Genomic DNA, 72089 nt, shown 5'->3' with positions numbered 1-72089 from the left:
ATGATTGGCCAGTCTCGCTGCCACTCACATCCTGATAGCCAGTGATTGGCTGTCAGGATGTGTGTAGGCGGGGCAGCGTGACGAACGCGAGAGGAGCTAGGCTCCTCTCACAGTCCGCCCTGAAGACTGGAACGGCGCGGGAACACGGCGAGAGGAACATGCGGAGCAAAGGTAAGCGAATTGACACAGGGGGGACTTGGCTTACTACTTGCTACTTACTTACTACTACTATATGAGGGATGAATTAATATGGGGGATGAATTACTATGGGGGATGAATTACTATGGGGGATGAATTACTATAGGGGGGATGAATTACTATGGGGGATGAATTACTATATGGAGGATGAATTACTATATGGGGGATGAATTACTATGGGGGATGAATTACTATATGGGGGATGAATTACTATGGGGGATGAATTACTATAGGGGGGATGAATTACTATGGGGGATGAATTACTATATGGGGGATGAATTACTATGGGGGATGAATTACTATATGGGGGATTAATTACTATGGGGGATGAATTACTATATGGGGGATGAATTACTATATGGGGGATGAATTACTATGGGGGATGAATTACTATATGGGGGATGAATTACTATATGGGGGATGAATTACTATATGGGGGATGAATTACTATGGGGGATGAATTACTATAAAAACTTATTGAAACTAAAAACAGTGTACCATCCTATGTATTTTCAGTTTTAAAAATGTGGCTCTCAAAATAAATTTCAATCGTGGTTTTGGCGAGATTTGGCTCAGTTGAAAAAAAAGGTTGCCCACCACTGTTCTAGGTGATCGCAGCAGGAGTGAGAACGGGTAACTGTCAAATTCAGGCACCCCCCCCCCCTCACTCCCCGAAGCTGTCAATCCGTAACGGGGAGCGGAGAATGAACTTTTTGGGTGGAGCACCACTTTAACTATACTTACCTTTTATCTAGCAATGCAACGTCCTGGAGCTCCCTGCCAGCTGCTGACATCTTTGGGTGGCTGCTTCTGAGTCTTGATTGCTGGCCACTTTCATTGGGTAGGTGGGGATGATGTCACTCTCACACATACGTGGGAGTGCAGTCAGATTTGGCATGTGCAGCTCACTGTACAGGGGCAATTAGGCAGGTAAGGAACTTTAATGCAGAAGAGACAAAGCATGTCTCTTAAATATTAAAAACCCCACTTGTTTGTCCATTTTTCTAAAGTTCCACTTTAAAATACAAATATCAGTTAAATAATGTATGAAATCAAATTAGAAATGAAATCAAAACTATTGTAGTTTTTCTCTTATAACAGAAGTATACTCAATGACAATTCAGTGATGCGCCATCGCTGGAGCTCATCGTTGGCCGCTGACATCTTCAGTTGGGGTCGGGTCTCAATCATTGGCTGTTGTCATTGGCCGGGCAGAGGTGACGCCACTCCCACACATGCGGGGAGTTCCGTCAGTTTAGGCATTGTCAAATTTGTGCAGTGAGCTGAGTATGGAGATTTTCTAAACCCACTGTTTTGGAAATAAGCCCAAGAAAGTCATGTGCATGTCAGATAAAGTGCCCTTCAGCTATGTCATAGCTTCCCTTCCGCACCTTCACCTTTCCTGCCCGATCTCAGGTGCATGGTGCATGGCCAAGGGAGATACACATCTATAGGCAAAAATAGCCAGCACACCAAAATGAGAATTTCAAGTATTCACTGAGATCTCAATAACAAAGCATGTAATGGTTTTTACTGCAATTTAGGGCAACTAAAAATGATCCCTTGCAGTGCAGGCATAAGTTTAAACTGCTTGTTTAGGTAGGGGAACTTACCCAATCCTCTGCTCCTCCCCACAGCCAGACCAGTCCCCTCACCCTTTTCTCCCCCATGTTCTATCTGTCTAAGATCCTGATGTGATCAAGACCAAAGCAGGATCTATAACCCTGCATTGGAGGTTACAGTCCTACACTGGAGTGTGGGGAACGCCATCTGCCAGGAGAGAGGAGGATCAGTTAAGTAAAGGTTTTCTCCTCTTCATTACACAAAATAAGCTACTAAGCCTTGCAGTGCCAGCACAGCCCAACTGCAAGCAATAATGCTAAATTTTCCCAGAGCTTTAAAGCAGTATTAAACCCGAAAGCAAACATTTATTATATTGCAGCTTACTAATTCTTATATGTGGCAACTGCATTTGTTTTCTTTTTTAGTCTTTTTTTCTTCTGTTTTCATCTGGTGATCCTGCCAGTAAGTCTTTTTTAAAAGACTCCAGCAGATTGTGTTAGTTACAGGGATGGGACAGACCACTTAAAACTGACAGGGTGCTTAATATGATCAGCTTTTATATATTTATGTAAAAACAACCTGCTGTAACTGCTTAAAAAATGTGAGCTGGAGTTTAGCTTCATTTTGTTAGTGTATCTAAATATGTAAATACATCTAACATTACCTCCCCCCCCCCCCCGGGCTGACAACGCTGGTGTCCAAAGGTGCCCCTGTGCTCATTCATCCAAAGTGGGGGCCTTCTAATACAGGAGATGTGTTACTGGCCAGATATAATGATTGATAAGTTGCAATATATTATATTTTTGGTTTTGGGTTTAATTTTGCTTTAAAATTCTCTTTTTGGTGTGCTGACCATTTTTGCCTAAGATTGCATGCCCTAACCTCAGCTGAAGTAATATATATCAGACAATCAGCTTTTTGCAATGTATTTTTTTCAACTATAGTGCACAATTATCCATTTCTCTATATACCTCCAATTATCTATTTCTATATACAGGCGTACCTCGGTTTACGAACGCCTCGGTTAACGTAATTTTCTGTTTACGAGTGAAAATCCATTGAAAATAATGCCTCGGTTTACACATTTTTTTCGCAATACGAATGGATTAATTGGTTTTCACTGCATTTATGATTTTTTTTAATCATGTCCCTGTACAGTACTATGCCTTTAAAGTGCACTTTATAAGAGTTTTGAACAGATAAGACTTTTTTTTACTTTTTTCTGACCACCGGAACAGATTAATTGGTTTTCAATGCATTTACAAATTAATTTTTAATCATGTCCCTGTACAGTATTTATGTCTTGAAAGTGCACTTTATAAAGAGTTTTGAACAGATAAAATACTTTTTTTTTTACTTTTTTCTGAGCTCCTGAACGGATTAATTGGTTTTCAATGCATTCCTATGGGAAACTGCGTTTCAGTTTATGAATTTTTTGCAATACGAAAAGTCCCGCAGAACGCATTAAATTCATAAACCGAGGTACACCTGTATAGAACTCTTTTTCCTGCCACTGAATTGTTACCATGACATGGTTACGCAAAATCACTGTTACAAAAAGATTTTTGCTTTCCCAGAATTTACAAGCATCAATACAAAATAACAGAAGTGCACATTAGATGCTGCCTTGCACATAGGATCAGCTATGCATGCCCTTGACACATTTTCGTATTAGGGCTCATTCACTCCAGATGTGATAACAACAATGCAGTATTGTGTGCAATTTAACCAATGACATGCTTGCAATGGCCACTGATATGCTTTGTACATGTCTTCATACAATTAACTTCAATGGGAAACTACAGCTGAAGGCAGCTGAAGCTACCTTGTGCAGGATATTTTTTATTTTCAAAGAGCATTGCAATGCACCTTTTTAATAGGAATGGGCTGCAATTCCATAAATGGATTTATAGGATACCGTGCAGTTTATAGTTTGTTATAAAAATGCATGAAACTCATCTGTTTTATCTAATCCATGAAGCAATTTGGATCCATGAATTAGTGGCAACTGAACACTATACAGTATATCACTGGATTGCATAAAGGAGACCAATTAGGACTTCTGTTTATCACATCACTAGTAAATCTTCAAGAACATAGATCTTTTACTTTCTCACTAATCACCAGTGTATATGAAATTAATGTAAAATTGTTATAGGTAAAAGCAGAAGATTCCAGTGAAAAAAAAGAAAAATTAGATATGATGAAAAATTAAAATATCAGTTCTTGGAAAGTATCCTCTACACTACAATGGGACTGTGTCTACATATTTTGCATATATAAGAGATGAGGTTACCTACCTGCTGAGATGCTGAGAATAAAACAAGCCACAAGAAAGAAAATGAGCAAACCCATTGCAGCAAATAGACAAGACAATGCACACAGGTCTCTACTGTATTTATATATACTACATATGGAAGGGGTGACAGTCTGAATGTGAACATTTCCAAGAAGCGTGTGGTGTGGGCAGGCCTGTGGCTTATTAATAAGCAGAAAGCATATTGTGGCCAGAGCAAAATTAGTAAATTCTGAACTAGTGCTATTGTACCTCCAAAGTTCTCATTGACTTGAGGCAGATTAGATCAGTTTCTATATTTTAAAATGTCACAGGTACATTCAATATTTATTTTTCATGATTTATCTGATTGAACTTAATTTATAACCTATACAGTGGGGCAAAAAAGTATTTAATCAGCCACCAATTGTGCAAGTTCTCCCACTTAAAAAGATGAGAGAGGCCTGTAATTGGCATCATAGGTAGACATCAACTATGAGAGACAAAATGAGAAAAAAAATCCAGACAATCACATTGGCTGATTTGGAAATAATTTATTTGCAAATTATGGTGGAAAATAAGTATTTGGTCAATATCAAAAGTTCATCTCAATACTTTGTTATATATCCTTTGTTGGCAATGACAGAGGTCAAACGTTTCCTGTAAGTCTTCACAAGGTTGGCACACACTGTTGCTGGTATGTTGGCCCATTCCTCCATGCAGATCTCCTCTAGAGCAGTGATGTTCTGGGGCTGTCACTGGGCAACACGGACTTTCAACTCCATCCAAAGGTTTTCTATGGGGTTGAGATCTGGAGACTGGCTAGGCCACTCCAGGACCTTGAAATGCTTCTTACGAAGCCACTCCTTCATTGCCCGGGCGGTATGTTTGGGATCATTGTCATGTTGGAAGACCCAGCCACGTTTCATCTTCAATGCCCTTGTTGATGGAAGGAGGTTTGCACTCAAAATCTCACAATACATGGCCCCATTCATTCTGTCCTGTACATGGATCAGTAGTCCTGGTCCCTTTGCGGAGAAACAGCCCCAAAGCATGATGTTGCCACCCCCATGCTTCACAGTAGGTATGGTGTTCTTTGGATGCAACTCAGCATTCTCTCTCCTCCAAACACGACGAGTTGTGTTTCTACCAAACAGTTCTATTTTGGTTTCATCTGACCATATGACATTCTCCCAATCCTTTTCTGGATCATCCAAATGCTCTCTAGCAAACTTCAGACGGGCCCGGAAATGTACTGGCTTAAGCAGGGGGACACGTCTGGCACTGCAGGATCTGAGTCCCTGGTGGCATAGTGTGTTACTGATGGTAGCCTTTGTTACGTTGGTCCCAGCTCTCTGCAGGTCTTTCACTAGGTCCCCCGTGTGGTCCTGGGATTTTTGCTCACCGTTCTTGTGATCACGGGGTGAGATCTTGTGTGGAGCCCCAGATCGAGGGAGATTATCAGTGGTCTTTTATGTCTTCCATTTTCTAATTATTGCTCCCACAGTTGATTTGTTCACACCAAGCTGCTTGCCAATTGCAGATTCAGTCTTCCCAGCCTGGTGCAGGTCTACAATTTTGTTTCTGGTGTCCTTCGACAGCTCTTTGGTCTTCACCATAGTGGAGTTTGGAGTGTGACTGTTTGAGGTTGTGGACAGGTGTCTTTTATACTGATAACAAGTTCAAACAGGTTCCATTGATACAGGTAATGAGTGCAGGACAGAGGAGCCTCTTAAAGAAGAAGGTACAGGTCTGTGAGAGCCAGAAATCTTGCTTGTTTGTAGGTGACCAAATACTTATTTTCCACCATAATTTGCAAATAAATTTTTTCCAAAGCCAATGTGATTGTCTGGATTTGTTTTCTCATTTTGTCTCTCATAGTTGAGGTCTACCTATGATGCCAATTACAGGCCTCTCTCATCTTTTTAAGTGGGAGAACTTGCACAATTGGTGGCTGACTAAATACTTTTTTGCCCCACTGTACCTAAATTCACACTCCCCATCTCCAAGACATGCTTGGGACAAACATAGATCCATACTCAGACAAAATTAAAATAAATAAATAATATATATATATATATATATATATATATATATATATATATATACAGTATCTCACAGAAATGAGTACACCCCTCACATTTTTGTAAATATTTTATTCTATCTTTTCATGTGACAACACTGAATAAATGACACTTTGCTACAATGTAAAGTAGTGAGTGTACAGCTTGTATAACAGTGTAAATTTGCTGTCCCTTCAAAATAACTTAACACACAGCCATTAATGTCTAAACCACTGGCAACAAAAGTGAATACACCCTTTATGCAGGCCATAGATGGGGAGAAAAACGGCAGATTTTCGGCCGATTAACGAACTATCGGTCGGTCTAAAAAACTTACCTGACCACCAATTATTACGAAAATCGGCCGATTAATGAGTAACCTATAACGGGAAATGATGTCATTTTGTGGCCTTTGTGATCCTTTTTCGGAAAACGATCGTTCGTTTTTGACCATCAATGAGGATAAAGTCGGGCGTTTTTCGAAAATTTTCCAACATCACCGATAATCTGAAAGTCCAAAATACACGAAAAACGGCCGACAAAATCGTCCACTAACGATAAGCGAATCGGCCGGTTTTATTTTCGGATGAAAAATCGGCCGTTTTTCTCCCCATCTATGGCCTGCATTAGTGAAAATGTCCAAATTGGGCCCAATTAGCCATTTTCCCTCTCTGGTGTCATGTGACTCGTTAGTGTTACAAGGTCTCAGGTGTGAATGGGGAGCAGGTGTGCTACGTTTGGTGTTATCACTCTCACTCTCTCATACTGGTCACTGGAAATTAAACATGGCACCTCATGGCAAAGAACTCTCTGAGGATCTGAAAAAAAGAATTGTTGCTCTACATAAAGATGGCCTAGGCCAGGGCTTGAAATTTCCACTCGCCTGCTCGCCAATGGCGAGTGGAAATTATGGTGGGGGCGAGTGTGTGTCCCAGGGCCGTCTTGCTGAGCAGGCTCGGAGCTCAGGCCGGATCTGTCATTGGCACTGGGAGCTGTCAGATTGCTCAATAGCTGAGCGCAGTGAAAGCAAAGCAAGGCGTGTGTGCTGTGCTCTCTGCCTCCCCCTAGAGTGCAGTACCCGGATCTGTGAGTGAACAACGAAGTACTGCAACTTTTAATGGGGGGGTGTTGCGTGTGTGTGTGTACGTGTGTATGTGTACATGTGTGTGTGTTTGTGTGTGTCTGTGTATGCATGTACAATTGTACATGTGTCTGTGTGTATCTGTACATGTGTCTGTGTGTGTATACATGTGTCTGTATGTGTGTGTGTGTGTACATGTGTCTCTATGCGTGTGTGTACATGTTTCTGTGTATGTATGTGTGTGTATGTACATGTCTGTGTGTGTGTACAGGTGTCTCTGTTTGTGTGTGTTTGTTGGTAGCGAGTAACTCTAAGGCCGGGCTAGTAGCTCAGGACTTGAAATTTTAAGCCCTGGCCTAGGCTATAAGAAGATTGCCAAGACCCTGAAACTGAGCTGCAACACGGTGCCCAAGGCCATACAGCGGTTTAACAGGACAGGTTGCACTCAGAACAGGCCTCGCCATGGTCGATCAAAGAAGTTGAGTGCACGTGCTCAGCATCATATTCAGAGGTTGTCTTTGGGAAATAGACGTATGAGTACTGCCAGAATTTCTGCAGAGGTTAAAGGGGTGGGGGGTCAGCCTGTCAGTGCTCAAGACCATACTCTGCACACTGCATCAAATTGATCTGCATGGCTGTCGTCCAAGAAGGAAGCCTCTTCTAAAGGTGATGCACAAGAAAGCCCACAAAGGAGTTTGCTGAAGACAAGCAGACTAAGGACATGGATTACTAGAACCATGTCCTGTGGTCTGATGAGACCAAGATAATTATTTATTTATCTTATTTTGGTTCAGATGGTGTCAAGCGTGTGTGGCGGCAACCAGGTGAGGAGTACAAAGACAAGTGTGTCTTGCCTACAGTCAAGCATGGTGGTGGGAGTGTCATGGTCTGGGGCTGCATGAGTGCTGCCAGCACTGGAGAGCTACAGTTCATTGAGGGAACCGTGAATGCCAACAATTACTGTGACATACTGAAGCAGAGCATGATACCCTCCCTTTGGAGACTGAACCGCAGTCACACCTCCTTAAACACACCTCCAAGATGACCACTGCCTTGCTAAAGAAACTGAGGGTAAATGTGATGGACTGGCCAAGCATGGTTCCAGACCTAAACCCTATTGAGCATCTGTGGGGCATCCTCAAATAGAAGGTGGAGGAGTACAAGGTCTCTAACATCCACCAGCTACGTGATGTCGTCATGGAGGAGTGGAAGAGGACTCCAGTGGCAACCTGTGAAGCTCTGGTGAACTCCATGCCTAAGATAACCCACCTGGAAAATAATGGTGGCCACACAAAATATTGACACTTTGGGCCCAGTTTGGACATTTTCACTTAAAGGTGTACTCACTTTTGTTGCCAGCGGTTTAGATATTAATGGCTGTGTGTTGAGTTATTTTAAGGGGGCAGCAAATTTACACTGTTATACAAGCTGTACACTCACTACTTTACATTGTAGCAAAGTATCATTTCTTCAGTGTTGTCACATGAAAAGATAGAATAAAATATTTAAAAAAATGTGAGAGGTGTACTCACTTCTGTGAGATATTGTATATATACAGTATATATATATATATATATATATACAGTGCTCAGCATAAATGAGTACACCCCTATTGAAAAGTAAGATTTTAATCAATATCTCAATGAACACAAGAACAATTTCAAACATTTTGACATTTGTTTAGCTCATTACATGAAAGGTTAAAAATATAACTTAGAATACAAAATCTTCAGTTTTACTCAAATTAGTTGATGCAAAAAGGAATACACCCCACAACAAAAACTACTACATCTAGTATTTTGTATGACCTCCATGATTTGTAAGGATAGCACCAAGTCTTTTAGGCATGGAATGAACAAGTTGGCGACATATTGCAACATCTATCTTTTTCCATTCTTCAAGAACGACCTCCTTTAGAGCCTGGATGCTGGATGGAGAGTGATCAGTTTGTCTCTTCAGAATTCCCCATAGGTGTTCAATTGGGTTCAGATCAGGAGACATACTTGGCCACTGACTCACTTTCACCCTGTTCTTCAGAAATGCACCAGTGGCCTTAGATGTGTGTTTAGGATCATTGTCATGTTGGAAAAGTGCAGAACAACCAAGGGCACGAAGTGATGGTAGCATCTTCTCTTTCAATACAGAGCAGTACATCTGTGAATTCATGATACCATCAATGAAATGCAGCTCCCTGACACCAGCAGCACTCATGCAGCCCCACAGAAGGACACTGCCACCACCATGTTTCACTGTAGGCACCATGTACTTTTCTTTGTACTCCTCACCTTTGCGATGCCATACAGTTTTGAAGCCATCAGCACATCCTCCATCTTCCAGCAGACTCCCCTTGCTGGCCAGGCTCTGTCATATTTATGGGCCGGTCTGCCACACTGTCAGGTCTCCTGCCTGGGATTGGTCAGACTCTCATAAATATGCAGGTCAGTTCCTCCTCACCTCCTTCTACTGACAGCTAGATGCTTCTCCAAGCTTCTAGAGCAGGGAGAAATACCAGGGGACTGCCCTGTAGACTCCTCCAGCCATCTAGAGCAGGGAGAAGAACCAGGGAACTGGCCTGTAGACCCCTCCAGGCTTCTAGAGCAGGGAGACTTACCAGGCGACTACCCTGTAGACCCCTCCAGCCTTCTAGAGCAGTGAGAACTACTAGGGGACTGCCCTGCACAAGTGACATCTTGCTTACTACTTTGCATGTGATCACTGATTGGCCAATCAGTGATCACATGATTGGGACCTCGTACAGAGGTCCCGTCCGACGATCGGTGGTTCACTGTGTCCGGAGGACACAGCGGGCACCGGACCGCGGTGCTGCACGCTCCCAGGGAGCGCGCACAAGCAGGGTGCGGGGAGGCCGTTTATAAACGGCCACCCGACCCTGCACTGCCACCGTCCAGCCATTTATATGCAACGGCAGGTCGGGAAGTGGTTAATTTTAAGCCTGGGTTCACATATATGAGGTGCGGTATATCGCCAGTGAATCACACCACATTCCTGTGCAAGCCACATGCGATTTGTGTGCGGTGCGATTTGAGCCATACATTTTGTATGGCTCTAATCGCACCACACCCGCACCAAAAACGTGCAGGACCCTTTTTTTGGTCCCCACTAGAATTGGATCGCATAGGTATTCACACCTATGTGAACCGATTCTGCACATCGCACCGCATTTTGCAGACTGCTTTCTGGGTGTTGTTAACATACACACCCGCAGTGGTTCGCAGGAACGAGGTGCGATTCTGATGTGGTGCAGAATTCACACAGAAACCGATGCGAATTCCACACTGCATCAGTGTGAACCAGGGCTAAATGGGCAGGATGCTTACAATGGTCAGGATAGGGATATTATGTTGACATATATTCAGGATATATGCTTTCTCTTACCAGAAACATGAAACTAGAAAGGAAATTAAAACAGATGTCTAAATAAGACGTTTCACGTATGCTGTGTGATTATTGTGCAGCTGCCATATGGTAACAATGCAACCTAAAGACAGTTTCAGATGGACACTGGTATACAGCATTTTTTGCAAGAAGATCCTTTTGTGCATTTGATTACAAGCAAAACTCCAATGTTACCACTGTGGAGGCTGGATATATCTCTTGACAGAAATAGAGCCTCCCTCCTTAGTCATATACATTATAGATGGCCACATAAGTAGTTCCAAGTCACTTAGTTCTAACATCCCACAAATTACTCAGAATATGCTCTCTGACTTGGCTTTTTACGTTGCCAATTTCAACAAAAATCAGTCATCATTCTCTGTAAGTGGTGCATCAGTATTTGGCTGCTTGGCAAATAGTTATTGCATAGCGCTTCCAGTGCTGAGAAAGTGAAAATCCTAAAACTCAGTAGGGAGAAGGCAGAGGCACCAACCTCAGGGCTGTACTGGGGTACCAGCTGGGGCTATCTTTTGCACTGTGCTGTCAAATTGACAGCCCGGTCATCCAGAGTATACAGGGCAATGCTGTGCTGTCAGTGTGACAGCTGCCTGTTCTGTATCACAGGCTCTATATTCCTGATAAACTGAACACGGAGATGAGTTGATTTGCTGAAACTGGAGAGTGTAAAATCTGGTACAGCTGTGCATGATAGCCAATCAACTTCTAACTTTAGCTTACTAAACCCGTGACCCTGTATCTACTATGGTGTCCTTTTATGAAACAGAGATCAGCGGCGATCCTGAGGATCGTTGCTCATCTCCGATCATTAGTGGTTTAGGAAACAGAAGATCAGTGGAGAACATGTTCTCTGCTGATGTCCTTTTATGACACAGAGAATAGCTGTGATTCAGAGGATCGCAGCTATTCTCTGGTCATTCACAGTTTATAACACTCAGAACATATTCAGCCCTTCACTGGAGATCTGTGTTCTCCCTCCAGATTCTCCAGCCCAGAGCTGGAGAATCGGAGGGACCGCAAACTAAGCAGAGATAATTTACCTCTGTTTAGTAAACTGATCTCTTACTGTAATCTCACGAGATTATAGTAAAATCAGCCGTTTTCCAGCGTTTGTAGACCGTTCTCCCTTCGTTTGGAGAACTGATCTACATATGCTTCATAAACGACATTCACAGGAGAACTGTGTTCTCCGAGAAGTCCAGAGAACTGAGCAGCGATCTATTAATGCTGGTTCATAAACGGACACCCATGTCAGCACATAGATGGCCAGTATATGAAGGAGCGATCTCAGCCCTTCACTGGCGATCTGTGTTCTCCCTCCAGATTCTCCAGCTCAGAGCTGAAGAATTGGGGGATCTCTTACTGTAATCTCACGAGATTATAGTAAAAGCAGCCATTTTCCAGTGTTGAAAGCATTTGTAGATCGCTTCTCCCTTCATTCGGAGAACTGATCTACACCGCTTCATAAAAAGACATGCAGAAGAGAACTGTCTTCTCCGAGAATGCTGGAGAACTGAGCAGCAGTCATTTACCACTGCATGATAAAAGGACACCTAAATCTGGTCTCCCACAGTAAACAGAAAATGGAAATGCAATTATTTTAGTAACTATAAACTGCTAAATACCTTTTCTCATCAGCAGTTAGAGCAGCCTTGTGACTTCTATCAGTGTCCAGCCCAGCACTAGCAAAAGCTTGTAGGAGGAGTTTTCTTTCTGCTCTAGGAGGATGGAAATCCACTGACCTCTGTCTGGACAGTGCTGATTGGCCCTGTGCTGTTCACATGCACTCTCCCAAGAGAAAAAACACCTCTCTAGCAATACACACCAAACTGAGCATGCGCATACCTACAATTCAGTCTGGGGATAAGTGGTGGTCACTTTAAAAAGGGAGAGGATCGGGGGCGCTCGTGAGCAGCAACCAGGATGGCTGCTTTTTAAAATCCCACCTCGGCCGCCGGACACATCGGCCGATCTTCGCCCTCCAGGGGGGGTCCCCCTGTCTCCTCTCTGGCCCCCTGTCTCCCTGGTGCCCTGATGGGCAAAAAAACGCCGGCCGCCCATGCCTCCAGCTCCCGGCGGGCCGCTCCGGAGTTTGCGGCCTACCCGCCGGAGATCGCGGCTGAAGCCGCGGCCTCGATTTTTGGCCGGCCGCCAGACACTTCCAAGACCCCGGCCGCGGATTCGCGGCTCCCGCCGGGGACCTCAGGTAGAGCCCCAGACGCAATTTTGGGTCCCTCGCTGTCACCATCCCTGGGTGGGTCGGACCCTGGCAGTGGGGAGGACCTGGCACCAGAGCCATCCCTGCAGTCTCCGATCCCATCCCTGCGGGATGCTGAGCTCCTACGCCGCTTTAAGTGCATGTTGCAGTCCGAGTTGTCCTCCGCTACCTCCAAGCTGGCCGATCGTCTTTCACGGGAAATTCGGGAGTTGGGCAATCGGACGAACGACCTTGAAGATAAGATGGACGCGGCAGTCACGGTCATGGAAAATCACGAACAGGATCTGTGCGACCTCAAGAAAGAATTGGCGGACACGCTACTACGGCTTGAGGATTTCGAAAACCGTTCCCGCCGTGGCAATCTGCGGTTAAGGGGTATCCCGGAAACGGTCGCAGATCTTACTTCTACTGCTACTGCTCTGTTCCAGGAGCTGACACCCGCTATTCCCATAGACCGGCTTGAATTTGACCGCATACATCGTGCATTGGGCCCCAGACGACCGGAGGGGCCCCCCAGGGACATTATCATCAAGTTTACGTATTACCGCACTAAGGAAACTATCCTCTTGGCGGCTAGGAACAACCCTGACCTCAGCTTCCAGGGGCATCGCTACCAGCTCTTTGCGGACCTCTCCCAGACCACTCTTCAGAAGCGTCGCCAGTTGAAGCCCTTCACTTCGGTCCTGGTGAAACACCGTATTAAATACGCCTGGGGCTTCCCGTTTCGCCTCACCTTCACCTACCAGGGCCGCAGTCACTCTGTGGCTACGCCGGAGGAGGCCCATTCTCTGCTGGAGTCCTTGCGCCTTCTTTCGCCTGATTCTGCAAATCGGAGCCCGGCTCATTCATCAGGATCTCCGGCACGGCCGCTTCCTCCGGGCCGCACCTGGGAGCGGTCGTCCGATAGGAAGAGGGCTCTCCCCCAGACCCCTTCGCGATCAAGTCCTTCTTGTTCTTCTCCGGGCTGAGGATGTGTCTTGGACTTCCCGTGTGTCATCTCAGCGATGGACTTCTCTGGCGGGACCGTGAGTTTGGCCCTTGGGGCTCCCCCGGTTTGTCAGCATTCCGGGTTGGGACTGATCTGGTTTACCCCCTTGGGTTCCTTCCCTGGTTGGGTGGGAGGGGGTCCCCTCGCGGACTCAAGACTTATGACTTTCCGCTGCCGCAACCTATCTTGGGCCTGGGTGAGGGTATTTTGGTTTCCGTTGGTAGCATGGGGTGAGGGTTCACTCGGGCTTCGGGGTGGGAGGTTGATCTGGCGGGCCCGGCTGGGTGGGAGGGGGTTGGCCCCAAGGTTCTTTGGGTTTTTATGGGAGGTCATCATGGAGGCCTCGCTCCTGGGACCCTTAGTTTTATAGCTTCGGACCCCGTTCGATTATGTTTGTTGCCTTATTGCCCTTTTGCCCCCTGGGGGCTTTAGTTTCTGATGTTTTCATTTGCAGCCATGTGTCCGGTGGTAGAGCCACCCCTAACTGGTATCCTTCCTTTTGTAGGATGCGCGTCACCATTGGCGTGACACAATTGCACTATTGTATATACTTTTTGTGTCTTTTTCCTTTTTTCTTTCTTTGTCTTTTTTCTCCTTTGGTTTTTTTTTTGTTCTTGTTTTCTGCAGGGTTCCAGGACGCCACGGTCCGCTCGCCATTGGAAGCGGAACTTGCTAGCTGCTTTATGGGTTTTTCTGCCGAGCGTGTTGCGTTGATATCGCCATGGCCTCGCCCCTTTTGAAAATACACTCGCAGAATGTTCAAGGCTTCAATTCGCCTCAGAAGCGGGCTAAAGTCTTTCATCACCTTAAATCGCAACAAATTGACGTGGTATGTTTACAAGAGACCAGGTTTTCGCAGTCCTCTGCTCCGCGTTATCTTTCACCTCACTATCCCACCTTTTACACGGCCTCGGCTCCTGAGAAGCGTCGGGGTGTACTGATAGCTTTTAAACGCAATCTTCCCTTTGTCTGTGCTCGGAATATAGCGGACCCCACGGGCAGGTATTTGCTTTTGCAGGGCACTCTCTGGGACCAGGAGGTTACTTTTGTCTCTTACTACGCACCCAATCGTTTTCAGGATAAATTCTTTTCGCATCTTTGCACCATTGTTTCCCGACACTCCAAGGGTCTCATTCTTGTTTTGGGGGATTCAAATGTTACTTTGGATTCCACGTTGGATAGGCGCTGTGCACGGGGGGCGGCCCCTTCCCATGACTTGGTGCTGGAGGAACGTATGCGCTCTCTTTTGCGGACAGCGGGGCTAGCGGACGTCTGGAGGGAGCTTCACCCGACTGAACGCGACTTTACATTTTATTCCAGTTCTCATGATAGTTTTTGTAGAATTGATCATATATTTATGCCGGTTCAGCAGCTTCCCTTGGTCAGGCGGATAACTATTCCCTCCTCACCTTGGTCGGATCACGATCCCTTGGTACTTCTCCTTGCCCTCTCTGGGTCAGAACGGCGCCCTTTTCATTGGCGCATCAACGATTCTTTATTGACCACTCAGGCTACCTGCCAACAAATAGAATTTTTCTTACGTACATACTTCACGGAAAACTCGGGATCGGTCTCCTCGGCAGTGCCCCTATGGGAGGCGCATAAGGCCACGGTGCGGGGTCATGTTATACAGCTGGCGGCGGTCCGGAAGCGGGAGCGGGAGCGCCGACTTTTGGAGCTTCATTCTCTCCTGGCTTCTGCGGATGCGCGCTGGAAGTCGTCTCCATCCGCAGCCCATAAACGCGCTCGGGACGCTCTGGCGACCGAATTAGACTTACTTGCCTCTTCGGAGGCGGAACGGGCTCTGCGTTGGACCAAACACAAATTTTATTCCTGTGCTAATAAACCGGGCCCGATGCTGGCTAGGAAGCTCAATTCCGTGGGGAAACCCCATAAACCAATCCGACTGCGACTTCCCACAGGTGGATGTACTTCTAATCCTCGGCAGATTGTTTCCCGATTTTCGGACTTCCTTTCGCGCCTTTACACTACGCCTGATCCCTTCCCTGTGGCTCAGGCAGAGGCATTTTTTCAAGATATTCGTCTTCCGGGATTATCCGAGGCAGCACAGGTGGCCCTCAATGCCTGTGTTACCGTACCGGAAGTGCTCCAAGCCATCAAATCTTTGAGGTCCACCGCGGCCCCAGGTCCTGATGGCTACTCCGGTCTCTATTATAAGAAATTCTCGGTCCTGTTGGCGCCCTTCTTGGCTGACTATTTCACTGAGTTACGACAGGGCTCCTTGCCCTCCCCGGACGCGCTTAGAGCACATATAGCCATGATTCCTAAGACGAACGAGGATGTACAGGAACCGCAAGCCTTTCGGCCCATTTCTCTTCTTAATGAAGACCTGAAGATATTGGGCAAGATTCTTAGCTCTCGCATCAATAACTATTTGCGTAGCCTGGTCCACAGGGACCAAGTGGGGTTTATCCCTGGGAGGCAGGCGGGTGATAACGTTCGTAAGGTGGTCCATCTTATATATCTTCTGCAACAGCGGAAAATCCCGGGATTCTTACTGTCCTTAGACATATATAAAGCTTTTGACTCTCTATCCTGGGAATATCTGCGGTTTGTGCTGTCTCGTTGGGGTTTCGGGGATTCTATCCTTTCTTGGATTCAAGCCTTGTATTCGTCTCCTTCGGCCTCCGTTAAATATGCTGGGTATTTCTCGAACCCCTTTCCTATTGGGCGAGGGACGAGACAGGGCTGCCCTTTGTCCCCGGCGCTTTTTATACTGGCGCTTGAGCCGCTGGCTTTAGCGCTCCGGACCGATTGCAATATATCGGGGGTTTCATACGCGGGACAGGAGTTTAAGCTGAATCTTTTTGCGGACGATGCCCTCTTGACTCTTACTAAGCCTCTGACGACGCTTCCTAATCTGCAACAGGTTCTTGAGCGCTTCTCTTTGATTTCGGGTCTCCGTATTAACTTGGATAAGACTGTCGCTCTTAATATTACTTTGGATTCCGATTTGGTTTCACGCCTTCAATCCTACTTCCCTTATAAATGGGCTTCCTGCTCTCTTGAATATTTGGGCATCCGCTTGACCCCCACCTATGACTCCCTCTTTGCTGCGAATTATTACCCATTGCTTAGTTCTTTATCTTCTCTTCTGCATTCCTGGCAATTTCCGCACCTGTCTTGGATAGGGCGGGTTCATTCGGTGAAAATGACCGTCCTGCCGAAATTGTTATATTATTTTCGTACTCTCCCGGTGCGGGTTCCCCCTCATTTCCTTCGGTTGCTTCAGGCGAAGCTTATGCGTTTCATCTGGGCCAATAAGCACCCCAGAGTATCTAGAAATACGCTCTTTGCTCATAGACTTCAGGGTGGCCTTGGGGTGCCCAATGTAACTAAGTATTACCAGGCGAGCCAGATTGCCCCGCTGTCTATGTTGCACGCTTCCTCTGACGTCCCTTTCTGGGTCTTGCTGGAGCTACCTAACTGTGCCCCTATCCAACCGTCGGCGCTTCTATGGCTTCCCCCTGCCCTGCGCCCTATATCGTTGAGCCCGATGTTGCTCCATGGCTTACGAGTCTGGGACTCGGTACGTTATTCCAGTGGCCTGATGTCACCCTTTCTGCCTTTGCTTCCAATTGTTAACAACCCTCTTTTCCCACCGGGTTTAGATCACCCAAGGGCGTTCTCTTGGTGGGTGGCTCATGGGTTTTCGCAGGTACGACACTTTTTGGTTTCTCGGTCCTTCCCTACCTGGGATCTTCTTCGGGAGAATTTTTTCGATACCTTCAATTGCGGCACTGGCTACTCTCGCTGCGGGGCACTTCTTCTTTTCCATACCAGAAATCGGCCTTTGAACAGCTTTGTCAGCAGCGCCCGGGCGCCCCGGGCCTTATCTCCCTTCTTTATGCAGCCTTGAACAGACGCCCGTCGCATACTTCTCTTTCATATGTTGTTCAGTGGGAGCGTGACCTGGGGGTGGATGTGGATCCGGAGGACTGGAATAGGGCCTGGTCACTCATAGCTAAATGCTCATTCAATACCACCACGCTGGAGGCAGCCTATAAGGTATTGTTTCGTTGGTATTGGGTTCCGGCTCGTTTGGCCCAGGCTAATCCCGCTTGTAGTGATCGATGTTTCCGGGGTTGTGGCCATCGTGGCGATGTCTTGCATATCTGGTGGTCATGCCCGAGACTGGTCCGTTTTTGGTCTCGTGTATTTGGCCTCCTTTTCACGTTGTTTCATCTATCCATACGCCGGGATGCTCGGTATGCCTTGCTTCATTGCCCCATACCGGGTCTCTTTGCTCATCAGCAGAAGCTGGCGTCCTATTTGTTTCTGTCGGCCACCAGAACAATTGCTCAGGCCTGGAAGAGTCCGTTTGTCCCTTTTCAGGGGGTGCGGGATCGTATGACCAATATGATGCTTAATGAGCAGATGTCGAGCATATGCAACGACTCCCAATGTAAATTCTCGAAAATATGGGAACCATGGTTGCAATATGCCTTTCCCACGCTTCCTTTGGCTAGTATGGGGATGTACTGGCGTTAGGCACTGGCGTTTGATGGTGGCGCTCCTGGATCTCTGCCCCCTCTTCTCCTTTTTTTCTTTTTCTCTCCTCTTATTTCTCTTCTCTTTCTTTCTTTCCATTTCTGTTAGTTTTTTTGGGTGATAGTTGACAGTTGCCTTTAATTGCAGTTAGAATTTCATTACCGTCATTGTAACCTATGTGCCATTGATAGCCCCTGCGTGGGCGTACCTTCTGCCTTGTTGAAGTTAGAGCACTGTTTTTCTTTTATTATTATGTTTTTTATCTTATCGGTGCAATTGATAGCCCCTGTGGGGGCATGTTTTGTCGCCTCTGTTTTATACTGCTTAAAACTAATAAACACTATTGAAATACAAAAAAAAAAAGGGAGAGGATCAGAGAAATCAGGATCAAACAACGTTTTTACACAATGCAAAGGATTAACCCCTTAGGTTCCACAGTGAGTATAACAAGCATGCTTTACTGCATATATAGGCTGATTTTACTGCTGTGGGTTTAGTAACACTTTAAACTTTGGCAATAAAACCTGGAAGCTGATTGGTTTCTATGCAGTGTTGCACCAGATTTTGCACTATCCAGTTTTAGTAAATAGTCCCCCCATATGTCTGTTAAAAGGAGCTTAGCTAAAAACACAGAGGAACTGTTCTCTGTGTGTAATCTTCAATCCTCAACACTTCCCGTGATTATTACAGTGAAGGTGACTTACATATAGCATGCATGTGACACCCTGTCTGAATACAACCAGAGTGTCACATACACACTATGGGGTTAATTTACTAAGGCTCTGTTCACACCTATGCAGTTTGCTTTTTGTCTGCTTTGCAGTGTTTTTCGCAGTTTTGTGTTTTTCTACATGCGTTTTTGCCGTGAGTTGCATTTTTTTCAGCTCTTTTTTTTTCTTTTAAAGTGGAATTGTTTTTGCTGAGCAGAAGAAAAACGCAAAACGCAAAATAAGCCAAAACTGCGGCAAAAACACACTACCATGCATTTCAGCAGATTCTCCATTGAACCCTATTGTAGCCAAAACGCTGTTTTTTGCTTTTTAAAAAAGTCCCTGACCCTTTCCAAAAATGCAGCAGCTGAAAAAAGCATAGATGTGAACATGTTCCATAGGAAACCAAGTTAAATGGACAATAGTGGGTTTCTGCAAAAAGCACTAAAAAACTCATTGGTGTGAACAGAGTCTAATGCAGGCCATAGACGGGTCGAAAACCAGCCGTTTAAAAAAAACAAAACAAAAAATGAAAAATCGGTCGTTCAATAGGACGACGTTACCACCAACAGTAAAAAAAATCGGCCGATTTTGTCCTGTCTATGGCCGGCATTTAATTACTTCTGTCCCTTGCAGAGAGCTCTGCTATTATATTTGACATGAAAAAGTATTGCAGTTGCAACAATGTATCTATTTGTATCCATTTCGGATACATCTGTTTTTATTCGGATACAAATAGATATATTGTTGTAACCGCAATACTTTTTCATGTCAAATATAATAGCGGACTGGAATTCTTTCTTCTTCTTCTTCTTTTTCTTCTTCTTCTTCTTGCAGGTCACAGCTCATGTGCAGATTTTTTATTGGTTAAAAGATCGGCCGATTTGTCCATCATTGCCGGGAACATCGGACGATCGGCAAAATCGGCCGATTTTTTTCCAACTTTACCAATAAAAAAAATGTGCCAAAACCACAAAAAACTGCTGACCAATTAACCCACTAATGGTGTGAAAATCGGCCGATTTTTTTTTTCGGACGAAAAATCGGCTGATTTTCGACCCGTCCATGGCCTGCATTAATCTGGAGAGTGCAAAATCTGGTGCAGCTCTGCATAGAAACCACTCAACTTCAAGATTTTATTGTCAGAGCTTAATTGAACAAGTTGATGTTAGAAACTGATTGGCTACCATGCACAGCTGCACCAGATTTTGCACTTTCCAGCTTTAGTAAATCAACCCTTAAGCCTGGGTTCACACTGATGCAGTGCGGAATTCGCTCTGGTTTCTATGTGAATTCTGTACCGCATCACAATCGCAACCCATTCATGCGAACTGTTGTGGGTGTGTATGTTAAATTAACAAACCGAAATAGGTTTGCAAAACGTGGTGTGATGTGCAGAATCGGATTGCATGGGTGTAAATACCCATGCAATCAGATTCTAGTGCGGACCAAAAAAGGGATGTGGATGCAGTGTGATTTGAGCCATACAAAATGTATGATTCAAATTGCACCACACAGAATTTGCATGTGATTTGCATAGGAATGCGGTGCGATTCCTGTGTGAATCAAATGTGATCAGTGTGAACCCAGGCTTAATAGTATGAACAAAGTATGTAACATACATTTATTCTAATAATTCTGTTTTAGCATAAGCTTATATAATTGTAGTTAATGAGTTCCATTTGCATGTGAACGGGAAAGTGCTCTGAAAATGCAGAAACCAATTGAACATCTTTTATGTGATTTTTTTTTTTATATTATGAATAAAAATATATATTTATTCATTTATAATAAATATAAATTTATAAATATATTATATTTAGACAAACTTTCCATTGTATCCATAACAAGGCTTGTCATTCACGCACTGCTCTGGCAGGTTTAGGCTGATCATACTTTACATTATCAGGAGCGGACTGAACACTCATGGGGCCCCTGGGCAATAGGGGATCATGGGGCCCCTGTGTCCTTGCCCAAACTCAAAAAAGCCTATGAAAAAGGTACCAGGGGCATCTCATGGGGCCCCCTACTGACCTCGGGCCCTCGGGTAGTGCCCGAGTTTCCAAATGGTCAGTCTGCCCCTGTACATTATACAATATTCTTATAAAATTTTCATTTAGATTCACCAAAACCATATAATATGAGGTCAAACCTAAACACTTTCCATTTGTATGCAATCAGACAGGCCCTTGCACCTCATAGTTGTACGTAAATCTACAAGAAAATTGTATAATGTATGGCCAGCGTAAGTCTCTTCATAAATCAAGCAAGGGGACCTATTTTTATTTGTTGACCCAGTGTCTTACTTAGCATGTCTGGCACCCAGAGCAATAATTATTTACCCCCCCCCATTACAAAGGAAATCATGTTCAGTAATGAAGTGGTGCGCATATAAGCAGGTGGATGTTACATATTACATTTTATTAAAAGATTCTATTGTTTTCACTTGATGTTTATGGTTAGATTTCTGTGTTAGAATATTGCACCGTTTAGTTTTGTTTGCCCTGCTTAAGTGGTGCTCCCTGGGAGGTAAGGGTTAACAGTGCTGCTCAGGTTTTCCTGGGCTTTTTGGGGGAAGTACCGCCCTCTGCTGGGGCTAACACCTAAAAAGGGCCCTCCCAGGTGTTCTGGGAGGAAGCACATACTCTCTTCAGGACACCGCCAGCACTGTGGATGTAAGTTGCATTGATTGATGTTGTCAGGGCAATGGGGCGGGAACTTCCAGCGGCACTGCCATTGCCATGGCAACCATCAATACAGGGAAAGCGCCACGCCTTCTTCACACTGCGCAGGCACAAGATTGGGAAATAAACCAAAAGTACAAACAAAACCAGCGCTCAAATCTTCATGCAGACTAGGAGTAATATTGTCAGGGAACAAGAAGATCGCCACAGCGCATGAATCTGCGCATGCGCAGGATCCCGACAAGGCATACAGGCAGGCAGGCACTAGGACCCAGGCGCGCCTGTTATCAATGACGGAACGGGCTGGCACTAGGACCCAGGCAAGCCTGTCGGCGCTGGGCGGGCTATTTAAAGAGCATCTCGGTGCTCATTCAGTGCTGACTGGTCTTCAGCTTCCCCCAGTGTCCTGCTTGTTTCCTGTGCGATTCCTTTGGTGCTGACCCAGCTTGTTCCTGACCCGACACTAATTACTCTCCTGCTCCTGGTTCCTGACTTCGGCTCTGCTCCTGACCTTGGCTTCTCCTACTGATTCTGTACCTCGCTGCCCGACTGTTGATGACCTTGGCTTCCTTTGACCCTGCTCCTGTTCTGTGTCCTGGCTACCTACTTGCTCTGCTGCACATCAGGCATTACCCAGAACCTGCTCTGTCTGCTACTACAGTATTCTAATCAGAGAATACACTGCCTATCCAGGCCATCATCTGCAAGAGCCGCAAGCAACAACACTGGTGCTCTTGTCCCCCTGGTCCCTAGACTCCGTCTGTTCCAACCTCAGCGGGGTCAGGGCTAGTGACACAAGTGAGGCCGACCTCGTCAATTCAGTCTCCTATCAGGTACGTGACAAATATTGAATGTCAAACGTTGAGGTGCAGCCCTTCAAAGATTGGGAAATCTTGATACTGGTGAACAAAAACAAATAAGGGCACACTCTCATCATGCATTACCGTGGTGCACCACGAATTTAATTAGAAAACATATACTGTAGATGAGCTCTGAAGAAGGGAGTCTGTCTCCCAAAACGCGTTAGCCTATCCCTATAAGGGTCTAATATTCCATTGGACTGACATTACGGATTTATCTGCTCTGTTTTTATTCTCTTTGGTTTGTGAGTATACATCTATATGTTTTCTAATTAAATTCGGGGTGCACCACGGTAATGCACGATGAGAGTTCGCCCTTGTTTGCTTTTGTTCGCAAGATTGGGAAGTGCATGCTGGGCAGCCAGCTGCAGAATTTCCTGGAAGAATGTCTGAGCGGGCCTCAGGTGCCCACACTCAAGATGAAAGCTTTCAGAATATGAGGGTGCAGTAAGAAATGTTTTTATAAAAGGAACACAAAGGAATACAAGTGCAGTTGATCTCAAATTGCATGGCATAAGCTGCCACTCTCAAGGGGGTGCTTTTAAAAAAAAAAAGAATTAAATGGATGAAACTTCATTCAACCTTGTGTTAAACGGCAGCCTCAGCCAGCAGTTTTGGGGGGCACTCTCTCTGGGTCCTTACTTTGGTGCAGTAAGCCCCGCCCACACATATAGTACACCAGACTGAAAGGTGTACAGGCCTTAAAGCGGAGCTCCACCCAAAAGGGGAAGTTCTAATTTAAGGCCTCCTCCCCCACTCCTGTTTGTGAAATGGCACTTTTGGGGAGAAGTGGGGAGGGTATCTAATTTTGACAGTTCTCTTCCCCCCCCCCCTCTCCCTGTACTCTTCTGGGATACTTCACAGGTCCCAGAAGATTGCGGGACCGTTCACAATGTGCAGTGTGGCTCATGCATGTGCAGTGGGCAGCCAGTGAATCCGCAAGCCATCACTGCCTGGTGCCCACAGTTAAGATGTCGGGGACAGAAGACAAGAGGTGGAAATGGCTGCGGTGAGCACTGCACTGGATCATGGGACAGGCGAGTGGCTGTTTATAGAAAGTCAGCAGCTACAGTTTTTGTAGCTGGTGACTTTTTATTTTTCCACAGAAGACTGGAGCTCCGCTTTAAAGGGTCATGGGTAAAAAAAACCTACAAAGCATACTCACATAATACACAGTACATATATGCCACAGTCCTTTTACCCACAAAATACGCTTTAAATACAATGCCACAAGTAAAGCCTACCAATACATGGGTTGAATTCAGAAATAATTTTCTTTCGCAAATTCAAGAATTTTCATTCAAATTTCACACCATTAGTGGGTCACAGAAATGGCCGATTTTCGTGTGACCATCAAATTTGAGTGATCAGGCATGTTGGAAATTTTTTAAAAAACTAAGGAATTTCGAATGAGTGATGGGAGAATCATGCAAGAAATATAAAGCTGTAATCTGGAAAGAAAATAATATTCTTGACCATAAAAATTATTTTCTTTTGCAACATGAGGAGAAATTGAAGGCTTAGTTGATTGAATCAATGGTGGCACCATCGCATTACAAAACGCACAAACTTTCTGATTTTCTAAAGAAAATTTGTTCGGAATTCAACCCATGTATGGCCTGCATAAGGGTCTAACAGACATGTACAGACCTCAGCACAATCCATTAAAAAAAATGGAACTCCTCCATTACATATGTTTTTTTGCTGCGGCCAGAAGTATATCATATTAAGCCCAGTGTACAGAGTGCAGTGGTCAGGAGAATGAAATATACAACACAGAGTCTACAGGACAGGACTCTGAAGTGTATAACACAGAGAGTGCAGGAGTCAGTGGCAGGTATCATTATAGAGTGCACAGGCCTGAGTGCAGGGGTCAGGAGTGAGTATCATAGAGAAAGCACAGGCCTGAGTGCAGGGGTCAGGAGTGAGTATCATAGAGAAAGCACAGGCCTGAGTGCAGGGGTCAGGAATGAGTATCATAGAGAAAGCACAGGCCTGAAATACGCAAGACAGTGCAGAGTTCAGGAGTGTGTAATGCAGAAAGTTCAGGGCTCAGGAGTGTGTAATGCAGGGTATAGAATACCACTAAAATTTAATTTAACCACACAGCCCTAAATCCACCCCTCAATACAGACCCCCTTCCCGCAGTACAAGCCCTTCTTCCAGCCCACTCTCTCAGTACAGGGAGGGACAGAAAGAGAGATAGAGAGAGAAAGAGGGAGAGAAAGAGATCAAGAGAGAGAGATAGAAAGATAGATGGAGAGAGTAAAAAGGAGAGAGATAAAGAGGGAGAGAAAGGTAAAGAGAGAGAGGGAGAGAAAGAAAGAGAGAGAGAGATAGAAATAGAAGAGAGCAAAAGATAAAGAGGGAGGGAGGGAGATAAAGAGAGAATGATAAAGAGGGAGGGAGAAAAACGAGAGATATAAAAAGAGAGAGGGAGAGAAACAAAGATGAAGAGGGAGAGAAAGATAAAGAGAGAAAGAACGAGTGAAAAAGAGGGAGGGAGAGAAAGAGAGATCAAGAGAGATATAGGTGTCCATTTATGAACCATCGGTAAATGATCGCTGCTCAGTTCTCCAGCATTCTCGGAGAACACAGTTCCCCTGTGAATGCCGTTTATGAAGCGGTGTAGATCAGTTCTCCGAACGAAGGGAGAACGGTCTACAAACGCTGGAAAACGGCTGATTATACTATAATCTCACGGGATTACAGTAAAAGATCAGTTTACTAAGCAGAGGTAAATTATCGCTGCTTGGTTTGCGGTCCCTCCGATTCTCCAGCTCTGGGCTGGAGAATCTGGAGGGAGAACACAGATCTCCAGTGAAGGGCTGAACATGTTCTCCGCTGATCTCCTGAGTGTCATAAACTGTGAATGACCAGAGAATATCTTCGATCCTCTGAATCGTAACTATTCTCTGTGTCATAAATGGACACCATAGAGAGAGATAAAGAGAAAGAGGGAGAGAAAGAGATCGAGAGAGAGAGATAGAAAGATGGAGAGAGATACATAGGGAGAGAAAGATAAACAGAGAGAGAGGGAGAGGGAGAGAAAGAGAGAGAGATAGAAATAGAAGAGAGCAAAAGATAAAGAGGGAGGGAGAAAGATAAAGTGAGAAAGATAAAGAGGGAAGGAGAAAAAGAGAGATATAAAAAGAGAGGGAGAAAAAGAAAGATAAAGAGGGAGAGAAAGATAAAGAGAGAGGTAAAGAGTGAGTGATAAAGAGGGAGGGAGAGAAAGAGAGATCAAGAGAGAGATATAGAAAGATAGAGGGAGATAGATATAAAGAGAGGGAAAGAGATAAAGAAGGAGGGAGAGAAAGAGATATAAAGAGAGAGATGAAGAGAGAAAGAGGGAGGGAGAGAAAGAGAGACAGAGAGTGAGATAAAGAGGGAGAGAAAGATAAATATAGAGAGAAAAATAGATATAAATAGAGAGCAAAAGTTAAAGAGGGAGGGAGAGAGATGAAGAGAGAAAAATAAAGAGGGAGAGAGAAAAGAGAGATATAAAAAGAGAGAGGGAGAGAAAGAAATAGAGAGAGAAAGAGAGAGAGGGGGGGGGAGATATAAAGAGAGTGAAAGAGATAAAGAGGGAGGGAGAGGGAGAGGGAGAGAGAGAGAGAGAGAGAGAGAGAGAACGATAAAGAGAGAAAGAGGGAGGGGGATAAAGAGAGAGAGAGAGGTAAAGAGATCAAGAGAGAGAGAGATAGAAAGATAGAGGGAGAGAGGTATAAAGAGTAAGAAAGAAGGAGAGAGATAAAGAGGGATTGAAAGATAAAGAATAAAGAAAGAGAGAGATAGAAATAGAGAAAGATAAGAGGGAAGAAGAGAGATAAAGAGAGAAAGATAATGAGGGATGGAGCAAAAGAGAGATAGGAGAGAAAGAAAGATAAAGAGAGAGAGAAATATAAAGAAAGATAAAGAGAGAGATAAAGAGTAAGTGATAAAGAGGGAGGGAGAGAAAGAGATCAAGAGAGAGAAATAAAAAGATAGAGGGAGAGATATAGAAAGAGGGAGAGAGCTAAAGAGGGAGGGAGAGAAGGAGGTATATAAACAGAGAGAGAAAGATAGAGAAAGATAAAGGGTGAGTGATAAAGAGGGAGGGAGAGAAAGTGATATATATATATATATATATATATATATATATATATATATATATATAAATATAGAGGGAGAGAAATAGAAAGAGAGAGGGGGAGAGAGAGAGATGGAGAGAGATATAAAGAGAGAAAAAGAGGGAGAGAAAGATAAAGAGAGAGAGAAGGGGGGAGATATAGATAAAAAGGGAGAAAAGGAGATCAAGAGAAAGAGATAAAAAGATATAACGAGGGAGAGAGAGAAAGAAAGAGGTAGAGAAAGAGAGATAAAGAGGGAGGGAGAGAAAGAGATATATAGAGAGAAATAAAGAGAGGGAGAAAGAGAGAGAAAGAAAGAAAGAAAGAAAGAGAGAAAGAAAGAAAGAAAGAAAGAAAGAAAGAAAGAAAGAAAGAAAGAAAGAAAGAAAGAAAGAGGGAGAGAGAGATAAAGAGAGAGGGAGAGAGAGATAAAGACAAAGAGGGAGGGAGAGAGGTAAAGAGAGAACGACTAGGCTGATCAGATAGGATCCCCAGTGCAGCTGGTACTTGTAGTGCTCCAGGCTGTATAGATCTGCTCTTTATAACAGCTGTAGATGTAATAAGTGTGTAGTACAATTACAGATCTGTGACTCCATAGACAGAGTAGTCTTGTAGTCCTCCCTGGCTGTGATCTCCCCAGACTCCATGGAGCGGCACCGCCCCCCTGAAAAATGCCGCCCTAGGCAAACACCTTGTTTGCCTTGCGGTGCATATGCCCCTGCTGGTGATGTCAGTGTAAGTAAGTCAGCTCCCACAAAGTGTCGGTTAGTGTCAGATTGCCCGCCGTACTGTCACAGTCCCGCTATAAGTTGCTGATTGCCACCATTACTAGTATTAGAAAAAGAAAATTCAATTATAAATACCAACATTTGTAGATGCTATAACATTCATGTAAACCAATTGATGTACACTTATTTACTTATTTATTTACCAAAAATATGTCACAGAATACGTTTTGGCCTAAATTTATAAAGAAATTTGATTTTGTAAAATAGTTTTATTGCATGTGTTTTATCGAAGAAAGTAAAAAATATTTTTTGTTTTTCAAAGCGTTCGGTCTTTTTTCATTTATATAATAAGAAAAAAAAACCCCAGGGGTGGTCAAATACCACCAAAAGAAATCTGTATTTGTGTAAAAAAAATTATATCAATTTCATTTGGGTACAGTGTTGCATGACCGTGCAATTGTCAGTTAAAGCAGCGCAGTGCGGTATAGCATAGCAAAAATGTGCTTGTTCAGGAAGGGGGTAAAACCTCCTGCAGAGTAAGTGGTGAGATAGGTTGGTGTTGAATACCGATTTCCAGCGTTGGCCTAGAGCTGTACTTTGATGTCCTCTCTGTGGGGTGCCATGAAAGCAGCACACAGCTCTGTTCTCAGCAGATAGTTTCCTCCTGTGAGTTATGTACAGTCATTGTGGTCTGCTGTGACTGGAGACACATGAAGGGGCTTTGTTTACTGTGTGGGTTTCTGAAGAGAGAGAAGCGAAGCGTTGTGGCGGGAAATGAACACACTGCCACAGCAGAAGATAAACCTGGACAGCTCGTCTTGACTACAGGAAGAGGCCGCGCTACGACCGTCACACTTCTCAACCATGACTAATCAGTCTGCACACACTACCCGCTACTGAGCTGTTCTGAAGAAAACCAAACCACTGCTATTCTGAGCCATGCGACTGCAGGCTCTCCACACATGAGAACTATATTTTCAAAGAGATGGAGTGCTGAGGTATTACACCTATAAAGTGTATGTAAACAAAATACAGCTTCGGACAGTGCAGGTTTTAAATGTTAAAATAGAATAAATAGGGTACAAGAAAAAAAAAAAACAGGGCTCGTCCGGGATTTGAACCCGGGACCTCTCGCACCCAAAGCGAGAATCATACCCCTAGACCAACGAGCCTAGCTGATATATGGGATTATTTGCAATCATTTACAAATAGAGCTTCCAGCAGAAAACTGAGAAGACTGGAAATGTTAAACAATGCTTGAATCAAATCAGTGACATCACACATATAGCAAGCAAGTGTATGTAACGGAAAGATTGGCTTTTTTACTTTTATGATTATGAAGTACTGTGATGAAGGGACGGTTGCAGAGCTACTAAAGTATACAAATATATGCTATGTTAGTCGGCCATATACTTAACAAATTCACATATTTGTTCTTTTACAAAGGTTTTATTAACAGCCAATCAATGTGAGCAATTTCAATGGGTACATACAAAGTAGATCCATAGGAAATACAGATGTATATATGTGTATATATATATATATATATATATATATATATATATTCAACAATAGGAAGAATTAGGCTTCATGTACACAAGCCTACTCTGGCCGCCTACCACGAGAAAACGCAAATCGCTGCAAAAACTTAGCACTGCAGTTTCCGCGGTATTGGCCAGAGGTCAAAACGTTCCTACATGATTCTTCCTCGTTCAGGAGAGGGAGGTTGAGCTGTCATGCACACTGGATGTTTTTACAGCGGCTGTTTTTGGCTTTTGATGTTTTTTTCTACAGCTAGTAAACCCCCCAGCGTGTTATCCTATGTGTCCATGCACACCTAGACTGTAATCAATGTTTTTTGGCTGGAAAAAAACCCAGGACTAGTGGGCTTCTAGAGGAGTTTTTTAGCTGTAAAAACGCTGTAACTCTGAAAAACACAGCAAACTGGCATTTTTGGAATGTGGTAAAACACCGCAAACTGGCGTTTTTGGACTTTTTTTGACCAAAAAAAAACCTTTTTTTTTGGTCAAAAAACCTCTAGAAAACACTGTAAAAAAACAGGAAATTGCCGCTAATTGCAGCCAAATGCTGCTACAAGCTAATGCAAAAGGGGGTAAATCCTCAGGAGGGCAAGTGGTTAATGGAGTTGAGTTTAGGAGCTTTGGCAAAAAAATGCCAAAAGCTCCTAAACTCGAGTTTAGAGCTGCGCATGTACATGAAGCCTTTAAGTGATATTAACCAATTCAGCCTCAGAAGGTTAAACCCCCCCCCCCTTTCTGACCAGGCCATTTTTTGCTATTTTGGTGCTGCGCTATTTCAGCTGGTAATTGCGTGATTATGCAATGCTGTACCCAAACGGAATTTATGTCATTTTTATCAAAGAAATAGAGCTTTCCACTGGGTTCTTTATTTTTTTTATAAAATATAAAAATTTAAAAACCCCGATATTTTCTAATATGAAAATATCCAATGAACTCATAACTAATAAAATTTAGTCATAAATTTAGGCCAAAATGTATTCTGCTATATGTCTTTGGTAAAAAAAAATTCTGTGTATATTAATTGGTTTGTGTGAAAGTTATAGCGTCTACAAACTATGGTATAGATAATGGAATTTATGTAGCTTTTACTTTATGACACATTTCATGAGGTGCTAAAATGCCAGGGCATGTTAAATCCATGGAAGATTTTATTTTTTGCCACACATTTTTGGAAAATGACAATTTTTTTTTTTTTACACGAATTTGTCACTTAAATGATATATTGCTAGCACAAGCCATGTGAATATGTGGATTCACACCCCAAAATACATTCTGCTACTTTTCGAGAGTATGGGGATACCACATGTGAGAGACTTTTTTGGCAGCCTAGCCACATACAGGCTTCCAAAATCCAAGCTGTGACAGACCCAATCAGGATAGGGGCTTTTGGAGGGGATTAGGGGCTAGCCTTCTACCCGCTGATTATGGACCTTGGAGAGAGCAGATCATTGTATTATGATGGACAACAACCTGATGAACGCTGAGAGAAAGGCTTGGATTAATTCTCTGAGTAAAGACAATACAGATTCCCGGCCTGTCAGTTTAGGTGGACGCCACGTCTTGGTAGGTTTGCAGTTGTGCCATACTCTTTCCATTTTCAGATGATGGATTGAACAGGGCTCCATGAGATGTTCAAAGCTTGGGATATTTTTTTATAACCTAACCCTGCTTTAAACTACTCCAAAACTTTACCCCTGACCTGTCTGGGGTAATCCTTGGCCTTCATGATGCTGTTTGTTCACTAATGTTCTGCTTCACAGAACAGCTGTATTTATACTGAGGTTAAATTACACACTCTGTTTACTAATTAGGTGACTTCTGAAGGCAATTGGTTCCACTAGATTTTAGTTAGGGGTATCAGAGTAAAGGGGGCTGAATACAAATGCACACCACACTTTTCACATATTTATTTGTAAAAAATTTTAAAAACCATTTATCATTTTCCTTCCACTTCACAATTATTTGCCACTTTGTGTTGGTCTAACACATACAATCCCAATAAAATACATTTATGTTTTTGCTTGTAACCTGATAAAATGTGGAAAATGTCAAGGGATATGAATACTCTTTCAAGGCACTGTATAATACCTTGGCTCTGTGCCCCAGTGGCGAGGAAGCAGATCTCTGGCGGAATCTCCCAATTGCACCACCCTCAGGCTTTCAAAGGACATATTTCCTTATGTCAATTCCTCACTACCTATCACAGCTTTGGAGGCTCTGAAATGTCAGGATAGTAGGAGCACCCCCCCATATGACCCCTTTTTGGAAAGTAGACACACCAAGTAATTTGATAAGATGCATGGTGAGTAATTTGTAGATATAATTTTTGTCGTAGGTTTTTGAAAAAGGAAAAAAAGAAAAGAAAAAATACATTTTTGCTTTCTTTCTTCATTTTCCAAAAACTTGTGATTTGCAGAATACTTAACATGCCCCTTAGCAGCTCATTTGGGGAAGGGGGGGGGGGGGTGCTTCTATTATCCTGGCATTTCAGGGCCAACATTAGAAGCTTCTGCCACACATCACCCACTCTTCTAACCACTTGAAGACCAAGCCTTTTCTGACACTTTTTGTTTACATGGAAAAACTTTTTTTTTTGCTAAAAATTACTTTGAACCCCCAACCATTATATATTTCTTTAAAGTAAAAGGACTAGAGAATAAAATGGTGGGTGTATAAATTTTTTATATTACACAGTATTTGCGCAGCGATTTTTCAAACACAAATTTTTAAAGAAAAAATACACTTTTTTGAATTTTAATGCAAAAACACAATATATCGCCAAATTGTTTGATAAAATGATGTTATTCCGAGTAAATAGATACCAAACATGTAATGCTTTAAAATTGCACATGCCCATGCAACAGCGACAAACAACGTCAATTTTTAATATCCCTAGGCAATGCTTTACAGGTTACCACTTTAGACTTACACAAGAAGTCTTGTGCTAGAATTACTGCCCTCAATCTGATGTTTGTGGTGATACCTCACATGCGTGGTGCAATCTACCGACACGGGACCAACGCTTTCTTTTGCCTTTGCGCCGAGCATGGGGGTAGGGGCATTTTTAAAAATCACTTTTATTGTTATCACAAGGAATGTAAATATCCCCTTTGATAGCAATAGGCAGTGACAGGTACTCGTTTTTGAGAAATCAGGGGTCTATTAGACTCTAGATCTCTCCTCTGCCTTTAAAACATCTGATCACTCCAAGATAGGTGTGATCAGATGCTTTCCCAATTTTAAAATGGTGCTGTTTATATCCTGCAAAACTCAAATAATGAAATGCTTGTTGCTTAGACCACAGAGGTGATTGGAGCCATTCTGGTCTCTGATCAGCTCTGTGGTCAGCTGGCAGAACTTCCTGCTACATTCTTGGGTTCGGACGGGAGAGCCCAAGAAAGCCATGAAAGGCGGCAGAAGGGAGGGGGACGCTGCTTTTAAAAGCGATCCAGTGTTTAATTGGACACTATGATTGCTTTTATATGAATGTAAACCACCAGCTGGAAAAAACGATACCAGGATGATGCCTGTAGCTTTAGGCATCATCCTGGTATAACCGCTCAAAGTCCATCAATGTACCAATATGTTGCTGATCCTTGTTGGGCATATATGTAACAGCAGAGAACATGAGCATATGATGAATCAGGTCTGTGAACCAATATTACCGCAATTCATTATTTTTTGTAATGCCCATGTTGAGGGTTAGGCCCAAAAAATGTGAATTGTCTGGCAAGAGCTGAATTTGGGTGGGCGGTGATGTATTGTTGTGTGTATAAATTGCTTTGGCCTACCATCAATTGATACAAATCGTCCGTGAAAAACAGCAGAGGGGCTAAATGCTAGTTCTTGCGGTGAATGGGCTGATCCTACTAACACTGTGTTTTGGGGGACACTATACTTAGGGGGCACTAGTATACTGCTGTTCGTGATCAATATATAGATCTGTATAAATACTGACACTGTAATAAGGGCGATAAAAGGGTTCAATGTGCTAATCTAACGTGTGTAAAATGTGGTACTATTACTCACAGTACTGTGTTCTCTCTTCTCTCTCTGGACCAATGAGGGGGGGCAGTGGGGGACATGCACATGCACTCTGACACCCAGAAATAGAAACATTGCCAGCGGGTGTTCACCAAGTAGGGACTAAGGACTAATATATTTTTTAAGGATTATTTTCAATAGTCTGTGTTAAGGCTGATGACACATGGATGATTATTCTGCTTACCACGAGTTGCCAGCAGCAGGATCGTTAACAAGACTGTTTGTTGTCTCTATGGAATTGCTCCCTGTGTAGTCACATGCAGCGAGATTTCACTCTGTAGCTGGTTTGAAAGCTGCTGAATCTAAATCGTTAGTGATGGGAGCAGAGGCGAACTGACAACTCATGGGGCCCCCGGGCAATAGGGGATCATGGGGCCCCTGTGTCCTTGCCCAAACTCAAAAAAGCCTATGAAAAAGGTACCAGGGGCATCTCATGGGGCCCCCTACTGACCCCGGGCCCTCGGGCAGTGCCCGAGTTTCCAAATGGTCAGTCCGCCCTTGGATGGGAGGTACATATACAAAGGAAGATATTCCATAGGAACAAACAGGCAACTGTTTAGCAATCCTGCCGCAATGGACTTTGACGGATTGTCAGTGGCAGGAACATTATCGGCACAGTCACCCATGTGCCATCAGCCTAATGAAACGCATTCACCTCCCATATGTTTGTTGGATCAATTTACTTTCATAGGCATTTGCTGCACATTTGGATTTACCTTTCTTCGGTTTCTTTCAGATGGGTTACAGACTTTACCACAATTTGAAAAGAGATCCATATTTTTATTTATTAGTTAGTATTTGGTCAAAAAACCTCCGCACTATCACTATGTTACTTTATTGTCAGAATCTGAAACTTTGTTTCCACTTAGTATCCTTATCTATACCATTCTTCCTTCTTGTAGAATATTTGCCACATACTCCCCCTGATGGCCAATACTTGTTATAATTCTCAGTGTACATACATACTGTATGTACACACACAAAAAAAGGATGTACAATATAAGGCCCCTTTCCAATCATATCCACCTGTCAGTTTTCCAACTGCACCTGAACAAGGCCATTTTAATAGCATCATGGTCCCTTGGGCAATGTAATACACTGGGGCCCCTATATGCCTACCCCAATACTGGAATTCACACAGCTATGTTGCTATACTGGTAATGGCAGTGATCAGCGACTTATAGTGGGACTGTGATAATGTGGTGGGCAATCTGGTGCTAACAGACCTTCGCATGGAGGTACACTAACTGACATTAATAGTGACACTAATACAGTGATCAGATATAATACTATACACTGACACTGTACTAATGACACTGGCTGGAAAGGGGTTAACTGTGTGCCTATCAAGTGGAATGTGTGTACTATGTGCTGCTTTTACTTACATACCTGATGTTTTTTTGCTCCCCGTTTTTCAGGGAGGAGAGACAGTCAGATTGCTGTTCTGTGTACAAAGCCCTGTGTGTTTTTAAACACAGGACTTTGTGCTGTGATTGGACACAGCTGGCCAGCAGGTTTCTTCCAAAATCATTGCGTGAAACCTGTTGATTAACTCATGCTTTCTCTCACAGCACGGGTTGACAGTGGGCATGTGTGTGCGCCCCAAAAGCCTGGATGGCAGGAGGTGACGTATGGATATGTTTAAGCATAGCCTGCGCAGAGGACTATATAAATAAACTGGCTGCTGCTAGCAATACCACAAATGTGTATTAGTAAGCAATTGTAAGAATGAAAACATAAACATAAATAATTGCTGTGCTGCCTCTAATGAGTGAATATGCCACCCTACATACATGGTGGTGACCCACAAACATACGTGTATCTCTATACCATAGGACTTAAAGATGTGCCCCTCCTTCCCAGTGACTTAACACATCCCTATATTGGGGAAAAAATATATATGCCCTGCGTACTTGAACCAACAGATGTGCTAAATGAGTAAAATAAATGCAATAATATAACAATGAAAACATCAAACTATGAATACAGTGCACTTGTATACAAAGTCCCAATCAATGTGCAAACATTTAAAGTTTTCATTGTTGTATTATTCTATTATTATATACTGTACGTCTAACCACATATCCATCACATTGGGACATCACTCACAGCAGGAGTCCAAAGTATACAGGTGAAACTCGAAAAATTAGAATATTGGGCAAAAGTTCATTTATTTCAGTAATGCAACTTAAAAGGTGAAACTAATATATGAGATAGACTCATTCCATGCAAAGCAAGATAGTTCAAGCCATGATTTGTCATAATTGTGATGGTTATGGCTTACAGCTCATGAAAACCCCAAATCCACAATCTCAGAAAATTAGAATATTACATGCAATCAATAAAACAAGGATTGTACATAGAACAATATCGGACCTCTGAAAAGTATAAGCGTGCATATGTACTCAGTACTTGGTTTGGGCCCCTTTTGCAGAAATTACTGCCTCAATGTGGCGTGGCATGGAAGCTATCAGCCTGTGGCACTGCTGAGGTGTTATGGAAGACCAGGATGCTTCAATAGCGGCCTTCAGCTCTTCTGCATTGTTCGGTCTCATGTTTCTCATCTCTCTCTTGGCAATGCCCCATAGATTCTCTATGGTCAGGTGAGTTTGCTGGCCAATCAAGCACAGTAATCCCACGGTCATTGAACCAGGTTTTGGTGCTTTTGGCAGTGTGGGCAGGTGCCAAGTCCTACTGGAAAATGAAGTCAGCATCCCCATAAAGCTCGTCTGCGGAAGGAAGCATGAAGTGCTCCAAAATCTCCTCGTAGACGGGTGCGTTGACCCTGAACTTAATGAAGCACAGTGGACCAACACCAGCAGATGACATGGCTCCCCAAATCAACACGGACTGTGGAAACTTCACACTGGACTTCAAGCATCTTGCAGTGTGTGCCTCTCCATTCTTCCTCCATACTCTGGGTCCTTGGTTTCCAAATGGAATGCAAAAGTTGCTCTCATCAGAAAAGAGGACTTTGGATCACTGAGCAACAGAGCGGTCTGTTTTTCTTTAGCCCAGGTAAGACGCTTCTGACGTAGTTTGTTCAGGAGAAATACGACATTTGGAGCCCATGTCCAGGATCCATCTGTGTGTGTTGGCTCTTAATGCACTGACTCCAGCCTCAGTCCACTCCTTGTGAAAGTCCCCAACACTTTTGAATGGCCTTTTCCTGACAATCCTCTCCAGGCTGCGGTCATCCCTACTGCTTGTGCAACTTTTTCTTCCACACTTTTCCCTTCCACATAACTTTCTATTAATGTGCTTTGATACAGCACTTTGGGAACATCCAACTTCTTTTGCAATTACCTTTTGAGGCTTTCCCTCCTAATGGAGGGTGTCAATGATGGTTTTCTGCACAACTGTCAGGTCAGCAGTCTTTCCCATGATTGTGATTCCTACTGAACCAGACTGAGAGACCATTTAAAGGCTCAGGAACCCTTTACAGGTGTTATGGCTTAATTAGCTGATTAGAGTGGGACACTTTGAGCCTAGAATATTGCACCTTTTCATAATATTCTAATTTTCTGAGATTGTGGATTTGGGGTTTTCATGAGCTGTAAGCCATAATCATCACAATTATGACAAATCACGGCTTGAACTATCTTGCTTTGCATGTAATGAGTCTCATATATTAGTTTCACCTTTTAAGCTGCATTACTGAAATAAATGAATTTTTGCACAATATTCTAATTTTTTGAGTTTCACCTGTATATGTGAAGGCATCCCTCACCAGAAAAAGCTTTTTAGACTCTTGTGCCCTAAAACAAAGAGTCCACCTTGTCTGGTGAGTGTGGATCAATTAGGGGCGTGGGTCACCAAGCACAAAGACATTTTATGAATGGAAAATAACAAAGATCACTTTGAAGAATTTTTTAAAAGATACTGAGCACTTTCTTTTGGAGGACACAGGATATAGTTCACATCATTTATGTTTGGATATTGAAGGACTATCACACTGTTATGCACTATGTTATGATTAATCTAATACTCACAATAGTTTGCTCACAAACTGTAAAAGGCATTGGCATTGCATGATGACAATTGATTTCCATGTTTCACCACATCAGACATGTTTAGTAAGAGGGTATTAAGAAGCAAATTGCCCATGTGGGAAGCCCAAGATGGAAACTGATCTTATCTGAGTCACACATTGCATACAGCTTCTGGTATGGCAACTTTGCAATATTCTGTCATCATGGGACAAGTCAGTCCTATCTCTTGACAGACCAACCTGTCTCAGGACAATGGACTGTTGCATTGCAAATTTCTGGAGTGAAAAACTGGACAAGGGAACTGCCTTGAAGGAGGCTACCAGCAAGCCCAGGACACTTATGCAAAATCTGAGTCAAATAGCTTCTAAACTGGAGATTTCACCTGAGACTGGAAAGTTTGCCGTTTCTACTGTGGAAAGACACTTTGGCCAGAAAAGGTGTCCAAGACTAAACCCAGATACTCCAAGCAATGTGCTGGTTTCAGCAATGATTTTTGAAGTATATAATAAAAAATTAAGGGAGGTGCCCCCCAACTGTCTGGACTTACTACCTAGCTGCCCTATTGTTCCTGCATTCTGAATTTTGTAAGTGTGTTTTACCATTTGAAATTATTGCACAAATAAATACCTACTACACTATCAAAGCTTCTGGCATGTGGTTCTCTTATTATGGAGGGAGCCCGGGCTTTTTGAAGGTGCTCGATTCCTCTTGGTTTTCTGTGGGTTGCTGACTGATTTGCTGGATTAATCCCTCCATTGGCTGATGTACATCTCTGGGATCCCCGTCCTGCTGTCCTGGGAACATGACATCTAGTGGCGAGAGATAAGATAACATCATCCTCTTCAGTGGCTTCCTTTCAGAGTACCAGGAGTAGGTCTTAATTACTCCATGCTCCATGTGCTGAGACATCTGGTTAGTGCAAGCTATTCTCAGTTTTTTCACCACAAGAGTCACAAACGTCCCTCTGGTTTCTCAACCTCAGATGCACCACAGAAGTCACAAGTTTAATATTATAATATTTTAATATTCTAATGCTTTATTTTAATCATGAATCTTGCTTAATTTATGTTTAATTTATGCGATCAGGTCAATTTCTAACATATGAGCACTGCATATTTTTATTATATACTATCCAAAGTTTTTTGAGGTTTACTTTCTATGCTAGCAGCTTATTTAATTTATTCATCTATTTATATATTCATTTGTTCATCCGATTAATCATCAGACACCTAGCGCTGTTGCACTTTACTCTATTTTGAATGATTTTTGAAGAGTCAGGATCCACCTGAACTGCTGTAACGTTTGTACAGTCAAAAGAATATTGTCCAATAGAGTCCTTGCTGACTGTGCCCTCACCAGGAGGTTGTCCAAGTATACCACAATGGTGATACCATGAAAGAACAGCAGGGTCAACACCCTTGCTGAAGACCTGAGGCTGAAAAGCAGGGCCACAGACTGGCAGTGTAGGGGTCCCAAGGCAAGACATTGGGATCTCTGATGCACTGGAAAGATGAGGACTTGTAAGCAAGCATTTTTGATATCCACAAAAGCCAGAAGTCTCCCTACCAGAGAGAGCTAATGAAATCAGAATTCCACTTGCAATTTCTAAACCTGAATGAAGATATTTAGAGCGAGGATTATGGCATTACACCATATTCCTCAGTTCCACAGAGTTAACCAACCTTTAAACTTTGCAGTGTGGGGGGCCCACATAAAAGATTTTTTGTGTAATTCCTGGAGTTGGGCTTTAACATTCAGAGAGATAGAAGAGTTCATAATCTTTTCTCTAGGCTTCTTCCTCAAAAGAAAATGGCCGATTTTGCCACCAGTAGCATTCTTGATATTATAAAACGACAAGCCCAAAGAGATGTCCCTCAAAGGCCATGCAGATGGAAAGCTTTCAGTAAACAGTCACAGCTGAAATGTAGAACCACAGCCGTCTGTTCCATACAAACAAATAAGCAAAGGATGGAGGTCAGCAGTTAGAGTGCTGAGGGCCTCATTCACATGGTGTACCCATCCATACACCCATGCAAAGAGCAGTCATTGCCTGCACAAGAGCTCCATGCATCCACATGCAGGCAGTCCCACTCAGGCCTATTGGGACTGCATGGACAAAGCCACTGGTCCTAACTTTTTCCAAAAAAGATTTTTCATTAGAAGAAAGCAGGCAGAACAATACATATACAGATGTGAATCCAAAATCGGACATATTACTGTATGTCGCCTCCCGTGTCGCAGACGGGTCAAAGCATAACAGGCAATATAAAACATAACGTTGTAAAACATTGTCCACATAATATTACAATCCAGGAAATGTACCACAAATAAGAAATTAGTTAGGAGATATATTGTCTTTTGACCGTTGAGCAGGATTTTCTGTCAGGGAAATGTGAAGTGTGTGATACCAAATATGAACAGCATCTATGGAAGCCTTAGATCCATTTCACGTGTCCAAGAATTAGAAGTGTAAGTGTCATGGAGTGTAATATGTCTGTTTGAGGTACAGCATTCTGTATTGGTTGTGGCACAAAGATAATTGTAGAACACAGGCGAGAGGTAAAGATCAGGTAGAAAGAGGGTTAGTTAGTAAGTAGAGTAACTTGGTGATAACGTGTGTGTATATATGTATATATATATATATATATTAAAAAAAAGGGGGGGGGGGGGGAGGGCTTATTGTATGGTAAAATGGAAAAAAAGGAGTGTATTCTTGTGGGTAGGTGGCTTTCAACATGTGAAACGCATCACAATAGAAATATCAGCTTATAGTTGAAGCCATGGTGCGAATCAAGACAGTCAACTGGGTAATACGCAGATACAAGTTCCAAAGGAGCAAGCCTTGGTGAAGGACAAAGGTATATCTAGGCATAGATCGAGAGGCATCTCAGAAATGAGAACATTCCCCAGTGTCAGAATAGGTCTAGTCAATCATTGCTGCATTAGTAGGTGGTAGGTAGGGGTTGTTTTAAAATGCTTCCAACAGGCCCAAGTTCCCCTGAATCTCTCGGGATGTTCCTTGGCAACAGAGATCAGTTCCTCACTGGTCCTAACTTGACAGCCATGTGGGTGCATGACCCCAAAACACAGACTGTGCATTTGGGCACACCCAAGGTTGAGGGCTCAGGGATTTTGAGCAGTCAGACATGGTTTGACAAAAGTAAATTCACAGGCAGAATTGAGAAAGGGAGAACCTGCCAGCAAGCTCTTCAAAAAACAAACCAAAAAACCACAAAACAAAAAACACCTGTAAGGTTTTTCTATGCACAGGTGCACCAGATTTTGCCCTCTCCAGTTTTAGTAAAATCAACCCAAGTTAGTCTTGTTCGTGTAGGACCCAGTTGGATCCATAATGGGAACAGACCACTTCTGGTGGGTGAAATGTGCATTTATTATTTTCCCTTCAGGAGCCTGCAAAGCGTTGCACCTGTGATCAGTGCATCGCAGATGCAAAGTCAAGCTCCTGAAGACAAGTCCTACAGCTTTCAACCATTACCTCTTTACAGGCTGTCAATTTGAAAGCTGCAGGGCTTGTGAATGAACTATAAAGGGCATTAATCAGTGCCCTCTCAGTTCACTGAGAACTACAAGCCATCTGCCACTGTGGCAGATGGGACTTGTAGTTCTTTCATCTTATCCTTTAAAAAGACTTCCTGTGTTCAACGGACAAGAAAAAGTTGTGCACATGCGTTGTATAAGTGCATTGCAGGAATGCATTTGCCATATAAATTTTTTTGGTGTGGTGAGGCAAACTGCATTGATTTGAGCCCAAAGTATGAGAAATTGGCCCTTCTTTATTTTTCCTGCAATTCACAAGGAACATGTGCAGACTGGAAAACATAACTGGATATTTATGTAATAAGATCAGGAAATGGGGAATGGAAAAAAAAAAATTCTATGCAAAAAATTAACAAAAAAAAAACAGAAACATGAAATCTGAAATTTTTATTAAGAAAAAAAAAAAAAACACAAACAAAAATACCTGAACAACTTAAAACATTTATGTGCAAAAATAGCAATTGTTTCAAGTAGGAGAATCCAAAGTTGCAGTTTTGCATATTTTACATTTTATAGGGTACTTCAAAGCAGACATTTTCCACATAACCAGTTTTGAGTATGGTAACTATTTTGAGAAATAATGCTGCAATACTGGTTCACAGCAAAGTTGGTTACTTGTGCACAGGCTCTGAATGAAGTCCGATATGGACTAACCTCTATATCCCAGAAGATCTCATCACCGACATGTTGAGGAAGATAGCATTGGGTTAGGGAACATAGTGCTGCTGTTACAGGGTTACATTAAAGTTCAATATTTTAATTTAAGGTCGGTCTGTGTAACAGTTTCAAGATCAACTGCTAAGAGGTACTTTCAGCTAAGATGGAAATAGCTGAGATATGAACACGATTTGTAATACAGTCCTTTATTCAGCCAAATACTGAAGTAACTCATGATGTTTGGCATTGTACCCCGCCTCTCTGCCTTTCATCGTCTTGATAGGCCTCTCCTCTGTAATGTCTGCTTTTCTCTCTTGGGTCTAACTCCACAAGTTCTACAATATCCATGTCATCAGTGACCATAACTTCTTCTCTGGATGGAAGCAACGCTTCCAGTAGATGTAGCTTCTCTGTGGGAATCCAGTCATTGTCAGGAAACACCACCTAACCAAAAAAAAAAAACAAAAAAAAAAAACCACACAACATAAAAAAGTCTATTACGGACACAAATCGGACCTGAGTATTTTCTCCTACTCCTACGAAGAAGGGAAACTATTTCTCAGCCATCTAAATGTTTATCTCCCTGCTGTAAAAAGAAAAAGCAAACATACACTAGCTTATTTTTTTGATGGCACGGGTGTTGTACCAACATTTCCTTTTCTGTAAGGAATTGTGTTTCATTCATTAAAACCACTACAACATTTCAATAATTACTTCCATGTAAAATAATTTTACTTCAGTCTAGCAACAGTATATTTTTTTTTTACCAGCAAGTGGAACTACAGGAGCAGTCTGAAAAGCCACAACATGTTGTTCACAGTGATAACAACCTCAATATGAAGGGGAACTGAAGCACTGGTTGCTCTTGTTTAGGAGTCTCATCACAAATATGCAAAGATACAAATTTTTATTTTGATGATGAAATTCTTCAGTGTGCTTTTTCTAAATGACTACATCATAGGGCTTTATATTTTACCGCACTGATGAGCTGCTACTATTATGGCATCTTTCTGCTCACATACACTTTTGCACTTTGCACATATTCTTTTGTGCATAATGGAGCTAAATGTGGGGTGGTATTACCCTGAACATTCAAAGTGTTGCTCCATACACTTTCACGCCTGACATTCAAAGATTGCCCTGTATGGGTTAATGATTTTGCACCCCGCTCCCAATATTAACACCACTGTGTACCAAGTCTAAGATTTCCATCTGATGTAAGTGATCCCATAACATTAAAGGGGGAATATACCAGTCAGGTCACTGGAGTCTTTACATATTCATTACAATATACACAGCTAGCATGTGAAAAATCTTAAAGAGTAACTTACCAGGAAATTAATAATAAGTAGTCCTTTCTCAAACGGATCTCTCTGTAAAGGCATGCCTTCATTCTGTATAGATTTCATGTGCCCATGCTTTATGACTTCACCTGAAATGAACATTTGGGGTCATCACTGATTTTTCCTATTCACCTTGTTGTGTTTTGTTGGTAATGCTGTAAGTATACATACAGCACTTAAACTAAAATTGAATTTGACTGGCTTAAAATGAGAAGTTTGGGATTTAAAAAAAAACAAAACGCTAAACTCAATTATGTGGCGGCAGCATCAGTCCAATGCTGAAGCTGCCCCCCGCTGACTCCAAGAACGAGAACCGAGTGATTACATGAAAGCTGATCACTCAGTTCTCAGTCATCATTGAGAGGACAGCAGTGACGGTCAGTCCTTGCTCTGTTCCTCCAGTGCTCAGGCTCTCAACAGAGCTCTGAGAGGCTGAGCCAGCTGCTGGTCAAGCATCTTGGTGAATCCCAACACTATTGTTGGGATCCCTGCAGTGCCTTGACTGCGCTGATGTCAGCTGACAGCGGGTTTAGCCTGCTGACTGGATCTGGGTCACAGGACTGCAGAAAAAAAGTGCACTCCTGTAACCAAGAATTGAAGCATGGCCAAAAAAAGCTTTGCTCATACTTTTAATATGAACAGTCCCAACATGGGTACAATGTTTGAAAACCTTGTGCTCTATAATTTTGGTCAACTGTAAATACAGGCAGTAATCGTCTCATTCTGTATACACAGTATTTTCACAGATCAACACCGATCCTCCTCTTCTGGAATCCCCCTCCAGCATTCCCAGCTCCATCCCCTGCCAAGTACCCCCATAGCAAGCAGATTGCTATGGGGGCTCTCATACAAGCTCAGGTTACAAGCTGAATTGTGTGTGTTGACACATGGCGTGGCTCAGTCCCGCCCCCACTCTCTCCTCAGACTGATTGAAAGCAGCAGGAGCCATTAGCTCCCACTGCTGCCTGCCTGTCCAATGAGGGAATAGAGAGCAGAGAGCCACTGGAGGCACAAAGCTGGAATGAGACTGGGCTCAGGTAAGTATTTGGGGGCCTGGGGGAACTGTATGCAGAAGGTTTTTAACCTTAATGCAGAGAATTCATTAAGGTAAAAATCCTCTACCATTACAACCATATTAATGCTTCAAATGTACATCTCATACATACATAATATAAACCACATCTCTGCAGAACATGCACATTCCCATTTTTACTCCTTTAAAGTTGAACAGAAAAAGTAAAAATGCCCTCTAAAAATGGGGCTGTGCCCTCACTGCAAGGGTTAAATGCTCATTCATGTCTAGGAGACTTGGAAAAGCTTACCTGATCCTCCACTCCAAGAGGCTCCTCTGCACCGCTAGACTGATCCTTGTAGCCTCTTCTCCCCTATGCTCTGGCAGTCCTCTGTCCTCTGTCACCAAGACTGATGCAGGGCCAATAGCTCTGCATTGGACGTAGGAATGCGGAGGAACAGATCACTGCTGGAGCATGAGGGAATGTCATCTGCCAAGGAAGCAGAGGATCCAGTAAGTAAAAGCCTTTCCTGTCCCTTAGACAGAAATTAACATTTACCTATTGCAGTGCTGACAGACCCACTGCGAAAATTCACTGCTAGAAGACTAAAGGTAAAAAAAAAAAAAAAATAACACAAGAACACGCTCTAAAGGAGGTGGGGGAGCTTCAAAAGTAAATTTTAATCAGTGTCTAGACACTTTAAGGATAACTACTAACTATTCTCCTGTAACATACATTCTGGACATACTGTACACAATATGTTCACTGGATTTATCAGATGATGACACTTTACAAGACCCATTTTAAAATTCTGTGGCATGAACAGACAGGTCAGCCCGTTCAGTCAAAAGATATACAATCTAGTTTTCATAAGATGCTAACCATTTTAAAGAGATACTAATTACAAGTGTATACTCACCAGGATATGATGTGATTAGAAGAGTTCGGCCATCCATGGTCTCGATTGTTTTCTTAAACCCACACAACGCTTCAACTAACCGAATCTCCATTTTCATAATCACATTGTCCTCTTGCCTTTGAAATACCTTGTGCTTTCTCTGATCCAACACAATAACTACATCACCTGGCTCTGAACCTGGTTCTTGGTCCCCTTCCCCATGGAATACAATTTTCTGCCCATCTTTCATGCCTAGAAAAAATAAAATCTTAAAAATGGATAACGAAATGCCAAAAGATAAAGCAAAAAATATGATTTGTTAATGGAGTAAGCAAAATAGTTTAAACCTACCTTTCTTGATGTGCACTTCAAGGATTTTTTTCTCTCGTACCACCTTGTTGCCATTACACGGTTTGCATCGGTCTTTAGGATTAATGCGTTGACCTTCACCTCGGCACTCAGAGCACATAGTCTGAATCTGTTGGACCATGCCTGGAGCAAGCTGCTCTACATGAACCCGGATACCACGGCCCTTGCATGTGGTACATTTCTCCACTGCTCCTTTCTTTCCTCCACGTCCTACAAAAGAACAAATCAGAGTAGGTTAACTAGTAGCGTAGACGTGTTGAAAGAACAGTAAAAGACAACTTTACTCTTGTAATGTACAGTTGTGCTCAAAAGTTTGCATACCCTGGCATGGATACTGAAAATCTGATTGATCATGCCAAAAAAGGGGCTCTTATTTAAAGCTGAGCTCCACCCAAAAGGGGAAGTTCCACTTCAAAGACTGGTCCCCTGCTCCCCATTAAGGATTGACACCTTTGGGTGGAGGGCGGGAGCGGGTACCCAAATTTGACAGGTACCCGCTCCCACTTCTGCTGTGATTGCCTAGGCAGTTGGAAGTTGTCCTTCTACCCTCCCTCCCCATAGTATTTTGGGGCACGTGACAGGTCCCAGAAGACTATGGGGTCATTCAGGAAGCGCAGCGCTACTCGCGCATGTGCAGTGGGCACCCAGCTGTGAAGCCTCAAGCTGTTACACCCGGGTGCCCACACTGAAGATGTCGGCACCTGGAACACTAGACGGCTGGTGAAACGGGCTGCGGGGAGGACGCTGCAAGATCATGGGACAGGGGAGTGGCTGTTTTTTAAAAATCAGAAGCTACAGTTTTTGTAGCTGCTGACTTTTTTTTTTTTTTTTTTTTACAGTGCGAGTGGAACTCCGCTTTAAGGATAGTGATCATATGAAGCCATTTATTATCCTAGTTTTGCTCCTTTTTAAAATCATATTGATAACAGAAAATCGGCCAAATGGCCCAAAAAGTTTACATACCCTGGAATGTTTGGCCTTGGTACAGACGCGCAAGGTGACACAAGGGTTAAAATTGCAATTAAAAAGGTTACATTTCCCATATCTGGATTTTTAAATTACAGTTAGTGTCTGTATAAATAGTCAACGAGATTGTTAGGTCTCAGGCTAGATACTGAGCCATAGGGAGCAAAAAAGAACTGTCAAAAGACCTGTTTAATAAGATAATGAAACTATAAAGATGGAAAAGTATATAAAAAGATATCCAAAACCTTGAAAGTCAGCACTATTCAATCATTTATTAAGAAGTGGAAAATTTGGGATCTCTTGATGCCAAGCCCAGGTAGACCAAGAAGGATGGCAGCCACAAGTGCCAGAAGAATTGTTCGGAATACAAAGGAAAAAACCCACGGGCAACTTCAGGAGAAATACAGGCTGCTCTGGAAAAAGATGGCATGGTTGTTTCAAGGAGCACAATACGACGATATACGAACAAAAATGAGCTGTATGGCTGAGTTGCCAGAAAGAAGCCTTTACTGCGCCAATGCCACAAAAAAGCCTGGTTACAATATGTCATCCCCATTGGGAGAACAGTGATTATTGCTAGTGGCTACAGCCGCTGTCAATCATGTGAAAAATCTGACTTGGTTGTGCCAAAGTCATACAACAATTGATTTGGTACAATCAGCCTACTTGTAGATGGTTCGAATCTGGATACTGCTGAACTGCCCGAGATTCGACCCATCTATGGCCAGCTTTAGACAAGAACGTCTTTGTTAGTGACATATGTACAATAGATGTTAGGGTTACAAATAAAAAGATAAGCCCTAGAAAGATCATGCAATTAATACATTAAGCAACAAAAAGGTGCAGTGGTCTAACAACACATCAAGTAAATGTACAGTATGCGCCTTACCTTCACATTTGTTACAAATTACATTCTTGTGTAGTGCCAGCTTCCGACTTGATCCATTATAGATCTCTTCCAAAGTTACAGACAACTGGTGCACCACATTTTTACCTAAAGAGACAGTGTTGTAATTTCTAATAGTTATACTGGTGGGCTAAAATGTGGGGTATAACAAAGTTATGGACTATAGTAAAAAGTTCAACCCATCCAAACGGGGGAGGTGAATTATAATGTTTCTAAAAGGAAAAAAGTTAAAATAAATAATATTTATACAAAAATAAGAAACATGTTATACTTGCCTTGATCCGCCTCTTCTTGGGTCCCCCACCTGAGCTCCTGGCTCCTCCTCTTCATCCAGTGTCCCCCAGGAAGCTGTTTTCTATGGGTGCACTTGTACAGGCTAGCTCTCAAGCCCCACTGCCTGCATCCATAGACACAGACACTGGGGCATTCCCCTTCACTCCAACTCCCTCATCACAGAGTTTGATTGACAGCCAATGGCTCCCGCTGCTATAGATCAGCCCTGTGAGGAGGGACAGAGCCAGGAGAGCACCTCTTCTCATACACAGTGCTGGATTGTGATAGGGCTCAGATCAGTATAAGGGGGAGCTCTGGAGGGGAGCTGGATACAGAAATTGTTTTACCTTCATGCATAGAATGCATGAAGATAAAGCAACTTAAAACCACTTATTATCCTCACATATCATTTAAATGCCTTAGAGATACAAGGAACTGCTAAGTAATTTAACTCTAGCAACTAGGACATCCTTGAATATAAGTTTAGGGTGGGCTGAGCTTTAAAGTGTGTTATGTTATGCCAAGATAATGTACCAAATTGACAAGGAGCTGCTCAATGACTTGCAAAATCTAGGAGCTGGTGAATGACATTCAGCCCGGGTTCACACTGATGCAGTGCAGCACACTGCATGTGATTCGCACAGGAAGCGCACTACATTCCTGTGCAAATCACATGCAATTTCAGTACGGTGTAACTTGAGCCATATATTTTGTATGGCTCAAATCGCACCACATCAAAAAAGTGCAGGACTTTTTTTGTCTGCACCAGAATCAAATCGCATGGATGGTCACAACCATACGATCCAATTCTGCACGTTGCACCATGTTTTGCAAACTGATTTAGGGGTGTGGCTAACTTAACCACTTGACAGCCGGGTTATAGCCGAATGATGGCTACAGCGCGGTTGTCCAGTTCTGGGAGGGCGTCATGACATGCTCCCAGAACATGCCCTCCCACTCACCCCCAGTGGCGTGCACCCTGCGAACTCCATGATCGCTGTGTCCAACGGACATAGCTGATCTCCTAATGTGGTAAAAGGCCAATCACAGCGGTCTTTTACCACATGATCAGCTGTGTCCAATGACACAGCAGATCACCGGGTAAATGCAGTTGCCGGCTGTCGGCTGCACTTTCTTCACGCTGTCACAGCGCGAGGAAAGTACTGCCGATAACCGGCAATTGTCAGAAAACAGAGCAGCACTGATGATCAGAGCCCTGATGATCAGTGCCTAGCAGTGCCACCCACCAGTGCTGCCTATCAGTGCCACCCCATCCGTGCCACCTCATCAATGTACATCAGTGAAAGAGAAAAATTACCTGTTTACAAAATGTTAATAGAAACAAAGAAGACCTTTTTTTCAAATTTGTTGCTCTTTTTTGTCTATAGCGCAAAAAATAAAACACCCAGATGCTATTAAAATACCACCAAAAGAAAGCTCTATTTGTGTGAAAAAAAACAAAATTATAAAAATTTCATATGGGTACAGTGTTGCATGACCGTGCAGTTTTCACACAAAGTGTGACAGTGCTGACAGCTGAAAATTGGCCTGGGCAGGAAGGGGTATAAGAGCCCAGTAGGCAACTGGTTAAAATACACATCCACTGCGGTTCGTATGAACAGGGTGTGATGGAGAGCAGCTGTTGCACAGAAACGGATGCAAATTCCACACAGCATCAGTGTGAACGCGGGCTAACAAACTTGTTTTCATTTACCTCTTCTCTCTCTGTTCATGCGCCCACCTCCACCAAAGAACATGTCAAAGATGTCCATGGGAGAGGAGAATTTTCCTCCACCCATCCCGCCTTCTTTAATAGCTTGTTCTCCACCCTTGTCATAGAGGCCTCGCTTCTTGGAGTCAGACAGCACCTCATAGGCTTGAGAAATTAGTTTAAACTAGGAAGAAAAAGTCTACATTAATTTTGTTTAACACACAACTTTATATTAAAAAAGTATACAAGAGAAATGTAAAAACTGTATTTACTTCTAAAATCACCAACACTGCCATGCTGTAATTTTTTCATTTAAAAACAAAAAGGCTTTTTTACTTTTGGTCAGAGCATGCTAAGCTACAAAAAAGGTGTCAAGTGTAAAGCTGGCAGCCTATTCAAACAAATGTTTGGGATATGATAAATGAGATAGAATAATGCAAGTTAATATGCGCCATAAAACTATGTGAACATGCAATCATCAACATGATGCACAAATGTAAAAGGAACTTTAGAGTTATAAACAGTTCCCTGTTGATTTATTTTCCTGCCCGCCAATCTTAGTGGAACAGGACATGTGGGAAACATTTCCAAAATGTATAAAAGACCAAAATAAAAATATCAAACCCTTCCTTAGGCTAATCAGAACTTGTGACTACTGTCCAAGATGGGATTTCCGCTTATAGGAGATTTCTTCTTACTTCCTGTGGTGTCTGGTACAGAAAGCAAAGAGAAAACCCCTAGCAGGAACTCAAAACAGAAATAAAAATCTAATCCTTACCTACACCATTTAAAGCGGAGTTCCATTCACGCTGTGAAAAAATAAAAGTCAGCAGCTAAAAAAATTGTAGCTGCTGACTTTTAAAAAACAGCCACTTCTGGGCTCAAAGGTCCCAGAGTGCCTGGATCCACTCTATATACTCAGATTACAGGGAGGTTTAGGAGTTCCACACGTTTCTAGGTATTACTTGGCGGCTCAGATTTCCCAGTTGTCTATGCTTCATACCACGACAGATATACTGTTATGGGTACTCTTGAAATGACCAAACTGTGCTCCGCTTTCCCCAACTGTATTGCTTTGGCTCCCGCCTAAGTTACGCCCTCCGGATTTGAGCCCCATCATGCTTCAGTTTACGAACCTGGGATTCTGTAAAATTTTCGGGCAATTTGATTTCATCATTTCTACTTCTTTTGCCGATCACGCATAATCCTTTATTTCTGCCAAGCCTAGAACATTTCTCTTGGTGGACCTACCATGGCTTTGTTATTCTACATGATTTTCTGAGGGCTCGTGCGTTTCCTACATGGGAGTCTCTTCGAGAACCAAGAGGGGGGTCCCGCCACGGGAATAATATCAGTATTTGCAATTGTGCCACTGGGTCCTATCCCTCCGTCCTACTTCTACATACCCTTACCGTAAAACATCCTTTGAACACGATTGTCAGCACTCCCCAGGGTCCCCTGGTCTCATTTCTGTAATTTATGCCTCCCTTAATAGTAGGTCCTCCTCACCACCCCTGTCTTACGTCTCAATGGGAGCGAGATCTGGGTGGCTCGATTGCAGTGGAGGATTGGCGTAGGGCCTGGGGGATGGTGGCAAAAATGTTCATTCAATACAGTCACTCGAGGCAGCCTATAAAGTTCTTCTGCGGTGGTACTCAATGTCGCAAAAGCGCGCATCAGAGATGGACGCGGTTCAACCATTTTGGTTTCAACCTCCATCTTGGCGAAGGGACTAACCATCCTGAAATATATTTTCCTGCATCCTCCCCCCTTTCCTCTGTCCAGCCACAGCGACATCTGGTTGTGGGTCACTGGCAGGCTAGAGCAGCAGGGGGCCCAGAGCTAGAAAGCCCCCCCAAGAGACACAGCCCCTCTGCCCAAGAACGTGTGGAATCTCTCACCTCGTAACAGAGATAAGGCCGCTTTCCCAGGAATTGAAAGAGGTTTTAACCTCATAAAACCTAGCAGCGTAGGTGACAGAATTAAATGAACATTCCCCAAATCAATTTTTATCCTATGTCTCATATCTTGGAATATGAGAGACATACATAAAAGCCAGACATATCATCGGATGGGCAGTGAGCAGGAGAATAGTTTAGTAGGTCACTGCACTCGTTTCGCACGCTCAGGGAAGCAGAAACCTAGATCTCGTGAACCATGCAGCATATAATTTCATAATTCATATCTAAATAATCCTCAGACTTGTCTGTGTAATAATATACCCACGAGGGGACCATCACTCGTGCAGCTGAGAAGTTATAGACCAGAATATGAATTATGAAAGATGTTGGTTCTAATTTAGGGTTCCACCTGACGATCCCTCCCTAAACAGTATTGGTCAGTTACTCAGAGCCACCCCCCCTACTGGGACATTTTAAAAACAGGCTAGCAGGCCTCAGAAGTTAAGTTAAAGACATCTCCCATTTTAACATCAATACCACCTGGGGAGACCCTTTCGCTCTGCAACTTGGATCTGCTTACACACCAAGGCGTACTGGCAAGAAGTAACTTAACCCCTTAACTTCCTTCCTATTATCGCTTTACTATGCTATGGTGTGTAATATATCCATCCATCCATATCTTCGTTACATCTTCTATGTAAATATTTTTATTGCACCTGTTTGACCCTTTTAGTAATAAATCTTTCTTCTGAAAGATTTGAACTGTTCCTATAGCTCTTATCGCAATTCACAAATCCCTGCCTCTGAAGAGACGCTACTGTTTGTTTTAATCTCTGTATAACTGGCCTGTGGACAGTTTTTTTACAGACAATTATTTCAATAATTATAGTGTATTAACTGATACCCCAAGTTTCCGCTTTCTCTGATAAAAAGGAGGTGGTGGCAGTGTGAAAGGGTTAGTTGCGCAATTAACCCGACCCAGTAACAATCGCTCAGGCTGACGGCACATCGATCGGTTGTCCATTAGCTGGAAAAATCGTTGTGCAGGGTGCAGCTGGGCGTGGCATTGTTACGCATGTCACATCGTGGTTTTAGATCTGCCAGTCTTTCGGTCACGAGTTTGGTGAGAAGATCTGGGGTCTGACGTCGCGGTCGTGCGATCGTCGCATATTGAGGGTGGCGATCGTGCGATCTGTGACACTGGGTCCCGGCTCGGATTGCTCACTTTAATCCGACTGGCAGAGATAGATGTTTCCAGAACTGTGGTCTTCGCGGGGAAGTCTTACACATTTGGGGGTCGTGCCCGCGATTGATAGGCTTTTGGTCTAGGGTTTTTGGTCTGCTACAAACACTATTTGACATTACGGTCCGTAGGGATGCAAAGGTGGCCCTTCTGCACTGCCCAATTTTGGGTCTGTCTAGATCTCAGCAAAAATTGGCATCCTATCTATTTATTTCGTCCAAACGTGCCATAGCGCAAGCTTGGAGAACCCCTTTGGTTGTCTTCCAAGGGGTGAAGACCCGGATGAATGATATGTTGATCAATGAACAAATGTCTAGCATTCTTCATGATTCTCATCCAAGATTCCTTAAGGTTTGGGAACCTTGGATAAGATATTCCTTGCCATCCCTGCCCCCTACTAGTTATGGCCTCTTGTAGTTGCTGCCTGTGCTAGCCCTGGATCCGTGATTCTCCTAGTCTCCCTTTACTTTTTTTTTTCTGATTCTTTTTTTTTCTCTCCTCTAACCTTTTTTCTTTCCTCTTCTCTTTACGGTATTATGTTGGACTACTGCTAGTAATATTTGGTTCGGCCTTTTGCCGTCCTTCCTTGCGGTCATTGGACATTTTGTTATTTGGCTAATACAAGTCAGAAGGATGTATCTGTTCTGTGTTATTGTTATGCTCGGCCCCTGCGTGGGTGTATATTGAGCTTGTTATGTTCCTAAAACAAAACTTTCCTAATAAAAATATTGAAACAGAAAAAACAGCCACTTGTCCCTCGGTCCCGTGGTGTGTCCCCCGCAGCTCGTTTCACCGGCCGTCCTGTGTTCCAGGAGGCCAGCATCTTTGGTGAGGGCACCCAGCTGTGATAGTTTGCAGCTTCACAGCCGGGTACCCACTGCGAATGCGCGCATTCGCTTCATGAATGGTCCTGTAGTCTTCTGGGACCTGTTACGTGTCCCAAAAGACTACAGGGAGGGAGGGAGGACACCTTCTGCTTCCAATCGCCTAGGCGATCGGACCGGAAGTCGGAGCAGGTACCTGTCTAAGTCGGGTACCCGCTCTCCCTCGCCCCCCAAAGGTGCCAATCCTTAATAGGGAGCAGTCCTTAAAGCGGAACTTCCCCTTTTGGCTGAAGCTCCGCTTTAAGTACTACATAAGTGTTTTGGCTGCATTCCACTTTAAACAGCATTTATTAAAAAGGATACTTGTGCCCTCAGCTAGAAATATTAAGAAGCAGGGCAGAAAGACTTAAATGGTCAGTTAATTTATCTTACCTTTTCACCTTCGCTTGGATTCTTGTCAGGATGGTATTTCAAAGCTAATTTTCTGTATGCCTTTTTGATCTCATCAGGGGTGGCATTTGCTTTAACACCAAGGGTATCATAGTATCCAGTCTCCTTGACCATTCTGACTGTTGAAATTAATACATATAAATTAGTATATGGTGGAAAATTCTGACCATTTGCATAGCCATTGAAATTTATCTTTCAGTGCAGACTTAAAGTGGTTTTAAAGTCTAATACAGAGAATACATTAGGGTAAAATAAAAATGAATGTAAAAACATCCCACTACTTGTCCTACCCACTCCCATCCCTAAACACTTACCTACCTGTCACCACTCCAGCATTGTTTCGGCTGCAGCACTGCTAGGCTCGCTCCCTAGTCTTACAGAAGACACAGAGAGCAGAGGGAGCCACAGGCTACTTCCACTGTCAGTTAAACTCATTCAGGAGGGAGTGGGGGTGTGTGGTTTACCAGCACTGTGTATGTATATGGATGCACATAGCCCAGCTCAAGAGCATGCATGCATACCTCTTGAGCACCTAGCCAGCTGAGAAGGCACCTGGAGCAGCTGAGAGCTAAAAAGGAGATCGGGAATGTTCTGAGCAATATTGTTGCACAGCACAGGCAAGTATTACCAGGTATTAAAGTGGAAGTTAAGTCTACTTTTTAACTTGCACCAACAGGTAGGCCTAAATTAAAGCTTACCTGTATGCACAGCGAATATCTCCTGCACTTGCACGGTTTCGTAGATATTCACATGGGATGCAGGCAGTGACATCACCGTCGGATCTGAAAAGGATGGCATTCCCACGCTGTCATGTGGCTGGGGCTCCTGCACGCATGCGTTATCGTGGCCTCAGCCATTCATACAGCCAGGGCCAGCGAACCCGAAAGGAAGACCGGGTGAGCCGTGACAAAGCTGTGCTGGAGGGCTCCATGTGCAGGTAAGTCATAATGCGCTAGTATGCGGTGCATATTAGTACATTAGGACTTAAACTTACACGGGACCTATTTTTTTGTTATTTTTGTGGTGGTTTACTGCTACTTCAAAGCAAGGGGAAAAAAAGGAAAGGCAGCTACAGACCTTTTGCTCATCTTGGGAGAAACAAGAATCAAATAGAAATATCCAACAGGACAGTCACCTTTTCATCTCACAAGAAGCTGGAGACATCTACAGTAGTCTGCTGGCAACCAAAAACCATAGAACACGCAATCTAACCAAACCGACTGAGAAGGGAGATGATCACTTCAAATCGATGGCTACTTTTAAATGGACTTTGGCATGTCTTTATACAAAGCACGGATCTAAAATTAAACAACTGGCAAGAGCTTGATGATCATTTCACATCTATGGGTGCCGTTAGATGAGCCAAGGCATCTTTCTAAAATTAGATGCACAGTCATTGATCAAGCACATTATCTATACTACTGGTATCACTGCACAAGTTGCCAAACTTACAAACCCTGACATAATGCACACACAGTTCTAAGTGGTCTTCTCTTTCCACATCCAAAGTGCTTAATTTGTATAGCTTGTCTGAGAGTTCAGAAAAAAGGGGGCAGAGAGCTGAAATTATACACTGCAGAGCTCAAAGTAGAGCTGACTGGAGGGAAAAAACATACCCCCTCCATGAAGCTCACAGGAACAGAGCTGAGGCTGTCACTCTGCTGAAGCTCTGTCCCCTGTCACCATTGTTCTCTTGGTGTCAGGAAAACTTGTTAGAAGTGACTCATGCTGCTAGAGGAGTGCTCTTAACTGCTACAGGTAAACACTATAGAGGGATATGCTTTGTTCAAAATTCATGTCTGAGGTTTAGAACTACTTTAATGCATTTTATATAATAAGGTAAAAACAAAAAAAAAAACCTTCTGAATTCAGTCCCCCCCCCCCCCCCAGCTCCCCCTTATACTAACCTGAGCCTGATGTTTATCCAGCCATGTGCATGAGAGCAGTTGCTCTCTCCCTCCTGATTGGCTCAGAGACAAAAATGCAAGTCACTGGCTCCTCCTGCTGTTGTCAACCACAACCAGTGAGGAGGGAGAGAGCCTGCATGAGTGCCCCCATAACAAGTGACTCAGAGGGGCAGGTAGCCAGGAACACCAACAGGAGACACAATAAGAGGAGGATTGGGACTGGTAATCATGACGTTTGTGATTATTATAAACCAAAAATGAGCATTTACAATCACTTTAATGGCACAAATGCATATGTGTCATATACTTAGTGCTGAAGCTCAATCCAAAAAACCCCCAAAAGACAAAATTCTAGAGACATGAGGATTTCTATGATCAGGGAGTACTGTTCGTCTGTGTGTCCAGGAAATGTCCTCTGAATTTCTACAGCACTTAGGGCTCATACTGACAAGTGACATTTCTTATCACACCTGAAAAACAATCCACCCTTTGACTGGGAGGGTGGAGGTGAAAGATCATCTTCTTGCTTCCAGTTTTAACTCTACAAGGGCGGAACCACTGTGCCACTACCGCGTGCATTGTAGCCCCATACACCTAGACGAGTCACATTTGGTGGTGATCCTTTCTGCTGTAAGTGACATGGTTTCATTTTTCATGAAACCATGTGTGTATAGCCCTGGGAAGCTACAAGCCCTTCTGTAGGTGAATGGAGTGGGGGTAAAACTATTCCCTCGTCTCCTCCTCCAATGTCTCATCTCCAGGACTTCTCCAGAGCCTCTCCCGTCTTCTGGAACTCTCTACCCCAATCTATCCAACTATTGTCTACTCAGCTCACTTTTAGGCGATCTCTGAAAACCTCTCTCTTCAGGGAAGCCTATCCTGCCTTCAGGTAATAACCAAATCTTCTATTTCTCCCATCAGTCCATCCCCCATAGTTATCACCTTTTGTACCACCAGCCCCTTCCTCTTAGATTGTAAGCTCCAAGGAGTAGGGCCCTCTTACCCTCTTGTATTGAACTGTATTGTTGCTGTATTGTCTCCCGTTATATTGTAAAGTGCTGAGCAAACTGTTGGGCGCTATATAAATCCTGTACAGGGGCGTCCCTAGGGTTGGTGTCACCAGGGGCGGACTGACAACTCATGGGGCCCCCAGGCAATAGGGGATCATGGGGCCCCTGTGTCCTCACCAACACCCAAAAAAGCCTATGAAAAAGCCCATGAAACATACCAGGGGCATCTCATGGGGCCCCCTACTGAGCCCAGGCCCTCAGGCAGTGCCCAAGTGTTCGAATGGTCAGTCCGCCCCTGGGTGTCACCCAGTGCAGTAACACTTGGTGACACCCCCTCCGACGATCCACGCAGGATGGATTGGATCTGCGGATTGAGCATAATGGATCGGAGTCCCATCCATTATCCTCCCCAATTGGCAGATGCAATCCATCCTGCAGGGATCGAAAGCTTGCTTTAAAAGAAAAAAAAAAAAAAAAGTATCTTTTGTGGAGCGGGTCCGGTGTCACCCCGTGCGATAGGTGTCACCTGGTGCAGCACACACCCCCCACACCTGCCTAGGGACACCCCTGATCCTGTATAATAGCTCAACTGTCCGCTTTTACCACCCCATGTGAATGAGCCCTAAGCAATCCTGACACAAGGTTCTTGTGTACAAAGTGTAATCAGCTCGTCATATAACTGTGTTAATGTTGCTGATAGCAGCCTAGTGTTAGCACCACCACCAAGAGGAGTGCAGTATATCTATAGATACAGTAGAAGCATACAGCTCTAGGAACCCAGCAAACGTCTAGCATGCACTCCTATGTGACCTATGCCCCCTGCAGTTACCTTGCTCTCCTGGGTACAGAGCCCCTCCTGTATCAGATCGCCGGAATTATCCCTGACAACAGACCTCTGGTCATCCAGTACTAAGTACAGACTGCCCCACAACCCTCGTCCTCCGCTAAGCGCCGCTGTGTCACTAAACACACACCTGCTACACGGATATATATATAGACAGCGAAGCACAGACACGCCCCCTTCTGTGCCAGAACTTTCTCGAGTCGGCTATACACGGATCTGCGGCTTCGGCACTTTCCCAGAGAGCTCCCCCGTCGTCCTAGTAACCCACAAAACTTCCGTGAAGAGGAGGCGCCAGTCAGGCAATAGAGCGGGGCGAGGTTGAGCGAAGTACCTGTGCCGTGAAAGGGGAAGAAAATAGTTGGGAAAAGGGGCGGGGCAGCGTAAAAAAAAAATAGCAGTCAGGGAAGGGGGCGGGGAGTACTGGCATATTCTGCTCTTCTTCCATATCCGGGTTGTGGTGTGATCGGATAGTTTCGTTCAGCTGCACAGAAGAGAAAAGCAATGGGATGTATTCAGTTTTGCTGTACTGATAGGGCTGTCACCTCATCCCTTTAAAACTGAACACATATTAACCACGTGCCCTCCTGAAGATTTACCCCCCTTTCCTGACCAGGCCATTTTTTGCATTACAACGCTGTGTTACTTTAACTGACAATTGCATGATCATGCAACGCTGCACCCAAATGAAATTTATGTCCTTTTTTCCCCACAAATAGAGCTTTCTTTCTCGGTATTTGATCGCCTGTGCGTTTTTTATTGTTTGTGCTATAAAAAAAAGTGACAATTTTGAGAAAAAAAAACAATATTTTTGACTTTTTGCTATTAAACATGTCCAGTACAATCATTTTAAAAATCAAATTTCATCATAAATTTATTCCAAAATGTATTCATCTACATGTCTTTGCTGAAAAAAAATCCAAATATGTGTAAATTAATTGGTTTATGTGAAATTTATAAAGTTTACAAATAGCGGCATAGATACTGGGATTTTTTTTTTGCAAACTAGTAATGGTGGCGATCAGCGACTTATAGCGGGACTGCGGCAGGCATTCTGACACTGGGAGGAACTGACTTGGTGTCACTGACATCCCCAGTGACACCAATACAGTGATCAGTGATAAAAAAAGCACTTACACTGTACTAATGGTACTGGGCAGGAAGGGGTTAATATGAGGGGCAACCAAAGAGCTTCTCCATTAATTCTGCCTTATTTCCTACATCGCAAAGTAATGGAGAAGCTCTTTATATAGCGCCAAAGGGTTTGCTCAGCGCTGTACATTAGAATGGGGGACAAGACATGAGACAAAACAATACACGATACACGAGGGTTAGAGGGCCCTGCCCTTTCAAGCTTACAGTCTAGGATCCATTTATACCACTTTGGAGTTGACCTCTGACTGACATCGCCTAATAAACATCCGTACCACCAGAGGGGGAGAATCCTAGACCAGACCAGGTTCCACTGATGGGAGTTCTCCAGGCTGATTATTATTATCCAATGCGCATTACGATTGCGCTTCTGGTGAGTTTGCAATCCCACTAATCTTTCGCACACCACCGGATGTCATATACCATTTTATGGCTACTTCCTTGCTTCCAGAGCATATGTGAAACACTTGGTGGATAACCTTTCGCCCACTCCCATACCTAAGACTCATACATTTGTTCATATTTATTGGTTGATTTTGCATATATTTATCATGCGCTGCGCTATTTTGAGTTTTATAAGGTGGTAATTAAACACTTGCCTACTGGGCACTTTTACCCCCTTCCTGCCCAGGGCAATTTTTAGCTTTCAGTGCTGTTGCACTTTAAATTACAATTATGAGTCATGCAACATTGTATCCATATGAAATTTTTATAATTTTTTTCACACAAATAGAACTTTCCTTTAGTGGTATTTAATCGCCGCTGGGTGTTTTATTTTTTGCACTATAAACAAAAAGATTTGGAAAAAAAAAGTTTTTCTTTGTTTCTATTATAAAATTTTGCAAACAGGTAATTTTTCTCCTTTACTGATGTGCATTGATGAGGTGGCATGGTTAGGCAGCACTGATGAGTACTGATAGGCTGCACTGATGAGGCAGCACTGGTGGGCATTGATGAGGCACTGATGCTGCACCAGGGGCGGACTGACAACTCATGGGGCCCCCGGGCAATAGGGGATCATGGGGCCCCTGTGTCCTCGCTCACACCCAAAAAAGCCAATGAAAGGTCAGTCCGCCCCTGTGCTGCACTGATATGCAACAATAATGGGCACTGATAGGCTGCACTGATGGGTGGTACTGACTGACAACCCTAGCGCTAGATGGTCTTGTCCCAGCACTGCATGGCAGCAACTCAATGCATTTATGCATCTAGACACGGTGAAGACGAGTTGCTGAAGTTCAAACCGAACATCAGAATGGGGAAGAAAGGGGATTTAAGTGGCTTTGACTGTGTCATGGTTGTTGGTGCAAGACAGGCTGGTCTGAGTATTTCAAAAACCGCTGATCTACTGCTGATAAAGTTGGTTTATGCAGTAAGGCTTTCCAGGAGTCTTTATGTAGGTTCTGATGTATTGCAGGTCAGATGAGGTGATATACCCATATCCACAGTTCCTTTTAAGAGCTAGAATGTGAGTGGAGATTTTAGTGGGTTGGATACAAATATCAGCTCAATACTCTAATGCAGAGGTCTCCAAACTTTCTAAATGAAGGGCCAGTTTACTGTCCTTCAAACTTTAGGATGGCTGGCCTGTGGTCAGCGGGAGTAGAAAATGTACTGGTGTCAGTGGGAGTTAACCGTGTACCATCTTTGGTGTCTGGAAAGAATAGTGCCCCCATCGTTGGTGTCAGTGGGAGGAATAGAGCCCCATCATTGGTGTAAGGTGGAGGAATAGTGCCCCATCATTGCTGTCCGGTGGAGGAATAGTGCCCCATCGTTAGTGTCAGTGGGAGGAATAGTTCCCCATCGTTAGTGTCAGTGGGAGGAATAGAGCCCCATCACTGGTGTCAGGTGGAGGAATAGTGCCCCATCATTGGTGTCAATAGGAGGAATAGTGCCCCATCGTTGGTGTCAGTGGGAGGAATAGTGCCCTATCGTTGGTGTCAGTGGGAGGATTAGTGCTCCATTGTTGGTGTCAGTGGGAAAAATAGTGCCCCATCGGTAGTGTCAGTGGGAGGAATAGTGCCCCATTGTTGTCAGTGGGAGGAATAGTGCCCCATCGTTGTCAATGGGAGGAATAGTGCCCCATCATTGGTGTCAGTGGGAGGAATAGTGCCCCATCATTGGTGTCAGTGGGGGGCATAATGCCCCATCAGTGTCAGTGGGAGGAATAGCTCTACATCATTGGTGTCATTGGGAGGAATAGTGTCTAGTTGTTGATGTCAGTGGCAGTAGCTATATAGTGGCCCAAGAGCCAGATAAAAGCAAGCAAAGGGCCACATTCGGCCACAGTTTGGAGACCACTGCTCTCGTGACAGAGACTTTCCTACCTCCTCCTCTCATTTCAGCATATACATTAGTTTTCTGGGATGTGTCATTGTAGTCAGAGATTGGTATAGCTGCAAGATAAGGCCATGCTCATGAGGAACTTGTTAGCAGGTTCACTTACAGTTAGTAAGAAGCTAAGAGTTAGATCTGTTTCTAGTTATTGAGGAAACTTAGTGCTTTATCTAAAGTGGTAGTAAACTTGACTTTAAAAAAAGTCTTCTTCCTGCAAGGTAATATCATAATGTGTATGTATCGTATGCTAGCACAATATGAAAGACTTACCTTAGAACGAAGCCCTCCACCGGTGTGCTGTCACCACTGCAGAAGAGATATTCATTTTACCTACAGGTAAGCTTTATTACCTCACTTTTTTTTTTAAAAAGAATGTTTATTGGGTTTTCACAAGGTGTTACAGATTAATGCGGTGAGATAGTTATGACACAGTTGCCACATCATATTATATCTGATCAGAGAAGTGGTGGTGTGGCAAATAAAACACTTGGTATAATGAGAACAATTACTAGAAGACATTCATATAGCCACAAATTAAGAGGTCAGCATAGGTGAATGATAAAAAGAGTAGTATAGAAAAGTGGTGAGCAAGTAGCGTATGTGTAGAAGAGGGAAAATGATAGCAAGTATAGAGTGCGTTGGGAGAGTAAGATAATGATATGGTTTGTCCGTAGTAAGATTGAAATGACATAGATGTAACATATGTCAATTGTTATCCACCGATATCAAAACAAAACAAGAAAGGGTAATAAGAGAAGAACTTGGGAGCTGAAATTAGGTAGGGGGATAAGGGACGGGGGGGGGGGGGGGGGGGGGAAATTGGACAAAGAGTGTATAGAGTTTGTTGGGAGTGTTGATGGTGAGAACGATATGAAAGCTGAAGAAAAGAAATATAGAGGAGTATGGACATAATACCCGGGGACCTTGTTAGACTAGAGAGAGATGAAGAAGGAGAAGAAAGAAGAGAAAGAAAAAGAAGAGAAGGAATCACGTGGTTTTGGGTTCCGCTTTAAGCGGCTATGAGGGGGTGTCATGCTTCCGTGACTGAATGAAGATCTAAGTTAAACAGATAGTGGCTGGTGTGTATGTGGGTATGCAAGTGTAAGATCCTGAGTTAAGAAGTTAAGCGGAGGGTCTAGTTCAGCTGTAATGGAGGAGGATAGGAGATAAATGGAGGAAGAGGAGGATGACAATAGAGATAAGACAGTGAGTTAAACTAACTTAGCAGGTGATATCAAAGTCAACTAAATCATTAGGCAATGGCTCCAGTGCTACAGGGTTTGAAATTTTGCAATGGACGACTTAATAAATTTGAGTTCTGGAGAAAAAGAGCCTGTTCCTGTGTGGATAGGGATCCTGTGATATAGGATTCCCATTTGCGTAAATAGTAGGACTCCTTTTAGGAGGTTGGGGAGGTTATAAGATTGAGTCTTTCAAGGCGTAGAAGAGAGTTGAGCTCTTGTTTAACGTCCGTAAGTGTTGGACGAGTGTTGGAGATCCATTTTCGGAGAATGGCCCGTCTAGCTATTAGGAGAACTGTGGATATCCAAGGTTTGTTGTTTCTGAAGGATGTTGTTTGGGAGGAGAAGAGGTCAATAACTGGTTGTTCCAGATAGCCAAAGAGGAGCAGAAGCGGGTTAATAGGTACTTGGAAGGTGGTGATGACATTTATGAAGTTGACCACTTGTTTCCAAAATATGGAAATAACAGAACACTGCCAGAATCGGTGTGGTAGTGAAGGTTTTCAACTTCTGCAGAGAGGGCAAGTAGACAGAGCCTGGTTACATCTTAAGTAGAGACAGGGCATATAAGCATGGTGAAGAATTTTGAGTTGTTGTTCCCGCCAGAACTCGTGATTAAAGGCACATGTGGAGTTGAAGCCAGATAGTAGTTGGTCAGCTGTAAAGGTATTATCAAAGTCTTTGATCCAGGATTTCACAGCATTGAATGTCTCAAGAGGTTTTGCGTACAGTAGATTCATGGGTCTGTATATGTTCGATATTTTATACTTTTGAGAGTTTGCCAAGACATCAATGAATGTCATCTGAAATCTAGTAGATTTAATAGGTGCCACAGAGTTTCTCAAAGTTTCTTGAAGCATATAAAAAAAGTGGTGCGTTTGAAGACCGTAGATTTGTAGGACGCTGTTGAGAGACTTTGGGGAACCCGTAGAGGTATCATACAAGTGCTGAATCAAAGTTAAATCTTGGGCCAGCCAGATCTCATAAGCATCATAAGTTTGCGGGGGAGAAAATTAGGGGTTATGATGAATCGGAAGAAAGCGAGAGAGCCACGGAGAGACCTCTAGTTTACGCCTGACCAGGGGTGGACTGACCATTCAAGCACTCGGGCACTGTAGAGGGCCCCATGAAATGCTCCTGGTACCTTTTTTATAGGCTTTTTTGGGTGTGCTTTGAGTGTGGGCAAGGACATAGGGGCCCCATGATCCCCTATTGCCCGGGGGCCCCATGAGTTGTCAGTCCGCCCCTGCGCCTGACTTCTCTCCATGTAATAAGCGTATCACAGATGAGCAAATTATGTTTCAAGTGGGGTGGTAGAGAGTTAACATTAGAATGTAGTAGGGCCGATAGGTCGTAGGGCTGTGCTAATGCAGATTCAATGTGATGATTACCTCACTTTGATGTGAGGTGGAGATTCCTGATGTGAACAGTGGAGGGGGACTCCTGATTTGAAGGAGAAACTCTGATTTGAATGGGGGACTCTAATGTGAATGGTGATCGGGGGGGTACTCCTCATGTAAATGGGGGGACTTTGATGTGAAGGGTGGGCCCCAAATGTGAATGTGGGGCGTTTGATGAAAAAGCTGGTATGTTGTCACTTCCTTGCTGCCTGGTTGCTAAGTAGGCATTGACTATTTCACACCTCTAGGTTCACACCTCTTGCAATTAAAGCATTTTTCCAGCGTGTTTTTGATGCATTTCTTTTTCCTTTCTTGCAATAGGAAAGTATTGACTTTGATTCCACTTTGGATGGGTATGACTTGGATGCAACTTTGATGGTATTTGAGTGCCAGAGAATGTAAAGTTGCATCAAATCCAAAGTTGCATTAAAGTCCTTTCCTATTGGCAACCCCCCCCCTCAAAAAAAAATGCAAACCACATCAAAAACACAATGCATACATTTCTGCCATGTGTCCAATGAGGTCTATTGAGGCAAAAAAATGCAGAAAAAAACAGAAAAAGTCCCTGACACTTTTCAAAAATGCAGTGGCTGAAAAACACAGATGTGAAAGTGTCCCATAGGGAACCATGTTATATAGACTGTAGTGTGTTTCTGCAAAATGCACTTAAAAACCGAGGGGTGTGAACCAAGCTGTATATAGAGTTCTTAAGGTAGGCTGAAAAACATATATACAGTATTGAGGTAGTTTATTTTTTTCTTAATAGTTGTGCTATCTTTGCCTCTCACACCTGTTCACCCCTACAGACCAGAACAATCTTTACATTTCTGCTATGGGCCTGTTGAAACAGCAATACCTTTACTTTAACCACTTCCTGTCTGGACCATTTACATAAACGTCCTGATGGGAGCAGTGCAGGTGCGGGTTGCCATTCATAAACGGCGCCCGCATTTACAGCCTGTGCTCGCTCCTCCGGACACAGCGGAACACCGATCGCTGTACGGGATCTCTGTGTGAAGTCCCAATCATGTGATCACTGATTGGCCAATCAGTGATCACATGAATAGTAGTAAGCAAAATGTCTCTTCTGACATTATTGCTTACTACGTGTGAGGTCACATGGTGCAAGGCTATTCACAACAGCCTTGTACCATGTGACAAGCAACTGTCACCAATCACAGCTCACACATTATTTCTCATTGGCTGCAAGAATGCAGTCAGAGAGAAGGAGAAATGATTGCTTTTACAGCCTTTATGGGTGTAAAAGCAAGCAGTGTAAAAAAAAAATTTTCATCACCCCACACAAGCACTACAGTGTCACTATGGTGACACTGTACTGCTAGGGTAACAGTATATATATATATATATATATATATATATATACACACACATAAATACTGAAATAATATAAAAAATAAAGTAAAAATGTAAAAAAAATTTTTAAATTACACTGTTTGGTTATAAACTAATTTTGGTTCTTTTTTTTTACTAAAAAGATAACTGAATACATTTTGGCAAAGATTTATGAAGAAAGATTATTTATTTGCTAAATTTTATAAGAAAAACACTTTTTTAAATTTTCTTGGACTTTTTCATTTATATAGCAAAAAAAATAAAAATCCTAATGGTGAATAAATACCACCAAAATAAAGTTTTATCTGTCTCAAAAAAATGCAAAAAAATCCATATGGGTACTGTTCTGTCTCTCCAATCTAAGCATTGAAAGTGTGATCTCTGTAATTTACAGTTGTAATGAGATAACGATAACTCCAATCTCAGTTGGATACCACAGTCAGTGACTCAATCAAGATGATATCTTGTAGATCTTGTGACATTTATTCCATAAACTGAGGGAATCTTACAATGAACATCTGATAGGTCAAAAGATCATAATGTGCTCTGCTTCATGACATGAGGCTTGCTGCAATGCATTTCTGGGAAAAAGGGATGGGCTATCTATACAGCATTAACTAAACCAAAGGAAATGAAGGAGCAGAGACAAAATATAGAAAACACATAAAGGCATATGACAGTCATGTGAAACATGACAGGTACAGTGTTGCATGACCAAGCAATTGTCATTCAAAGTGTGATAGCACTGAAAGCTGAAAATTGGCCTGGACAGGAAGGGGGTAAAAGTGTCCAGTCCTGAAGTGGTTAAGGTCCCAGTCACAACGTTCTGACTTTCAAATCGTGTCACTTCCAGCATGATTTCAAAGTCGGATGTCATTCCAACTTGAGGTGCGACTTGCAAGACATCTGCGGCTTGCAAGACACAGATGTCTATGCAAGTTGCACCTGAAGTAGTGCATGCACTACTTTAGAAATCAGTGTGGCTCTGACCAAGTCAGAATCGCACCTATATGACCGCTTTAATTTCGGACAATAGAGTGCAACTTGCCATGTGAATTGCAACTTGCTTGGCATGGCAATTTGCATAGCAAGTCGCACTCAATGTGACTGGGGTGTAAGTCTTTATTTAAGATAAAAGCATAATACCTACTGTATATTGGTTTTTAAGGACAAACAAGGCTTTCTTTTCATGACTACTGTATTGTCTTGCAACAATGATCTTTTATTTTTTGCCATCCCTAAACAATTAAATGTAACAAAATGCTTTTTTGCTTTTTTTACTGCACTTAAGAAGTACACATTTTATTCTGTAATTTGTTTAAAATGACAACAAAAAATTATGATTCTGGTACAAAGCATTGCAAAGTTATTTACAAATGAAGTGGGTTTTTTTTCAATTTTGCTCTTTTTTAAATGTGAAATTTGTAAATATATGTTAAAGCTGTAAAAATATTAACGAACAAAACAAACAAAAATAAAATGAAATAAATATTATTAGTTAATAAAATAGAAACTGACGGAAAAAAAAAAGCCGGAAAATAATAATTGAATGGAGGAGAATAAGGAGTTAATTAGGGCTGATTAGAGTAAACTAAGGGTTAATAAGGGGTTAAACAGAGGAACATTTAATTTGAGCCTGGGTTCACATATGTGCAGTGCGGTATATTGCATGGGATTCGCACAGGAACCGCACCGCATTCTTGTGCAAATCTCATGCGAATTGTGTGCGGTGCGATTGGATCCATACATTTTGTATGGCTCTATTCACACCGCACCTGCACCAAAAACGTGCAGGACTCTTTTGTGGGTGCGCACTAGAATATGATCGCATAGGTATTCACACCTATGTGACACAATTCTGCACGTCGCACCGCATTTTGTGGACCGCTTTTGGGGTGTTGTTAATTTACCAAACACATACGCAGTGGTTTGCATGAATGAGGTGCGATTCTGATGCGGTGCGGAATTCGCACTGAAAACGCTGCAAATTCCACACCGCATCAGTATGAACCAGGGCTAAAAGAAAAACTAACTTTTTTTTACTTGCCAGATTGTTTTTAACTGACTTCATCCTTTGATCTGTATATGAATAAACAGATACAAAATGAAACAATGTTTCTTTTGAGCAATGTTGTTGATAAACATTACCAGACTGCTTTTCTTGGACAGCTCCAGCTGTCAGAATTTTCTCTGTGTATTGGCAATGCTGCTTTGATTAATCAGAGCTGAATTTCTGAGTACTGGGATAGGGGAGGTCCTAGCAGCATGACAGAAGGACTGGACTGTTACACAAGCCCTATGTACAATTATGACATTTATTTGCATGTGTCTGATAAGTCCAGAGTCTGTAGCTGGTTAATGAATGTGTCTGTTAGTCCCAGGTTTTATATAACCATGTCCGTTAAAAAGAGAAGTGTGGACTCCCCCCCCCTTTATACTTACCTAGATGGTCTGATGTTGCATCTCTCCCTCGCCAGCTCTAAGTGTTAGGAGAACTCAGCAATCACATCGCTGAGTTCTCACAGCCGCTCTGAGCAGACTGGCAGTCACCGTTGTCTGCTCTGGCCCCCCAGCACTCACTGGAGCACTGGGCTGTGGAGGGGGAGGGAGTGACTGGCTCAGGCTCTCAGCGGCTCAGAGGCAGGTGCCACTCCAGACTCTGGGGTGGATCCCGACTTTGAAGTTGAGATCTTTCCCCAGGCTGGACCAGCTGAGTAATGTCAGATTCCTAGATTGTAAGCTCGAAAGAGCAGGGCCCTCGATCCCCTCATGTTTTGCATTGTATTGGTATTGTTCTGTCACATGTTCTGTCACCCTTTGTAATGTACAGCGCTGAGCGAACTATTGGCACTTTATAAATACGGTATAATAATAATAATAATAATAATGACAGCAGACTTCAGCCCACTGTCAGCTGAAAACGGGTCACCGGAGTGCAGAACGAACTGCACTCCAGTGACACACAGGACAAGTACAGCCAAAAGAGCTTTAGCTGTACTTCTCCTTTAAAGACCTTCCCACTGGCACAATCTGGCCTCGCCCACCATTTGGCTTTATTACTGAACAAAATCTTTAGGAGTAGGGATGTTAAAAAACTATATACAGTCAGGTCCATAAATATTGGGACATCAATACAATTCTAACATTTTTGGCTCTATATACCACCACAATGGATTTGAAATGAAACGAACAAGATGTGCTTTAACTGCAGACTGTCAGCTTTAGTTTGAGGATATTTACATCCAAATCAGGTGAACGGTGTAGAAATTACAACAGTTTGCATATGTGCCTCCCACTTGTTAAGGGACCAAAAGTAATGGGACAATTGGCTTATCAGCTGTTCCATGGCCAGGTGTGTGTTATTTGTGTTATTTCCTCATTATCCCAATTACAATGAGCAGATAAAAGGTCCAGAGTTCATTTCAAGTGTGCTATTTGCATTTGGAATCTGTTGCTGTCAACTCTCAAGATGAGATCCAAAGAGCTGTCACTATCAGTGAAGCAAGCCATCATTAGGCTGAAAAAACAAAACAAACCCATCAGAGAGACAGCAAAAACATTAGCGTGGCTAAAACAACTGTTTGGAACATTCTTAAAAAGAAGGAACGCACCAGTGAGCTCAGCAACACCAAAAGACCCGGAAGACCACGGAAAACAACTGTGGTGGATGACCGAAGAATTCTTTCCCTGGTGAAGAAAACACCCTTCACCACAGTTGGCCAGATCAAGAACACTCTCCAGGAGGTAGGTGTATGTGTGTCAAAGTCAACAATCAAGAGAAGACTTCACCAGAGTGAATACAGAGGGTTCACCACAAGATGTAAACCATTGGTGAGCCTCAAAAACAGGAAGGCCAGATTAAAGTTTGCCAAACAACATCTAAAAAAGCCTTCACAGTTCTGGAACAACATCCTATGGACAGATGAGGCCAAGATCAACTTGTACCAGAGTGATGGGAAGAGAAGAGTATGGAGAAGGAAAGGAACTGCTCATGATCCTAAGCATACCACCTCATCAGTGAAGCATGGTGGTGGTAGTGTCATGGCGTGGGCATGTATGGCTGCCAATGGAACTGGTTCTCTTGTATTTATTGATGATGTGACTGTTGACAAAAGCAGCAGGATGAATTCTGAAGTGTTTCGGGCAATATTATCTGCTCATATTCAGCCAAATGCTTCACAACTCATTGGACGCCGCTTCACAGTGCAGATGGACAATGACCCAAAGCATACTGCAAAAGCAACCAAAGAGTTTTTTAAGGGACAGAAGTGGAATGTTATGCAATGGCCAAGTCAGTCACCTGACCTGAATCCGATTGAGCATGCATTTCACTTGCTGAAGACAAAACTGAAGGGAAAATGCCCCAAGAACAAGCAGGATCTGAAGACAGTTGCAGTAGAGGCCTGGCAGAGCATCACCAGGGATGAAACCCAGCGTGTGGTGATGTCTATGCGTTCCAGACTTCAGGCTGTAATTGACTGCAAAGGATTTGCAACCAAGTATTAAAAAGTGAAAGTTTGATTTATGATTATTATTCTGTCCCATTACTTTTGGTCTCTTAACAAGTGGGAGGCACATATGCAAACTGTTGTAATTCCTACACCGTTCACCTTATTTGGATGTAATTACCCTCAAATTAAAGCTGACAGTCTGCAGTTAAAGCACATCTTGTTCGTTTCATTTCAAATCCATTGTGGTGGTGTATAGAGCCAAAAATGTTAGAATTGTGTCGATGTCCCAATATTTATGGACCTGACTGTACATGTAGGTGGCTGGAGTTCAGCATGACTTTTCCTTATTGCGGTTCAGGGGTCCAACTTGATCTTGCACACAGATGCACTGCGTTCAGTGGATGCCCCTGGGCAGGGTGGGTACTATAGCAGAAATGTTCTTATTACTTGTCTTCTGTCTTTTGTTCATCTAAACCCCTGTTGTTAATGGCTATCAGACTACCACATGCATTCTGCGCTCAATGTTTGAGGATACTTAAAAGAGAAGTATGGACAAAGCTCTTTTGGTTATACTTCTCATGTGGGTTACAGGGGTACACTTACTTGAGCTCTCTTGCGACCAAGAATCAGCCAACAGTGGAATAAAGTCCACTGTCAGCTGACATCAGACTCAGGATGGATCCTGACAAGAATGTCGGGATCCTCCCAGATTTCTGACTGGCAGCTGGCTCAGCCTTTCAGTCCACCGCTGAGAGCCTGAACCAGCTAATACCACCCCTTCTCTAATAGTGAGTGCTGGAAAGGAAGCCACTGCTTTGTGTTCTGAGTAGACTCAAGAACTGAGTGATCAGCGGTAAAATGATTGCTCAGTTCTCAGGCTTAGAGCTGACAGGGACCTCAGCAGCATTGGTTCAATGCTGCAGTAGGTAGGTAAGTATATATGCCTGTTTTGTTACATTCCAGCACTTCTCCTTTTATGGCAGTGGTATATCCTCCATGTGTGCAATGTGTGTGGGGAACATGGACCCTAAGGGGAATGGGGTCCACTGTACTTTCACACACTGTACACCATGGGGATAATGCTGTCTTGGCTGAGCTGCAGTTGCTCTTATCACTTGTGGCTACAGCTCCAAGATCTATTCTGTCTGGCCACTACTGCACTGCACAGCTTATGCTTTGCCAGCTCAGAGCCTAGGATACTGCTCTGAAACTCCCTAGCTGTCCTTGGTTGCTAGGACTGCCAGTGGCCTAACAACGAATGACATTAATGCCTGTCCCCCCCAGCTTTCAGAGGAGGACAGAACGTCCCCCATTCAGACTTGCTACATCTCCCACCTTCTATCCTGATGCTACAGCCATGCTGTGTGAGGTGTGTGGGGGGGCATTGATGTAAGGGGGACACTGATATATGGGGGCACATTGATGTAAGCTAGTACTCTGATGTAAGGGGGGATACTGATGTAAGGAGGGCTCTGATGTAAGGGGGAACCTGATGTAAGGGTGGGCACTGATGTAAGAAGGGACACTGAAAAGCATATTTAATGGAAAAAGCTTCAGTTATACAATTTTTGTTCTGAGTGTTGTACGTGTCTGTTATTCTTAGGTTTTTTTAAACTATGCCCCTTTAAAACCCTCCCACTGTAAATTCAGTTTAGCCACACCCACCATTTGGCATGGCCTGCTGCGCATGCCGCTTTACTGCTACAGATTGTATGTTGTATGGGCAGAGCCAGGAAGCCAGAACAGGAGGGCCAGCTGCCCCGAGTGCTGGTATCACAGCCTGCATCTCCTGGCTCTCTCCCCTCTCTAGCTGCACACTACAGCTACTGCAGCACTCCTGATTGGGACTATCAGATCAGTACTGTGCAGGGTTTGTTTACTAACCCCCATCTTCTGCCAGCAAACAATGTGGATACGGGGTGGGTAAGCAAACTCTATAAAGGTCTAATCTGATAGCTAGCGGTGTCCCCGAGCAGCGGTCCCATAGCCTTGCAGCAGCAGCATCTCTGCTTGCTGGCTGCCTGTCAAAAGGGTTAGAATCAGCTTCTCTAGGCTCCTCCTCAATGCTGAAATAGGAAACAAGAGTGCTGGAATTAACTGAATGTAACACCATTTATTGAAAACAAGCCAATTGAATAACTAACATGTAGAAAATGCACCAAGCTCTCCTAAACTGTGACAAGCATAATCATCAGGCCACCAGTCATAGTGTTCTGATGCAATATCAATCCACTGTTTCCAATTCAACAAGTACAAGCAGAGCTCCAGCGGCTGTATCACACATGCGGTTGTACATGTACAGTGTACATGGTGACTTCACCACCCTGCCCAATGCGTTTCAGCACAGTGTCTTCATCAGGAGCCTAATATAATGCGGTGCCAACTCCACTGATTGAATATTCAATGAAGAGAGTTTTCCAGTACCACTTGCACAGAGTACACCTTTTCAGATTACCATGCCTTCTTGTGCTGATGGTAGACTTCAATATTTTACAAAATAAAAGTGGCCATAAAATATAGTTTTAAATGCTGTTCCTGTTTGTTAGTTTTACTGTATATCACAATTTTATCTGTTTATCTGTCTACGATTTTTAATTTCAGTGTTTCTTTCATTACAGAGAAAAGAACAAATACAAGTTTTGCGTAGATTGTGAATGAGTGATAACACATACAATCATAAAACAATTTTTCATACAGAAATTGGTGGGTACAACAGTACCCCTTTCGTAGTAAAGAGATGTATAATCAGCAACCAGAAGAAAAAAGAAATGGAAAGAACGTTTATATCTCCAAGAGTCAGAGTATCACATGCAATAATCATCACAGACATAGAGAGGTGTGTATAAGAGCTATTCCCATCATATCAAAGTCAGTATCAATCGTTGGTTGCATCGAGGACCTCTTACCAGGTTACCCATGGTTGTAAAGCAGTACAAATATGGGAATACATCCCATTGTTTGAGGCTAACATAGCTTCATAAGTATAGTGTAGGTGAGCTATCCTAATTGTTTCAGAAATATCAGGTGGATGCGTTGATTTCCATTGCTTCACTTGAGATAACCTGGACGCTAAGAGAATATGAGTCACTTCATTTTTCAAAGGAGGGAAAACACATTCAATATCCAAATTTAGGATAGCTACACCAGAGGAGAGAGGTAGTGAGATAACTATCACTTTTGATAGTATAAGGAAGATATTGGGTCAAAACCTAGCTAAGCATTTCCAAGACCAAAAGAGATGATACAAGGTGCCAGTGTGTCCACATCCTCTGTAACATAATGGGGAAACCACAAGATTAAA

General features: G+C 43.2%; 1 protein-coding gene and 1 non-coding gene across 3 annotated transcripts; both read right to left on the bottom strand.

The window, feature by feature from the left end:
• Nucleotides 1–28506: 28506 nt before the first annotated feature.
• On the bottom strand, nt 28507–28578 carry TRNAP-UGG (transfer RNA proline (anticodon UGG)). The gene has a single exon. It is a non-coding gene; the product is annotated as a tRNA-Pro (tRNA).
• A 12335-nt stretch (nt 28579–40913) lies between these two features.
• LOC149454913 (dnaJ homolog subfamily A member 1-like) lies at nt 40914–57222 on the bottom strand. 2 transcript variants are annotated; one of them, XM_089687068.1, is made up of 8 exons: nt 56988–57222; nt 53079–53215; nt 48682–48862; nt 46677–46781; nt 44804–45031; nt 44474–44704; nt 42530–42630; nt 40914–41642 (listed from the first exon to the last, which is right to left on the bottom strand). In XM_089687068.1, the coding sequence occupies exons 2-8, from the start codon at nt 53208–53210 to the stop codon at nt 41430–41432; spliced, it is 1191 nt and encodes a 396-aa protein (XP_089543194.1). In that variant the 5' UTR covers nt 53211–53215; nt 56988–57222; the 3' UTR covers nt 40914–41429. The 2 variants fall into 2 exon arrangements, with proteins under 2 accessions (XP_089543194.1, XP_089543193.1); XM_089687067.1 differs by lacking the exon at nt 56988–57222 and adding an exon at nt 56843–56970.
• Between the last annotated feature and the right edge of the window lie 14867 nt (nt 57223–72089).

The sequence above is a fragment of the Staurois parvus genome, unplaced genomic scaffold (genome assembly GCF_062004578.1).
Source record: "Staurois parvus isolate SC_StPar_1 unplaced genomic scaffold, SC_StPar_1.0 ptg000415l, whole genome shotgun sequence".
Classification (NCBI taxonomy): domain Eukaryota; kingdom Metazoa; phylum Chordata; class Amphibia; order Anura; family Ranidae; genus Staurois; species Staurois parvus.
This window is presented reverse-complemented; position numbering and strand designations above follow the sequence as displayed.

What these genes read in the sequence shown, in the direction of transcription:
- LOC149454913 (XM_089687068.1), bottom strand. Translation starts at nt 53,210, where the DNA reads ATGGTCAAGGAGACTGGATACTATGATACCCTTGGTGTTAAAGCAAAT. An exon ending in ATCCAAGCGAAGGTGAAAAG is followed by an intron (nt 48,863 to 53,078) that starts GTAAGATAAATT and finishes TTTTCTTCCTAG; the next exon opens with TTTAAACTAATTTCTCAAGC. An exon ending in TCTAATCACATCATATCCTG is followed by an intron (nt 42,631 to 44,473) that starts GTGAGTATACAC and finishes TGTTCATTTCAG; the next exon opens with GTGAAGTCATAAAGCATGGG.